General features: G+C 42.3%; 1 protein-coding gene and 1 long non-coding RNA gene across 4 annotated transcripts; one reads left to right on the forward strand and one right to left on the reverse strand.

The window, feature by feature from the left end:
• The first annotated feature begins 11,633 nt into the window (after positions 1-11,633).
• olfm1b (olfactomedin 1b) lies at positions 11,634-32,466 on the forward strand. 2 transcript variants are annotated; one of them, XM_079660665.1, is made up of 6 exons: positions 11,634-12,137; positions 18,377-18,526; positions 19,702-19,857; positions 21,945-22,164; positions 27,529-27,635; positions 30,361-32,466. In XM_079660665.1, exons 1-6 carry the CDS (start codon positions 12,072-12,074, stop codon positions 31,033-31,035), a joined length of 1,374 nt encoding a protein of 457 aa, XP_079516791.1. In that variant the 5' UTR covers positions 11,634-12,071; the 3' UTR covers positions 31,036-32,466. The 2 variants fall into 2 exon arrangements, with proteins under 2 accessions (XP_079516791.1, XP_079516790.1); XM_079660664.1 differs by lacking the exon at positions 11,634-12,137 and adding an exon at positions 16,337-17,059.
• Positions 32,467-42,034: 9,568 nt separating this feature from the next.
• On the reverse strand, positions 42,035-45,693 carry LOC307025550. 2 transcript variants are annotated; one of them, XR_013804193.1, is made up of 3 exons: positions 44,947-45,687; positions 44,031-44,199; positions 42,035-42,629 (listed from the first exon to the last, which is right to left on the reverse strand). It is a non-coding gene; the product is annotated as an uncharacterized lncRNA (long non-coding RNA). The 2 variants fall into 2 exon arrangements; XR_013804192.1 differs by having other exon boundaries at positions 42,035-44,199; positions 44,947-45,693.
• Between the last annotated feature and the right edge of the window lie 26,396 nt (positions 45,694-72,089).

Here is a 72,089-nt window from a genome sequence, read left to right on the forward strand (position 1 = left end):
AGCCCGGCAAACTCATTTCATTTTTAATGCATATAGGTGTGTCTCTGTTTGTGTGTGGCACAAAACAGCGATAAACAAGTCAAAATAAATTACATTTAGATAGGAAGGCAGCTGGCTTTTGATGCAGCTATGTGTGTGTGTGTGTGTGTGTGTGTGTGTGTGTGTGTGTGTGTGTGTGTGTGTGTGTGTGTGTGTGTGTGTGTGTGTGTGTGTGTGTGTGTGTGTGTGTGTGTGTGTGTGTGTGTGTGTGTGTGTGTGTGTGTGTGTGTGTGTGGGAATAAGTGTAAACATGTATGTGGTGTACAATAGATATGTAGTAGGTGCAATCTCGGTCCACATGTTCATAGTATATTCAAATATAAATGTGTGTTACCGTGCAGAAATAATGTGTTTACAGTGAGATGGGTGTTTTCTGGCAGTAGATCAATGTGCATACATGGATTATGTAATGCATGTACACTCTATTTTAGTACATCCTGCTCAATGCATTTTATCAATACAGGATTTGTTATATTGCACATAGATTTAGTTGTGATATGCATGCATTCATTTTTAATGCATGCAGAATGGAAAAAAGAAAGCAAAATCTTCACAGTATTAGTTGACTTGCTATGTGTGTTTGAGTTTGACCTCTCCTCCAGCAACACATAGTATTTCCTCAATAGCCATCCCTTCATATGGGAGTTCCACCAGATACTGCTTGATTTCATTCTTTTCAATTATGCTCTTTGACCGGCTGCAGAAGTTGCCGTAGGCACGCAAAGCAGAAATATTACAACCGTGATGAATATCGAAAAAATGCAGTGTGGGGCTTTTAACAAGTGCTTATACACGCCATATTAGGATGATGAATTCCCCTGCCTGGGCACCCTCCAGATACTGCACAAAAAGATGAAAACTGTGTCCCACACCCAGAGAAAGAGAGAGCAGGGAGACAGAGAGATACAAAGAGGGAAAACACCAGGGTGTCTGAACTGGATTTAGGATGCACTGTCAGTAGAGGTGTGCAAAATATTAGGTGCTGTTAATACACTGCCACCCATAACAAGCACCAACAGCCTGGAAAAATAATAGTCACACCAACATCTCTCTTCGGAATGTACATATATTTTAATTTTCTGGTGATTTTTTTGATGTAATTTTCAACATTATATTGAAGTTATATTACACAACAAGTATGGTAACATATTTACTATTATAAGTAGTAATTTTTACTATTAGATATCTGGATTTAAGTTTTCTATAAAACAATAAACACTTTTTTATGTTACAGATTAATTGTTACGTGCAGGAATTACATTCAACTTGTTACTAATTAAAAACTAATTTACTTTAATTGATGATTATAGATATCAGTAAGTTCTTTTTCACAACAGTGAAGAGTAAGAATAACAAACACAGATATAATAAATTGTATTTCCACATTTTTGTTAAAAGTTTATTTTTAATGTTCAGATATCAACAATTGCAATGTTGGATATGCCATGAAAATATGGCATACTGTATATATAATTTACTTTCTGTGAGTAAAATGTTAATACAATTGATAAAGATCGCCTTAGTCCTAATTTTTGAACAAAAACACACACATAAAAGCAGCACAGAGGTGCGTTAGGCTCATGCTGGTGTTTTTGAGATTGTAACCACCCCCTGCAGGCAACTGTCAAAACAGCCTGTAAATATAAAAGAGTATTCAGATAAAAGCCACAGCTTCTTTTGGATGTTGGAAAGATTATCCTCATACAACACATTGAAGATGTTCAACTTTGTCTGATGCATAGGCCGCCTGTTATTCTACACAGAGGGATATATTTGTTTTTATTGTAAGCCAATGGAACTTGCAGTCGCCACTTTGTAGTTGTAACACTCACTGCGATGTCTCAGAGTAACAAATACATCACTATAATCCGAAAGCTCGCTTTGATGGGCTTTGAAGTAGTATCTAACTGAACTACACTGCGTTAGTGTATAATATTCATGTCGGAATCCTGAGACACATTCAAATCACTGTTAAACTGAGAGGGCAGCTTTTGCTCTCAAGAACAAATCACACATATTCAGTCTCATAAATCAGTGCAAGCTGCTTGGCGAAGTTTCCGTTTGGACCTACTTTGAATACTACGTCATTTTTCTTGTCAACTCATCTCAGCGTTCATTTTCTTGTGGCGTGTGTGCTGTTCAACCAATTTCACTCGTGATATATAATTGAACAATTTATGTATTTATATATTTATGAAAACCTACAGTATACACACTACAGGAAAGGGACAACCACATAAAGCATAAACGGGCATCTTTAAAGTTGTTGCACCTGATTTGTCGCACAAATCCCCTCAGGATTAAACACAGTTGTTTTTACACATCTCCAGAGATCCAGAGAAAATGTTGCTTTTTGCAGTAGTACAGTGTAAACAAGTGCATTTTATTCAAGTGTGTTTTGATATCTAGGGCAGTAAAATGCAAAACATATACATTCAACCGGCAGTAATTTTGATCTTAAGACATCATGTGTTATGCTCTTCACCAACTCAAAAGAACATTTTTTAGTCTGTTGCTGGAAAATCTGCCACCATATTCAGCAAAAGTTGTTAACTGTCAAACAGCGGACACACAGTAGGCGGATAGCATATGTTTATCAAAGAGTGTGTGACTAAAATAAGAGCCGTGAGTTTGAATCACATATATATAGTTGCTGCATCTAAGATAACTTTAAAACCAAAACAGTAAGGTGAAATATTCTTGGGGAATTATACATCTGTGAGTTTGTCACTAAAAGCATATATTTGACAAATATTCAATCATTTAAAGGTGACCTATCATGCAAAATGCACTTTTGTACGTCTTTTATACATGAATATGTGTCCCCGGTGTTCCAGGGAACTCACCAAGTGTCAGAAAACACAACCCTCTCTATTTTCCTCCATACCCAAATCTCTTAAAAAGGGGCTGCAACGGATCTGATACAGACTGATCCAGATTTGAACACTTATATGACGTCACAGAAATGGCGCTACGGCTATTGGGCCAACTCCACCAATCAGGAGGAGACAGCCACGGACATTGCCGTTCGAAAGCGCTGGAGACGCTGTAGTACATATGCCAGGCCTGTAGATTGTGCTGTTCTCACAGAATCAGCCCATGAAAAGACAGTGTTAAATTGAGCGAAATGAGGAATGGCTAAAATGCATGAAAAAAATAAAAAGTATAAATATGCCTTATATAGGTATGGTCCTACACTATATTATTCAAATATAGCATGATAGGTCCACTTTAAACTATTGTTTTTCCCTCAAATATTGATTGCAGCCACTTTAATCACCACACAACTGGTAATGACAATTACAGTGATTGCAGAGTACAATCAATGACAGATATTGTTGATTTCACACATTAACAGCTGTAATCTGAACAACTACAATAACAAGCATTTAAATGAATGTTAAATATACTGCTGTGACCTTCAAGGCAAACAGAGTGAATAAATCTGCAGCCTAGCAACGTTATTATTCTAAGACACGCAGAAGGTGAGGCATAGCTGCAAGCATTAACAGCGTAATTAGGACATTAACAAATCTGGCAACCCAGTAGGGTGGAAAGAGCATTGCTGAGATGCAGCTCCGTCCTCTAACTACTGATCTGGCAACTGGCGGCATCATCCTGTAATTAGCTCTGACATGAACACAAGAACCACGCAGAGATGCAGCATGTGATGAGCAAACAAAAGATGGTAGCGTATGACAGAAATACTAACATCAAGAATGACAGTGAGCTCTCAACGTCCTTCTCCTCTACGTTTATTCTCTCCCCTGTCATGTTTTGCTCGTCAGTCTCCGGCTGCATTTCCTCAAAATGTTTTTTTTTGTGTTGCTGTTTCTGTTCCGACCCGATGGCCTTTAGTCTGTCTCTCCTTTATCCCATTGTCTGTGACTTTCCCTCTGTGCATGTCTGCTGCATCATTCTGGTTTGGCATACATAACCTCTGGTCATCCATTTTGTACATAGCTGATGCACTATGCTGCATGGATCTTTACGGCTAAGAGGCCCCTCCAGGGGCCACACACACACACACACACACACACACACACACACACACACACACACACACACACACACACACACACACACACACACACACACACACACACACACACACACACACACACACACACACTCATACAGACAGACAGACTTATACAGACAGACGGACTTATACAAGCATAAATCAGAGCCATAGCAGTCGCTGACTTGAGCCCCAGAGCAACAACACACACAAACAGCACTGCAGCCTATACTCAGGTGTAGACAAACAGAGAAAGATTGCACAGTCTGAGTGTGGATGATAATACCTCTGCACAGAATACTGGATTAAGTGAATAAATGGAGAGTTGTAATTAAGAGATGTAGGGGGGAATACATAAATCTTAGTTTTAATAAAGGGTTGAAGCAGATGAAAAGACACAATGGAAGAAAGTAGGCTAATATAGACACATTGAAACCCATACATCACCCAGCTGTAAAGATGTTTGACAATACCATCAGGTTATCGTCCTGGAAGTAGGAAACAAGAAAAAGAACATCTAAATTGAGCATGTCGCACAGTGAAATTGATTTCTGGAATACTTGCGTTTAAGGCTGAAACCGATGCGTGATATGCATAATATGTGTTGATGTTGGGTTTTGTGCTGTTGTTGCAAACGTCCCATTAGTCAAATCAGAACGCTTATTGAATCAAAGGCAAGACCTGAGGGCTGGCCTGTAGTGCTTCTGCAGCCCGGGGCCTTATTTTCATATTTGCCGTAGAAAACTGTGTGGGTTCAGAGACTCTCACAGCAGCCTACACCTCCTACAGAAGAATTATCTCTTAATGTCTCAATCATCTGCCTTAATACCTACAGCTGTACAGCAGATGGATTCAGGGGCCAGGAGGAGGCAAAACTGACCTGTCCGACTTAAGATACTGACTGTCAGTTTTCTGTTCTTGCACTGCTTGCATGTAGTTTATACAATGATAAAAGTATCAGATTTAGCATTAAAAACTCTTAATCATATCTGAAAAATGTGGATCCTTGATTTCCCAGAGGTTACACAAAAGTAGGCTATTCATGTCAACACGCTACTGTCAATTTGGCTAAAATGACAATTATTACTGGCATTTTTATAGCTAGCTAGGAGGTGCTAATCGTGGTTACCTCTGAGACTGAAAACGTTGTGTCCTCTTTGCTTGTTTTGCAACTACAATCTTTAAAGTCCTGTAATATATAATATATATCCGACACCAAGTCGAGTCAAGCTGAGGCGTATGTGAAAACATGGCTACTTACTTGACATCATGATAAAAGACTTATGCTAAAGCTAAGCTAAAGTCCCAGGAAAAACATCAGCACTCTGACCATGAATCCATGTAGAAGGCGTGCAGGACCAGCATTGTATTTCAATAGTAGAATAAAAGTAGTTTGTCTCATTGTAACTTGCAGTACAAAATGATAAATGGATAGTTCAGACAAACATGGGATTTATGCTTTATTGTTCATATTTTTTAACTTAAAAGAGAAGAGGCTTTCAGGATAGCATAAAGTTGGCTAACATGAAGTTGTCTTGGCTAGTGACTTGGCTTGGATTGCTGTTAAAGTCTGCAGCTGTATTCAGAGAGATATTAGTCCATCCTTAAAGCCTCCATTTATTTGATGTACAACGTTAGGTCATGGACATTAGATGTTAACGATCTAATTAATCTCATTCATGATTCCTAACTTCCAATAAAGCTTTAATGATTTTTGGATGTGGTGATTGGAGAGGCCGTAATAATGTGTTTGACTCTGTCCCGACATCGATTTAAGTCGCTCTAGAATTGCTCTAGCAGTGTGTCTGGTGACATTAAAATCCTACAGTATGGGAGCACCAGGGAAAGGTGTGCATCACTATGTGAGCCTGATGCTATAAACATTACATTACATTGCATTTAGCTGACGCTTTTATCCAAAGCGACTTACAATAAGTGCGTTCGACCAACAAGATACAAACTTGAAGAAAACAGAATTATCTGAGTACATCAGGTTTCATAGAGCTAAAACATTTCAAGTGCTACTCAACTGGCTTTAGATAAGCCAGTCGCTCGAAGTGGAGTCGAAAGAGATGATTTTTCAGTCTGCGCCGGAAGATGTGTAAGCTTTTTGCTGTCCTGATTTCAATGGGGAGCTCATTCCACCATTTTGGAGCCAGGATAGATAACCGACATGTTTTTGCCGATGGGAACTTGGGTCCCCCTCGCAGTGGGGGTGCAGCGAGGCGTTTGACTGATGCAAAGCGGAGTGCACGCGCTGGGGTGTACGGTTTAACAATATCCTGGATGTAGGAAGGGCCAGATCCATTCGTAGCATGGTACGCAAGTACCATTGTCTTGAAGTGGATTCTAGCAGTTACCGGAAGCCAGTGAAGGGAGCAGAGGAGCGACGTGGTGTGGGAACATTTTGGAAGGTTGAAGACCAGACAAGCCGCTGCATTCTGGATGAGCTGCAGAGGTCGGATGGCACATGAAGATAGACCAGCCAGGAGGGAGTTGCATTAGTCTAGGCGTGAGATGACGAGCCTGGGCCAGAACCTGCGTCGCTTTCTGGGTCAGGAGGGGACGTATCCTCCTGATGTTGTAAAGCATGTATCTGCAGCAGCGGGTTGTAGCAGCGATGTTTTTAGTGAAGGACAGTTTGTTATCTAGGGTCACACCCTGATTCCTTGTAGTCTGAGTCGGGGAAACAACAGAGGGACCGATGTTGATTGTTAGGTCAAGAGTGGGACAATCTTTTCCCGGAAGGAAAAGCAGTTCAGTCTTGTCAAGGTTGAGCTTGAGGTGGTGAGCATCCACTGAGAGATTTCTGCTAGGTAAGCAGAGATGCGTGCGACGAACTGGGTCTCTGAGCAGGAAAAGGACAGCATTAATTGGGTGTCCTCAGCGTAGCAGTGGTATGAAAAACTATGCGGGCTAATGACAGATCCAAGCGAGTTTGTGTACAGGGAGAAGAGGAGGGGACCAAGAACAGAGCCCTGAGGGACCCCTGTAGTTGATTGACAAGGGTCGAACTCGGAACCTCTCCAAGTTACCCTGTAGGTACGATCTTTGAAGTATGAGGTGAGGAGGGAAAGTGCAGAGCCTGAAACTCCAAGTTCTTGGAGAGTGCGAAGGAGGATCTGATGGTTCACCGTGTCGATTGCAGCAGACAGGTCCAGAATGATGATGACAGAGGAGAGGGAGGCTGATTTAGCCATGTGCAGTTCCTCAGTGACAGCAAGGAGGGCAGTTTCTGTTGAGTGACCTGCCTTGAAACCAGACTGGTGCGGGTCCAGAAGGTTGTTCTGATGGAGATAACAGGAGAGTTGTTTAAAGACAGCGCGTTCACGTGTTTTAGACAGGAATGGGAGGAGAGAGACAGGCCTGTAGTTTATAACATCAGACGGGTTGAGAGTGGGTTTCTTTAGGAGATGGTTTACTGTTGCCTCCTTGAGAGTGTTTCGAAAGTGACCAGAAGTTAGAGAAGTGTTGATGAAATGGGTGAAACACAGTTTAATATCCGTCAGCTGCTGGTGCACAATCATGTTCAATCATAATCATCTGAACTAAGGTTTTTTGCAGTAGTAGCCAGATGTGAAACCATGTTTAAGATCTGGCAACTGACAACAAGTGTCAAAGGCTCACACAGATATGTCCGGATGGAAACAAATGAGTAAAAAATGATTCATCATACCATTTATTTTGAATAGCTGGAATCCAGGATTGATGTGCTTTATGCCAGCATATTCATCTTTGTCTGATGGCCTTGGATATCTCCAGTTTCTAAGAAGCAGCAATGCCATAGATGCCAACTACATGAACTCAATAGGTGCAGTAGCATTCATTCTATTCAGAAGTGATAATTGTCTGTTGTCTTCTAAAAATCTAAAACACTTGACATTCTTAAGGTAAATAAATACAGATTATGTTTTCATTGTTTTCCTTACTTCCACCATCTTTTATTCTCTTTTTTAGCTCCTCTTTTCCTTCCTCCTCCTCGCCTCTTTTCTTTTTGTATTCTCTGTACAGCACTGAGGCTTTATCCTCCAAAGGTCTGAAGGCTGAATGCCTATGGAGTGATTATCCAATTCATTAATACTTCCTTAAGATCAACACACAGGGGGAAGTCAATTCATACTTTTTATGAAGCTCTCTCTGTAAGCACAGAACTTATCTGGACCCACACTAACCAGGCACACTCAGTGCACGCTGCAATGCAGGGACGTGGGAAGATATCTTTGATAGCTATCTGTAGCATCAATCCTGCAGAGAGCAGAGGGAGCAAAAGTGATGAAAGGGGGGAGTAATGGCAGCGTGCCTGAAAGGAAAGACACCAATTATATTGGGACCTAAATTTAAACTGGAGCTTTTACTCACTTTCTTTCACCGTCTCTCACTGCCTCTCTCTTTCATGCACACTCATACACAGTGCAAAAAGGAGAACTTGTGAAAGATGGGCCTCTCTCAATTGAGAATGTGTATTGGGGTATTTCATTAGTCTCCGTCACCTCATAAATTCAATGCAACTTCACAGAGCGTTAAGGCAGCACGTGCATTTCGCTCAGAGTGACTTCCCCTCTGATGTACCTGCAATGAAGACAGTTTACATACATCTGCATGCAAACAAGAAACTAATAAATCCAGCAATTTACTTTTCAGCAGAACGGGTAGGAAATAAATCTTCAGAAGAAATATCCATACTTGCTGCCAACTTGCATCAACATCCCCATTCAGAACTGCTCTGTTTGAATTGCTCCAAATCTCAGTGTTTCTCCATCATTTCCTATTTCTGATTGCTCACATCACAACCCCTTGTCTGCTGGCATCAATAGACTATAAAGTGAGGACATTTCGTGAACGGAATAATCAAACTTCCCACCATAATTGGATTATTGTTTTTGCACAAACTTTAAGCTAAAATATGACAGAATCTATTATATATTAATTAATCTAACAGGAGCTGGGTGACTTCTTTCACACGCACTAAACCTTCACAGACAAACAAACACATGCACAGTGTCTTTGCTTTGCCAACTCTTAATAACAGAACAGCTTTTCAAGCATGATCAAAGGCTCCACTGTGCTTAGTGGCTTCATGCTTCAGCAAAAAACTTTAATATTGGCCCTGGTGCCAGTGAGAGGTGTCTCCTGCTGTCCAGTGTGTGGGCTGTGTACCGCTGCGCAGGGAGGCTCCTGCCGACAAACAAATGTTCCTCTTTGTGTCTGCAGCATTGCTCTTTCGTAACACTCAGTTCTCTTTCCACGGCCCTGTAATCAAATCTTCACTGAATGAGCTAAACCTTTTTGCAGTCTGACCCTCTGTTGAGGTTCAGCCAACATCTGCTAAGACACATGAGAGCCCAAAGGAGAGAATACAAATATGAACTCCCCCTGGTTGCATTACCAAGCTGATTTAAGAATTTATTTTACCTGCGAGTTTGTCCACAGGCCACTGAGCTGTTAGCATAACATGTGGTTCAGGCAGTCACAGGCAGGCAGGAGAAGAGCAGCCTCAAAACCACATGACCACCCAATTAAGAGCCTGTTGTTGACATTATTAATGGCACTGTAGTGCCCTCAGAGAGCGTATTAGTATCTCAGTAGCATTCTTCAAAACCTGACACACACACATAAAATATGTATGTATGAGAGGACCAGGAATTAGAACGTTGTTTGCCTTGGCCACCTAGGTTTTAACTTCCTTTGGACCTTTGCTCACGTTGAAGTTGTGGAAGGTGAGCTATAATGGGAATTACATAAGGTCACAGGACTCCAATAAGAAGGATAAAATGCAATTTATCCCGCTTTTACAACTGCGATATTGTTACCATGAGGGTCAGGGGGATGTCAATAAAATTATCTTCAAGTCCACACAGTCCTGAATAAACAATAAACAAGTAGGGCATTTTGAAACATGATGGGCAACCCTTTTTACTGTAATTTGTGTGCATTTTGTTGTTAACTATGATGTTATAATAAATGTTTTGTTAGTATGCACTGGACGGTTTGGACATACCTGGAGAAGGAAATAATGGGTCTTCGGAATGATGGGAGTTAAAGACAAAAGGCGGAGACTAGTGTAGAAACTAGTGGAGAAACGATCAAGATGCCACCTTGTACCTCTGATTAGACGGCATGTTAAGTCAGGAGTAGCATGAGTGGAGGGCATACAGGAGAGTGCTGAGTAACATGGGGTACAACCACTACCCAGTAAACCACAGCAGGTGGTTTGTGAACCCCCAGACGGCAGTCATACCCACCATAATGAAAGAGCTTGGTCGACCGTCAAAGGACATGTCCGTAGATTGAGAGGAAACCGTGCAGAGAGTTTGTTGGAGGAACACCTCAAGGTTCTTGAATGGTTCTTGGCTCTGCTCACCCTGATGGACTACTTGGACGCTTGTTCAAGAATATACACAAAGCCTTTCCAGTCTGAGTACCATTATATCTTACCAAGTCTTTCTTTTATGTCTGAGAAAGGCATTTATGTTTAAATATGTGTATCAGTTATACTAAATAGTCATTACTTTGAGTCCTAATTTTCTTCATGTGTGAATACAATGTTTTGCTTGGCTCTTTTGCATCTTACTTTACATTTCATGTGAAAAATGTGTATTAGGTCAGCGTGAATGTTATAGCTCATTCATAAATGTGTATTAAACTTAAAAACAACGCACCTTTCAGTAGTTATAAATGTTAGTGACTCATCAATAGATGGTGATGTGTTTCACACTTTACAATAATGCTCCCTTTTACCAATTATAAATGGTAGTAACTCATTAATAAATGGGAATGGGTTTTACACTTTACAATAAGGCTCTCTTTTGGCAGTTATAAATATTAGTAACTCATTCATAAATGGTCATAAGAGATGCCAAGAAACATCAAGATGGAAGGGGGGAATCAACTCAGTGAACAACAGATACCAAGGATGCTGGCTGATGAAGAAGACGAAGTAAGCTAAGTAGCCAATATAAGACTTAGCAGTACAGATAAATGTGGCCTCACTATTTGGCAAGCAACCGGTCCCAGTTGCCATGTCTTATAAAAGCTTATTAATGATTTATAGTGTGTTCACAACCTAATTAATAAATAAATTACAAACTATCCGTAAACCCTTTATAAGGGTAGTCTTATTGTAAAGTGGTACCGTATTTATTATAAACATAGATCAGGATGATATGAAAAATAGCAAATTATTATCTCATATACCAAAGTTAGGTTAAGAGTCACTTTCCCCTGCAAATGAGTGTTTTTATAGTTTTTTATAACTTTTTTGTTAAATAACATGTACACTTCTACTACTGCTGATTTTGTAATTGTCCTTTTTCAAAAACAATTCTCAAAACCCTCGAAAGAAAACGGAATTTATCCACATAAATTGCATTGTTTTAAAGATGCTAAAAATGTAAGGGGAGCAGTCCATTCTAGATAATTCTGAAAGGAATAAGGATATATTAATTGCATCAGTATGTGCATACAGTAGGCCTATAGTGTGCATGAGCCAATTAGGATGTGGGGTGTATCATGCATGTCCCCTCCTGTCTGCATGCCAATTTAAATCTCCCTCTCTTGGCGATGCAACTTCCGCTTTCAGCTCCATGTACAGCGCCGTCACTCTCATTTTTTCATCGAGAAATTATACGGCAGCTTGAGGCGGGGAGGTAAACTTTTGGCAATATCAGAGTGAAGGTTCACAGCAGTGTATAGCACAGTGTTAGCGCGGCTTCATCCCGATGCTCAGCACAGTCCGTCGCAGCGATAAATAAGTACGGCCACGAAGAAGAGCGCGAGAGGGGAGAGGCACCGAACACAAGCTCCCGATATAAAATGAATATGCACAGAGACGATTCCGTGAAACACAGCTGTCGCTTTCTGCTCCTGGGTTGCTGAGGGAAAAAATACTTAGGAGAAAAAGAGAAAATCGAGCGACTCGCAACGCCGGGAGGACAGGACTGCTGTGCGGGGGGACGCGACGGGACTCGATCTGCATGTGAGACCGCTGGTCCTCACACACCGGAGGCAAGAGATGCAGCCTGCAAACAAGCTCATGACTCTGATTCTCCTCATCTTCATGGGCACAGAACTCACCCAAGTAGGTTTCTTTAACGCCATCTTCCTGTATTAAGAAAATAAACTAATCTGCGATTAATTGGCTTTCAGATACGCCGGGAGATTACCCTTTTACCTCGCATAAAGAGCCCTGGTGAATTAGCCCTCTACCCCCGTTTAAACAGATTAACGGGTGGGATTACATGATGTGGATACATTGTGTTTGACGGTAGATAAGCAGGTAGGCTATCCCCTCCACCGGGGTGACAGATATAGGGGGAATTGTGAAAGGATCTGTCATTTCCTTATTAGAAAATCACGGTCGATTAATCAACTGCAGGGCTGTTCTGATACAATATGATGCCTGTAGCTTTCTACAAAAAGGCCATTGTTGAATAATGGGATGTCTTTCTGATATCATGGCTCCACAATGTCTCAAAGAAGGTGTTTTGAGCATACTCAATGACCACACTGTGACTTATGTGAGGGGGGAAAAGAACATTTGGTCCAACAATGTAAAGCCACCCAGCTCAGCAGCAGTAAACTAATTCACTGGTCGATAAAAATGTGATGCTTTGTGGAATTATTTCCTGCTATCTGAAAGGCCAATTGGCAGCAATAATAGTTACTGTTGCATTAAACTGTTGCCTTTATCAATTCTCACAGACAGCATCATGGTGTGGAAGAGAGTGAAGGAGGGAACTTATTTAGGCTATTACAAGGCCCTGCCATCACCGGATTGAAGAATGTGATGATTTAATTGCCCCTTGCTTCAGCAGAGAGTCATATTTCATGGGCTTCACTCTTGTGTGAATCCAATTGTGGTTGGTAATTGGAGCCTACAAAAAATAAAATGTGCCAGAGAGGTACTATCAGTAAATGAATCTCTGTTCCCAGAGTATCTGTAATGTACTCTTCTCCAAGTGACAAACTCCATAACATGTGTTGGAAGCGGGTAACTGCCTGCAAATCCTCCTGGCCCTGATAACCAATGTGTGACACAAATATTGATGTCATTTGTTTTGCCTTGACACAAAAATGCCAGCAATTGATCCCAGTAAATGTATGATAAATGTCAGTGTGCTGAGAGGGGAACATTTTGTATTCAACAACATTCATGTGGAATTACACAGTTGTTATTACTGCTGCGTTTTGAAGCCTGTAATGTGTAAGCCTGTAATCTGAACTGGACATATAGAGTGCAGCAGCAGAGTGCACACAAATGCTGACACAATGGAACAATGGGGCTATTTGCACTGATTGATGGAAGCCATCAGTCAGAGGAAGGAGGAAAAGAGAGCGTGTTTCATTTCGGGTTTCATGACAGTCAGGGCTCGGGTCCGGCACGGTCAGGGTCCCACGTTACAACGACACGGTTTCTCTCATGGTCTGTGTCTTCTGTTTGAAGGTAAGTCGATACAAGTCCACAGCCTCGCCTGTCTGCTTCCTCCAAGAGAACAGAAACACAAGAGACTCTGACAGGCTCTATTTATACAGCCCCTTGCTATAGAAACCTACAGTACATCTCACTGTAGGAGGGCCAGGCCTCTCCATTCTCAGCTGGAAGACAGATATAAAAAGTGAGAGGTGTAGCCAGAGAGCCTTTTAATGCCATATTACTCACAAGGAGAGGAAAAAAGCTTTCCGGGCAGCATGGCCTCGACCTTTGATGGTGAACAACGACCGTGCTAACCACCTTGCTTCAAAAGTCTCACACAGTTTCAGACTGCGTGGGAGGAGCTGAGAGTGTTTTCTTAACATCTGGCTGAGGGAGCAAGGAGGGGCCTGATTAGTGGCACACTCTCCTCTTTAATTCCAACCGCATTTATTCACCTGTATCCCCTCCGCTGAAGGATTTGGCGCCTGCCGGCAGTTCACACAGAGAAGAATAGTAAGCAGATGGGCATCTATTCCTCACCTAGTGGTTCCCCCATGGCTCCAGGCCCACATCCTAAAGCAGCTCACTGACACCTGATAACACAGATGGGGCTGCGATAGCCGGCCCTTTGACACCATGTAACCCACATGCCATAGCTCAAACCATCATCATGCAAAGCATAACTATAAAACACCCGCACGTCGTCAGGGTTTCAATGCATGCATGATTAAGTTAAGATAAAAAAAATAGCTTCTAATTAATTCCCTTGAAATAACTTACTCTGCTTTGCCAACACGTGCGCATCTCAAGTTGAAAGTATGAGGGCCCAGCTAAAGGACATTTTTGGGAACAGTTTAGAATTTTAATGTTAGAAAACAGAAGAATCAATCCTGTTTTATGTGAGAAGCTGAGATGGAGTTGAGCTGAATTGCAAAACGCATGGCAGCTGGGGCTGAAGCTATTTATTATTCAGTAAGGTTGGTAGAACGATGAAGCAAGTGGGGAGAGAGAAGGCGAGCAGAAGAGGAGTAGAGATAGGCTGCGTTTTGTAGTTCACTTGTGGGCTAGAAACATGATTCTTTGCTGCTTTGTGAAAATGTTTTTCACTGGATACACTGTTTCGGTTTTATGATTGTACTAAATACATACATTCCAAAAACCTGTTAAATATAATGCAATGGAGAACAATAGCCCTGTCAGAAACACAATTTTTTGAAGCTTTTTAAAGATATATTTATTTAAAATATAATAAATATGTGCCTGCCTGTTTTACACCTTTCACCTACCTGACATTTGTATGCTATAAGGTAAATAAATAGGTTGCACATCCAAGAAAAATATATTAACAGTTGGATAAAAAATCCAAGGCCAGAATCCAAAACATTCTTGAAAAATACCTCAGTTTGATAGACATTAAAATAGCTGGTAGGTAGAATCCAGTGTCTTTTTTATTCTTGCTTATTTTTTGAATATAGACCTTCAGGTTACAGCAACACTCCACAAGTTACATTCTCCAGATTGTATATGCATTATTATAATCAACACCTGTTTTTCACAGTCTAATTTATGCAGGGCTGTTATCTCAAACTGTATTGCATCTATGATCCAGTTTACAGAATTATAACCGTTGTAGTGCAATTCTAATGAGTGGTTTTATTTGACAACCCTCTCCATTAATCACTCTTGATTACTCCATTGGATGATAGATTGGTTAATTGATTTTTTTTATTGAATCAAGTGTCTTTTATTAGTGCACTTGAGGTGTTCCTACTGATGCTGTGAGACACTGACTTTATATCAGAGGTGGGGATCATTTGTTCCACCTCTGTTAAAAACAAATGTTATCCACAGCAGAAAACTAGCTGTACCCTTTACACATAAGGGCATTAAAGGCCACTGCTCTGCAATGAACGGCCTGTATTAAACAGGAAGACTTGACTGGACTCTAGACAGCAGCGCCGCGGTGAGCTGACCCCTGCCGATACTTTGGACTAATCTGTGGAGCCATCACTATGTGAGCCTTCACCTCAAAGGTCATAAAGAAGTGGGGGAGATAAGAGAGGGAAAGAGACGGGGAAGAGTTATGGCGGTGCAGTGAGTGCAAACACTCCTCCATCTTTCAGTTTACCAGAGAAATGCATTATGGAGCGGACAGAAATAGCTGTGGACACAGAGCCACTCCTGGATCTGGGGACTTCATGCATCATGCAGGGCGGCAATTTAGCCCGTGGTCTGGAGCATTAGCCCCTATGCCTGCTGATGACCCCGTCTGTGGATATAAATGATTTGTAACGTCTCAGATATACCCAAGTATGCATGATTTAACTGCATTGGCATTGCACAAACCCAATTTTTAGTCTTTTAAAAGTAAATTTTGTGCATAAACATGATATAGAATGTTACACAAATGGAAATCGTCAAGTGCTCTTGTTTTAGTTATTTTCTGGAGTAATTTATTATATTTGTGTATATTTTGTGCTGTTCCTTGCATTTTAAAATCAGTTTACTGAGATTGCAGCAACACCAAAATCAGCTACACGATGGCGCCAGAGTCTCACAAATAGAAAGCTCTCTCTCAGTTTGAGCAGAAGTCATCGGGTATCCCATCAATAAAACATAACCCGAGCCCTCACATCCCTCTGTCATTGAAATGCGAGATTCTGCACAACTTTGTGTGCATTTTGACGTGTGCACCGTGCACTGTCACACACTGCAGTTTAGTGTCAACGAGTTTGAGCTGCATGCATTGATCCGGAGCTATGACAGAGAGTCCCATGTCCTTCTCGGGGTAGTGCAGAAATACATGTCACTGTCCGCTATAAATAATAACCCTGGGCTTCAGTGTGGGACGACCCCAGCCGCACTGCTCATTGTCACTCCCCCAGGGGACAGTCGGTGTCAGGCGGCTGTGGGTGAATCACGCGCAATCCCAGAATTTACCACGAACAGACCCAAACCTGGCTGACATCATTGCGTCTGGCGATATAGATAGATCCGTAGTACCTCCCCCTTTTCCTCCCTCTCATCCATTTGGAGCCGCCTTTGTGAGTAGTCAGTGGCACTTAATCACAGAGCGCACCAAGGCAGGAGGCGGACCGTCGGGCGTGAACGACATAGTAACGGAGAACCGGAGAGGCAGCAGTGTGCGGGACACAACGCAGGCAGAGGAGCTATTCAGAGGACGTTTCCTGCAGCTGATTTTTTCCTTTCTTTTTCTGGAGCAAGTGCTGAAGTTTTAGTCCCCGTCCCAACACCTCCACGCAGGTCGTTTCTCTCGCGTCCCACTGGCGTGCTTTGTTGGAGATGTCCAAAAAAAGACCAGCCGAGCCGGAGTCCCGGGTGAAACAGCAAGCCGCACTGGGCACCATGATTTGTTTCTCACCGGAGTCTGTAGAATGAAGACGGCTTGAAAGAAAAAGTCAAATTAACGTGCAAAGATGTCGTTGCCTTTGTTGAAGATCGGCGTCGTGCTCAGCACCATGGCGATGATCACCAACTGGATGTCGCAGACCCTCCCCTCTTTGGTGGGGCTCAATACCACCAAGCTCACGGCAGCACAGGGAGGGTATCCAGACCGGAGTACAGGAGTAAGTGCGCAAGTTTGGCGTATGTCCTGCAGCTGGTTGGGTATTTCCTGAATGAATGTTGCAATTAGATACCAATAAGAGATATGCAACACATGTGCACTTTGGTTCATTAATAAGAGGAGAAAAATATGTCATGTGTTGCAAGAAGCATGCAGAAGTAAAAAATAATACTTGGAGAGGCATCATAGATATGGATTTGATGTGGCTCCAATGCCACTGGGCTGATGTCCTTGTCGATATGAGCACTAAGTGGAAAGTTATCTGTCTTTTTTTCCTTCTCTGGTATTGATAAGAATAAGAGATCCACGGGGGCACATAAGGCGATTGATGTGACAAAATGTCAAGGCGGTCTTTTTTCCCCCGTCTAAATAATAGGTAGTCCTCATTCTTTCTTCCACAGCCTGTGTGAATGAGAGAGGCGTTCAAAGCTAGGGTCTGTTATAGAGTCAAGAAGAAGCGTTTCTTTGTTTCTCTATGAGGCTCCCGGCATATCCACAGCTGTCTCTGCCAGGATAATAGTGTGAGAGATCTGTCAGGTGAAGGTTTGCACTGGAATTTAGAACAATGGATGTTGAAGGCAAGTAGATAGTAAAAAAAACTGAACTGATATTGAATCCTGAATGAGGTGTTTCATTTTGAGAAGATTGAAGCATTTTTACATGACTTGTGAATTATTTCTAATCATTTTTGTCAGCAGCCAGTGAAAGAGTATTGAGTGATATCTATGCAGGAGCTTCAAAGTGATTTTTCTTTGTCCTGTCAGCGCATCCTTTGGTAGAAAGCGTTGCAGCTGACTGTCAGCCGTTATTGCTCTTTTTAGATTTTGTCAAGTCACTCCTTCTTTCTAATTGACTCAATCAGCACCTCTGTCCTGTAATTTTTTAAGCGCTGCTGCAGTGTTGAATATATTTTTCTAAATGTCACTCAGTCAATCTTAACTGATCAGCAGGTTACTCACACTGGAGAAAACTCTGTCTGACGTCGTTCACACCCCTCTTTACACACAGAGCTTTTACACAGCCTACTGAATAATGGTAGTAGCCTCCGGTGTTTCGACTGGCTGCATGTTCCCTTTGTGTCGCTTCAGAATACTCTGTGTGGTGCAAAACGGGTGGAGCCTGGTAGTGTGGGGCATCCAGATGGAGATAAATGCAATGCAGCTTTAGCACCGCACTTTACTTAATGGGCAAATAGCAGCAAAGTGACCTTTGCAAATTCCTTTATTAAAGCAAGGATGTATTTTTTTACCTTTTATTGTTTTAGTGAGAGTTTTTTTAAATTATGTTCCTTTCTGTTTAATCACTCCCTTGTCTGCAGGTGTTGCCAGCGAACCCAGAGGATTCGTGGCAGGTGTACAGTTCAGCCCAAGATAGTGAGGGAAGGTGTGTCTGCACTGTGGTGGCGCCCCAGCAGTCCATGTGTTCTCGGGATGCACGCACCAAACAACTGAGGCAGCTGTTAGAGAAGGTAATTACCGCTTAGCTCCTCGGCAACTCATGGCCACAGAAATCAAAGTCATACAATACCCAGAGTGGCCACCTTTACTGCTTTTACCAACAATTCTTCAAACGCCAAGACATGTGCGCACACACACGAGCTCACCAGTGTCACCGTTGGATAAGAATAGGAATCATGCTCTAATGAGCTCCCTAGAAACCCGACATGCATCATGGGAGGCCTCTCTCTCCCTGTGAGTTTCTATTGTAACTGCAAACATCCAAAACAACACATCTAATGACGCAACCTGCCTCAATGCAAATAAACTGGAAGATAAGGCTAACCCATTTACACAAAAAGAAAACCTTTTTGAAACTAGGACGCGATTGGAGAACACAGACCTTTGCCAAGAACAATGTGCATTCTTGTGCTCCTCTGATGCTCCCATTTTCCCAGTTAGCAAGTTGTTTCCATTTTACCCCAGTGTGGAAATATGCTTTTTTATTTTTTTTAACATGGAAACAACATGAACGATCAGAAGAAAAATATGTTGTTTTTTATTGAGTATTTACAACACATGCAAACACATTTCTGTGATTATTCCAGCACCACATGAATGTAGCACAAATGCCTCGCGATGGTCATTCAATTACAAATGTGTACCCGCCCAGTGATTTGGATCTTCTCCAAAATGTAATGGGTTTATCCTTGATCCATGCAACACTTTTCCTCCAAGTTTCATTAACACCTGGTAGTAGATCTTCCAAGATCCAGCTGACAGACAAACAGTCAAACACCCCAAGCCAGAAAAATACAGAACCTTTTGGCAGAGGTAAAAAGACATTGTACCAAAAGATCGAGTTCATCTCCAAATACTAGGTGATTCACCCAAAAGATACAGACATCAACAGATATTTCCTGAATGATAGAAGATTTGCCAAGTATCTGGTATTCTGGACCAAAACAGTTTTGGAGAAACCAAATGTCTTAACTGTATGCATTCTACACTTCCACCATGTGTCTGAGGCCCCTGCCTAGTTGGCCTAATGTCAGAGTTTGTGAGTCACTGGAGGAAGAACGCCAAGCCAAAACAACATAATGACCGTCTGTTTCATTTGATCTGCATCTCATGCTCATTGCTTTATTAACTGTGATACATAGAGATTTTTCTCATAACTCAGTCCAATGTGTCCGCCTGGCTTCAGGTCCAGAACATGACCCAGTCCATCCAGGTCCTGGATCAGCGAACCCAGAGGGACCTGCAGTATGTGGAGAAGATGGAGGTTCAGCTCCGCGGTCTGGAGACCAAGTTCAGGCAGGTGGAGGAGAACCACAAGCAGAACATCGCCAAGCAATTCAAGGTACGCAGACAGATCTTCAGCCATTGACCCAACCATCATTATTTCATAGCTGCTCTGTAGCCCCTTACCCATTCTGTGTTTGTGTGTTCCCACTGTGGAGATGTTTCAAAATGGACTCAACATACCACCATACCAATAAATTCATAATGCATGCACAACACAAGAGATTCAATAATTGTAACTCTAAATAATTAATATCCTTATTTCTCACTAACTCTCTTCCGAAAACAATGTGATGGAGTTCTAAATCAACTTGGAAATAAGGATTTTTAATAAAACTAAATGAATCGATATTGGTGAAATGTTGTACCAACAAGACATCTGCACATGGGAGACGCATTCGTAATCTAATCTGATTTAAGAGTAGACACTAAACCCTTTTTTTCTTGAAGGGTTTACTGTCCAATCAAAAATAGTATAAAGCTGTTTTGCAGGTAGGGTGGGTATCATTTGTAATGTTCTGAAACCTACTGATTTGCCTCCGTCTCTCTTACAATCCAAAAAGAAAATCCAATTAGGACCACAAATACTTAACAATATGCAGGATAATGTCATAGATGATTTCTTGACTCGTTGACCCTTACAAATATTCAAAAATAACAGTAATTATTTTTAAATGCACAGGGCGACTTCAGCAAATTATTTGGTTTCTCTGAACAAAGCCCAAAAAAAAAACACACCTCCACAATCGACGAGCATTCATTGCGTAACTTGGGGCACTTTTGTTTGAATTACTTAAACAGTCAACCAAGTTTCAAAAATTGTTGACGATTATCTGGCTTCCATTTGTAATGGCATAATCGACTAATTGTTACAGCTTTTCATTGAACAATTGAAGTTATTGAATGTTTTCCAAATACAAGCAGCCGTACAAGAACTTTCAAAATCAAAGAATAAGTAACAAGGGTACCAATTCCACGAAACATTAGATATTTAACCTTTAAATACTGCAACGTTTCTGTTACTCTTTGTACCAAAAATGCATTGCGGTTTGATACCCAGCCCTCTTTCTGCAAATCACATGAATGCATTTTTCAAGTTTCCCTGTTTTCTCACCATTAGCACGCCTCAGTGTTAGCATCATCTCACCTGCACAGAAAACATTTGTGTTATCATCAACGCATCTTGGAAAACCTCATGCAACCATTGCCACATTCAGTGCATGTGTGCAATTCTCTGTAACATGTCTACGTGCATAATACTGTATGTGTGCGTGCGTTCGTTTGTGTGTCTTGTTAGCAAGGTTAGCAAGCTCAAGCTCCTGTCAACAGTCTGTCATTTTCTTGCTTGCAGGGCTAACTTTAAGACATGTAAAGAGAGCCACAGGGAAGAAGAGGCAGGTCAATTCCAGATTCCCCTGAACTGGGCCACAGTACTGAGAGCATTTGGGCGTCAAACAGTTAATTTACCTTTAGCACCATTAAGACTAAGAAACCCCACCCTTCTCCCAGACCACCCCACCACTGATCTCTTCCTGCATGTTACTGCTGTCAAAGTTTTCCATTTTAAAGCTTTTTTCAAACGTAAAAAAACTTTTTTTTATTATTTTGTTATAACTATTCTTTTTATAATTATTAATAATTGCTGTTATATTTATTTTATTTTTAATTTTGGCTTTTGTCTATGCATATTTGGTTATTCAACAAATCTATACGTAAAACTACAGACGTAACATTCGAGACACTTTGTTGTGTGTGACATGTAAAAGCATGTAACCCTTAATACTATGTTGCATTTTAAACGATGATGACCAATAAAGAGCTTTCCCAATTGTTGTCGGTGTACCGAGGGCTTGCTTTTTAAACGGCTGGTCACTGCCAGGGGACGGAGCCACCTGCTCTGCTCATACCAGCGGGCGGAGAATATTTTACGGGTTTGTTTGCTCAGACACACACCTGCACGGACAAAACACAGCTGTTCACACACAAACACTGAACACAGACACACACCGGGGGTCAGGTCAGTGAAGAGGCAGGATAGAGTCAGAGTAGCCAGGTTCAGACAGGTGTTTTTTTTTTTCTTTTCTTTTTCTTTTATGGACTTTTGTCGCGCATGACACTCAACCGAGCTTATTCTAATCCTTTCAGGCCATAAAAGCGAAAATGGAGGAGCTTAGACCGTTGATACCAGTGTTGGAGGAGTACAAAGCCGATGCCAAATTGGTATTGCAGTTTAAGGAGGAGGTCCAGAATCTGACGACAGTTCTAAGCGAACTTCAGGAGGAGATGGGGGCCTATGACTACGAGGAGCTCCACAACAGAGTGTCAAATCTTGAGGAGAGACTCCGAGCATGCATGCAAAAATTAGGTAGGCACAGAAAGTTGTTGGCACACACTTTGCTTCAAACATGTGCATGCACAAAACACCCACGGACATGTAGTACAGCATATTGTGAGTGGACAGAAAGAAATCCTCAGGCATATTCACACGATTCAGAACTTCACAGGAACATTAAGTGTGGCTGAGATACTCTAGCAATCAAATGCACTTTACGCAGACTTATAACACAACCGCCATTCTCAATCTATGGTTTATTTGTACAAGCTCACCTTCTAACTAATAACTGTTATTGGTATACTCTAACATTTTACAACTCAACCAATAATAAAGTCCATTTAAGAGCTACAGTATGCATGTGCTCATAGAACTGGAGTTACGTCCAGATAACGTTAACATCTTAGGTAGTTTCTCTTAACCATAATTAAACAATCAAAACATGTATGGGTTCCAGCCCTTTAAAATTAAGATGTAATAGTTAATAAAGATTTTGGGTTACACCTCTGAAGAGCATGTGTGTAAAGCAATACAACACATTCATAATACATTATAAGAAATGTATTTGGTTTTATAAATAAATACATCTAATTAAAATGTTTATAGTCAACCATGACAACTTATAACAAGGTGTATTAAATATGACTGGACATAATGTATTATAAGCTCAACATTCATAGTGCTTTATACCTATATCTATACTTAAGTTACAACAGAGTCTTCGTTTACTGAGAACATTTGATCTACCATTACATAAGACTATAAAGACTAAAACAGAACTGCTCTATGTATCATAACGGTAAATAATCATATCTAACATCCACCCTTTTAGGAGCTTTTAATACAATTAAAAGCAGTTTTAAAGGTTATTAGCAATTGTATGACACTATTACACATTTAGAGGGACTTGATGGCTCCAAGTAAAGTGTCGACATTTAAAATATTTACAATTTTCATCATCATCAAAAGCAAGTCAAATCTGTATTAGGGTTAGGGTAAGCACCATGCCAAACCTTTTATATATACATTACTTCATAAACCTTGTTATAAATGGTCATGAAGGATTATACACATGTATGATGTGTTTTATAAGCCTTATAAATACAATATAATGTCTAATGAATGTGCTTATAATGCATTACAGACATCCACCTTATAGAAAGTGTGACACCAGAATACACTCTGGGAATTTGCGATAGACTTGTGTCACAATTTTATGATGGTTGATAAATCAAATCGTAAATCAATGACGACAATAATCTTTAGTGACGGTCCTACAAGGCCTACCTTTTAACTCTTCATCAAATTGTGTTGCAATGTGGAAGTCTGCATCAATCTTTGGTAGCGTCACACTCCCTGTGAGAAAATAGATGGGGTGTTTAAATGCAGGAATAGGTATGAGGTGTTTAACACGGTTTCAAACACACACACACACAAGCACACACACACACACACACACACACACACACACACACACACACACACACACACACACACACACACACACACACACACACACACACACACACACACACACACACACACACACACACACACACACACACACACACACACACACACACACAGCAATGGAAGCCCACAGAAAGGAGAGCTGCTGACAGCAAGTTATCTTTGATTTTAGTCCCTGTCTCAGTCTCTTTCGACTTCACACCTCTGTCACAGCCCACGGTGCTAATAGATGCACACCCACACTACAGTGACTAAGATATATTACAAGAGCAGAGACACTTACACGATGCTCATGACGGGTATATTGTGTCCCTGTTTGAAATTATTCACAGTACAAGATGAGCGAAAGACATTTGGGGATAATTCTTGCAAAGCCTACTGTTCATTTAGTGAAGCTAATCGAGACACGGAAATTGGATTCAAGCGTGTAGAATAGATACCCTAATCTCAACTAGCACTTACTACATCTGTCATTGTTATCTAAATGTATGCACACACAATTGTCTTATAACATCACATCTGCTGTCAGTAACCCTCAGATTTCTTTGTGTTTTCACTCTCGGTTAAATGCACATGTCGCTGCTCACATCAGTGGTCAGGCTGCCAAAAGATAGGAGAGCGGGGAACTGTGGGAGTGTGTGTGTGTGTGTGTGAGATCAGATGAGATAAATGTGAGGTCAACCAGCGAAGGACTGGCTCAGGCAGAACAGAGGGTGGTTATTCCTTTTATCCTCACACGATTACAGAGGCACTCATGCATAGTGCACACAAATACACTCCACTACACTCCCCTTATTGAGATTAATCTTGAGAAGGTCACTAGCCAAATTTGCATCAGAAGATCAACAACAGAGGGGGGTAAAAAAATGAAAATAAAAGAGGGCCAGGGATATTTCAGTGTTGAATAATAGATACAGCGGCAGGAGGAATTGGTGGAAGGTGTTAAATGGGAAGGAGGAAGAGTGATAAAGTGAAGGCGAGCGGGGAAAGTGAAAGAGAGAAACTCAGGTCCCTGCAGAGCTGTCCTTCAAGATCTTTTTGTGCCGGAGAGCCTAACAGGCCGCCGGCTGCTGGGACACAATGGCCATCGATCAAGGGGATGTGCCAGCTTGCTGGGCAATAATCAAATAAATAAATCAGCCCGAGTCCTGCCCCTGCACAAAGCTTCAGGCAAATCCAGTCCCCTCACACCAAAACACTGATGAATAGAGCAGGAAAGGCAGCACATAAACACCTCTGCAGCCATCTTTCTTACCTTCCCTTTTCTCTGCATAGAATACAATGACAAGGAATAATATTGTAGCCAGATTCTCATGAAACACAATCAATATTTCCCTCTTTACGAAAGCCCTCAGTCTTTATAAGGCAACCATTTCTCATGTCCTTTTTAATTACTGATATCTTGGAACATCTCTACAAATAAGTCAGTGGTCAGACAAGATGTTCACACAGGTTTTAGTACCCCAATAACTATTTATTTGTAACATTACATATGCATGACTAAATATGCTTATAACATTTACATGACAGAACCAGCTAAACTCCACCCACTTCAAACCAGTGAGTAGAGCACATTGAAATACAGAAATCTCTCAGGTGTAATAACAAAAGTGTTTTAACCTTGCCAAAATAATGTGTGAACTCCATCAGTCAGTCAGAAAATTATGCTTTTGAGCATTTGAACGTAACTATGGAGAGGCAAACATATACTTAAACGAAAAGGAAGAAGAACGGTACAATTATTACACAAACAGTCATCGATTGACTTCTATACATTGACCTACTGGTTGTCATGGAGTAAAGATGATGGAGTAAAGTAAATATCATTGTGTTTTGTACGGTTGGTCAAATGAACTGCAACATTTAAAGACATTAGGCTGTTTTCAGTATTTTATGACATTTTTTAACAATCAAAAAATAACCAGAATTTGGATTTCATCCAACAAATATTAATTAAAATGTTTGCTCTTGATATTTCGGCTGTACCTAGTTGGTTTTACCTCCAAATAAAGTGGTTAAGATAATCAGGTTTTTAAGTCATATCATATATTTAGAGTTGCAGTGTTCCAGATCTTATCAGTTACTTTGGTGAGTACAATGTTACCATAACTGATACAAAAAGACAACCAAAAAAAACAAAACAAGACCTACATTTACATGAACATAAAACAAATATTCATCCACCTCAGGAATTCAGTGTTCATTCGATATATAAATCCTTATATTTCAGGTTATATGTAATGCCAGCTCCCTTTGACATTGAGTTTTCCATTTGCTCTGCCCGCTGCTTGGGAGCAGGCGAATTCAGGCCAAAAGGGGATTAGACCCTGTGGGCCTCTCGAGACTTGAGATCCATCAACAGGCTCCCCAGCAGCCTGCAATAGTTTGATCTAAAGATAGAGGGTACGATTAGAGAAAATAAATAAATTAATCCATGGCCAATGTATTTCTGCACTCTGAAAACACACTGAGGGTTACGTAAGGCCTCCACTAGAATAGTAGATGCTGCTCATGTGACCGTGTGTTTGTCTCTCAGCCCGATGCTGAGGTGTGATGCCCACACACACTCACAGGCATGACATATGTTGCACATGGAGACACACACACACTCATTATACTCAGTTTTCATTATGTAAGACAAGTAGATTTGACCGGATGAGACGATGGTAAGGAGACAGATAAATAAATAAGAGTACAAAAGAACGTTGACAAATTAAAAGGATATTTCAGAACAACAAAGAGCAAGAGAGATAATACAAACACAGAGGGATGATGAATGTTGTAGTGAGGGGTAAATGTCACACTCTTTAAATTAGCATTTCAGAACGACTCATTAGGTTCATGGAATAAAATGGATCAGTCAAAATCATTTAATTGACTTTTCTCCATGAAAAACTGCCTATGCTACAACAAATGGATATACTGTAGTGCAGTCTATCACAACTTGCCCCCCCCCCGCCGTTATAATGTCCGTCTTTTCACTAAATTGTCGTCTTGAAAAGGGTACTCACAACAGTTCCGCAACAACATCATCTTGACCTGTTGCACTTGTCATTTCAACGTTAAAAACAATAAAACGCCATGAATTGCTTCGTGGCATTCATCTATAATCTAGATCCTCTGTCTCGAGCCAGTGAACGGGCCTTCGAGAGCACCTGGAACTGTCAGTCCAAACGTATGCTCTCATTCAGTGCAACGGCCAGGGCATTCGATCAAGGATGTAGAATACCTTGGTTGAAGGATATACCCAGAGACCCAGAACAAGATCTGATTGGTTGCTTTATTTTCGAACACAAAACCACTGAAATACGTAGTGCATGGTCCGAGAAGGACAAACAAATCAACGTAACACTGTAATATTACAGATCAACAACACAGATACGATTCTCATTTATTCATTTTATATACATTTTATTTATATAATTAAATCGATTTTTTTTTTTGTTTTATCTCAGTGTTCCAGGGTATTCTCTGAATACCTTGAAGGCCCTGACGTTTTGCCACTGCTGTAGTGGTGTTTTGGGGTTTTGTTGTGTCATGAAATCTAAAAGAGAAACAGAGCATAGTTTTAGTTTGGTCAAATTCACATTATCGCCGCAATCAACACTACTTTAAAACGACATCAGCTTTAAAGCAGCAGCACACTGAAGCAGAATACAGCTTCCTTCTAATGTTCCCTCTAACTCTCACATTCTCACACAGAGAGTAAAACATCCATTAGCATGTGTGAACTGAATAATAAGCATCCTGTGAACAGAACATCACACTTTTTAAAGAGAAAAGTAGCAAGCTGGACATGGACTCTTAAAATATTCATGGAAACTCATTTGGATTTAAAGTAAACAAAAGTAAATCCCTGGTAGTACTTATAAAATACCCACTTGGACGTTGCTCTGGATGTTCCCGTCTCACTTCTTTCCCTTGCAGCATGTGGCAAGCTGACGGGCATCAGTGATCCTATCACCATCAAGACGTCTGGATCTAGGTTCGGCTCCTGGATGACCGACCCTCTGGCCCCTGAAGGAGATACGCGGGTATGTTTCACAGCACACAATAAATGGGTATAGACAATGTTATGTCCTTATATAATGTTTAATGTGCAGCAGGGCATCAGACCATACGCTCAGATGGAATTTTCACCCTTTACCGATTTTTGATTGAACGGTTTCTGATTTAAATCATGAATGTAACTTTTTATTTGGTTTTGATCACGCAAAACCTTTGCAAAGCTACTTTTGTCCTGATTACTAAGACATATCTGGCAATAACATCGCTTTTCATTCACTGGAAAGTGAATTTCCTTTAGAACACTAGTAAGAAAACATAAACGTTTAGGATTTCAAATAACTAGCTTTGTCAATCCTATATGTGCAGTTTTATTTTTAATTCCTCCACTAGTTTATTATTTATTCAGACGTTTATTAAAATATTTATCTATAACATTGTACAATGCCTTGTTTTTATTTCAGAAACATTTTAGAAACCGTTTGATTCAAAATGAATTGTCTTAATGCGTGTATTCAACTGGGGAAGTTTCATTGCCATGTTTATTCGCATATTGTTTTTCATTTTTCAGGGGGTAAACAGAGAAGTTGTTGAGTACCCAACTAATTTAAAGAAATCATACATTTTGATTTAAGTCAAATCACAAATGACTTGCTACCACATAGACCCCCAAGCCCAACCCTCACCCTAATCCTAGCAAAAAGCATATCAATATGTAATAAATGACTGATAGAATTGTTAAAAAGAATTGAAGTCAGTAGGTCTCGAAAAATGGTTGAGAAACAATGATAGTAAACTGAATATCATTGTTTTTTTAAACAGTTGGTCAAACATCACAAGCAATTTGAGTATATACCTTTGAGCTTGGGATATTGTGAATAATTATCAGCAGATTATTCTCTCATGAGCTGCAGCAGGACATCATTCAACGAGCACACATCGAGAAAGTGAACACAATCACACTGGCTGTAAACATTTGATCCTGATGACGGTCTGTTTGTCCAAGAGACGAGCTCCTGCAGATCTGCAACACAAACAGCTTTCTGACTCTAAGTAGGAGTCGGCCTTGATCGTAGGTGAGGGTCAACCATCGCCGTGGAATTTAATAACGGTCTTTGTTAATTGGTCACTGTCCTTTTATCAGCTGATTGCGTCTGATTTCCCTCTGATTGCGGAGTGGTGCAACTGTTAGCTCAATAACAGGGTCTGCTTCCATTACCGAAACTCATTCAAATGAAATTGCAGGGATAAATCTAGAGGGGCCTAACGGGAAGATGCCAAGCAGAAGAAAGGGAAGGGGGGGAGTTGGAAAAAAGGAAAGTGTATGTCATCTACATGTCCAGCAGCTGTATGAGACACATTTATAAGAGACAGAACTCTTAATGTCAAATGGGAGGAAACAGAAAACAAAACCAGAAGCAGTAGAGTACATTTGCAGTTTGCTTCCTTAGGCTAAATGTCATGACAACATGGGGTGTTAAATATGTATATTTTAGAAGATCCTCCACAGCTAGTGCAAAGCTTACTGCTGACTAAGATTATATTTAGCATACTTTGAAGGCTACTTTATTTTGTAGAAACTAATACATTTTGAACTGAACATAAGAAAGATGTGCTGCGTTATCAAAGGCAGAACAAAAAGAGTACGAGTATAATTGACGGGAGCAGACAGTTCTGCTGCATTTCCTTTTATCTTTTGGTTTCCATACCTTGGCTTTTTTTCACTGGGCCCTTGGAGACCTGGTTCCTTGATACGAATCATTTTTGTAGTCAATCACAGCAGCTCGTGGAAGCAGGTAGAGGAAGGGTTTCAGGTGTCTCCCTGAAGTATAGTCCCTCTGAGACTAAGGAAGTGTTTGAGTTTCTAGCAGCTGCCGGCTAAGAGCTCTGTCCACCACCGCAGGGGCCAACAGGAAGCTGGGTCGAAGCAGCTGAGACGGGGCTTTTATCTGGAATGATGGGCATTATCCCTGCGGGGCCCGGCTCATGCCACCCTGGGGCTGTCATGCTGACTGTTTGTTTTCAGAAGCTGCCGGATCCCAGCTTCCTCCGCTCCTCGACGAAGTCTCAGCATTAACCTTAGTGGGATGCTTGTTGAGGGTGTGATTTGATTTATTCTGTGTGTGTTCTGCTAAGAAGATTCAATGTAGGCAAACTGACAAAAGATGAGGATTCAAAGGCTGTGGTCGAATACGTGCTATGTGTTCTCTAAACCACTGTTCATTGACCTCGTTGGAAAACGTCATAAGGTGAAGGAAAGATATAAAGGCGGAAAAGGTCTTAGAAGAACCTGACTGATCTTACATTCATTTATTATTTTGAAGGAACTGTATTTTTAACTCTTATAAAATGAGTACATTGACAACCTCAATGCCCTACAATCATTCCTCCTTGAAGAATCTTAAAATGTATAGATAGAGTACGATTCAACAGCAAAGACATATGATTACAAATGGGGTGTCACATAAAATGTTGCTGCAGCAAGGAATTTTGGGATAGCATTATCTCCTTTTCTTTGGTAAAGGGTGGTCCAGTATACCTTCCGCTCAAGGAGATAAGAAAGGACACACTGAAGCACCTTTCCTTAGAATAATAATTTCTTATCATGGCTTCCATTTAAATACGTTGTACATCAGTTCCCTCAGCTAGAAAAAAGCCAAAAAGACTTCTCAAACTGCAGTTTAGCTTCTTCTCTCTGAGATGCTGCTGTGTTTGGTGTTCATTTGTCTGTCTTCCTCTGCTTCCTATGCCTAGGTCTGGTATATGGATGGCTACCACAACAATCGCTTTGTGCGGGAGTACAAGTCGATGCAGGACTTTATGACATCGGATAACTTCACGTCCCACCGGCTGCCCCACCCGTGGTCAGGAACAGGTCAGGTGGTCTACAACGGCTCCATCTACTTCAATAAGTTCCAGAGCCATGTCATCATCAAGTTCGACTTCCGCACCTCCTCCATCAGCAAGTCCCGGCAGCTCGACTACGCCGGCTTCAACAACGCGTATCACTACGCCTGGGGCGGCCACTCCGACATCGACCTGATGGCGGACGAGGGGGGGCTGTGGGCCGTCTACGCCACCAACCAGAACGCGGGGAACATCGTCCTCAGCAAGCTGAACCCCAGCACGCTGCAGATCGTCAAAAGCTGGACCACCAACCACCCCAAAAGGAGTGCCGGCGAGTCTTTTATGATCTGTGGGACGCTCTACGTCACCAATGGCTACTCTGGAGGCACCAAGGTGTATTACGCCTACTCCACCAACTCTTCTACTTACGAGTACATCGACATTGCCTTCCAGAATAAGTACTCGCATATCTCGATGCTGGACTACAACCCGCGTGACCGAGCCCTCTATGCCTGGAACAATGGCCACCAGGTTCTCTACAATGTCACACTGTTCCACGTTATCAACTCAGAAGAACTGTAACTGTGGAAAAATGGATTACATACATAAATACATATTGTCTTTGTAGAGATCTCCCTATATACAAAAAATATACCTGCGAAAGAAAAAGACTATGGCGAGACCATTCTATTTATAATAGCAAATAACTTTTACTGAGAAACTGCATCAACAGTGAATGTACTGAAAATAAAAGTAAAATTAAAGTGTTTCATTCCAAAATGTATTACAAAAAAGAATTGCTTCATCAGTTCATATCACAAAATCCTAGGTGATTGTTAATAAAACAGGACTGTTTTATATAGGTCTTAGTATAACTTTGAGCATAGTAGACTTTATTTTATATCATTTTCTTAGAGGTATTTTCTTTTGGAATGAAACTCTTTAATTATTTGCCTCATAGAAAAAATGATTGTAAAAGTAGACTAATATAACAGATTTAAAAGAATAAGAACAGATGCCAAAAAAATATATCATCACGCCTTTTTTTATATTTTGGAGTATCAACTCAAGCTCATTCCTGTGGCTCCGGCTCTTCTGTAGAAATCCTCCCAGCTGAACTTTATTTTGGTCAACGGGGGTCCAGAAACGAAGACTGTGGTTAATAAACTGTTGGACCCCCCGGGTCCCATGGACAGACAGAAAGGTGGGAGGTCAGTCTAGTCAGAAGACTTGATGGCCTAATGGGTGAGCTCTGTCATATCGTTTTTATCAAGTACAGTAGCAAATCAAAAGTCTGTAGAGAAACAGCAAACAACAATAACTACTAAAAGACCTGAAGGCACTGACTGTTGACAGCGCTGTTGTTTGAGATGAATTTCCTGTGTTAGTGACTATGTGTGAAAAAGGCTTTCTTTGCATGAGTGTTTTCGATCACTCCGGTCTGCTCTTCTGAATGTCTTTTGCTGTATGATACTAAAAAAAAGGGGGAGGGAGGGGAAGGGGAACAAGGTGGAATACCTTTGGGATTTGAGGATTTGCTAAGGTCTTTACTTTTCTCCTGCTTCTTTATATATCCTTGTTGTTTTGTTTATTTTCTATTTCTTTGCAATTATTTTCCTTTAGAATGTTCTTGTATCACTGTATAACTGTTGGCACTGGTTTTGCGTCTTTGTATTTGTTTATTTTGACTGTGTGGGATGAATCTATCTAGCTCACATCTCAGAAGTAAAAAAAACAAAAGAGAATGTATCGAGTATTGTATCCTGGGAACCTGGTCCTCCTATCTTCAACTCACTTCATGCGCCTATAGTAGGGAGAGCTTTTTATTTATTTATAGAGGATAATGCTGTCTCATGTCATGTTTCCCCCCACTGCTAGTGAAGGATAATGCTGTTTTAATGTATACCCTGCAGAGGACAAAAGCTTTTCACTCTTGTTGCGCTTTGCTGGACATAATGCTGTATCTAAGATGAGATAGTTAATGATTCGTGTTAATAAAACAGAGAAATCTGCTGCTCGGATTGTTGCCTTAGAAAAGCTACAAGCTGCCATGTGATTGCACACTTAGTGAAAAGTTGTTCATATGGAGATCACTTAAGCATCCAAGCTAAGGCTCCTATTTCCTACCTTGTGTGTCATCCGCTAATTCAGATTGCAGAGAGCTGATGTTCTTTTGTAGAATTTGTGTAAAAAGAATAACCCTAACCCTATAGCCATTAGCTTAAAGTGGCTAACGATAGCATCCTTTAGCTTTGTTGCCACAGAGGGCTAATTTTCTGCGTCTGAATTTATGGAGTTATTATTTGCCTACCATCAAGTTCCTTACCCTCGACAAACAATAAATATCAAACATTTTAAGGTTTTATTGGTTGCTAAAAAGAATTGAAAACATTGCCTTCACTATTGATTCATATTCAGATGACGTCTCTTCAAGAAAAACAATCTTTCAGTTGCTAAACAAGTTTTCTAAACTGCGAGGCATTTACTGTATGTCACCATCTAAAAGTATTATGACTTGAAAGAACCCTTTGTGTGTTTGCCTCACTTGACATTCCTTTTTATACATTGTGATCTCTTCTTACCAATGCAAAATTGTCCACTTTTTGTTCACTCAACAATTTTCTCTCCTTCTTTGATCTTAACTCAATTTCCTTTACCGCCTCCCCAGCCCTTTTTTCCCCTCTCTTATCCTCCAGCCAGTCTATCTTTCCCGCTCTTTGTTGCTCCCACTCCCTCGCTACCTCTTAGTCCTCTGATGTTTCAATCGATGAATAAATGATTGCTTCTATTTTCACTCAGAGTGCTTGGCCAACACAGGCTGCTTTGCTCCCCAGACAGAGATAGAGATAGGATTTGGGAGACAGACAGGCAGAAAAAAAAGCACACAGAGAGAAACACGTTCAGCGGAAGGTCTCGAAGCGTATGGCATGAGGAGCTGTCAGTCAGGAGTTGAATACATTTGCATCTTAAAGCGGTGATTGGCGCATCAAGAGACATAGCAGCACTCGTTCTAGTCCCAGTCCCCCACACCCCCGTCACACACACACTTGTGATCCTGACAGTTGCATCTCATTTCATCATTTTGAACGTTGCATCTCTTTTTTCATTTCTGCACCAATGTCTTGTTTACTCCAGACTTGGTGCACTAGTGTTATTATCTCATGCACCCTTGCCCTCTAAATGCCAGGACCACTGCAGCAGCACTTCTGGGAGAAAAGGACGGACACAGTGAGAGTTTGACCTTGCTTTGGCCAGCTGTAAGGTCCATCCTTCCCGCAAGGACACAACCATTTATCAGTCATAGAAAGCTAAGCGCGTATGTGCCAACAGGAGGGTTGCAGAAATGTTGCATAGCACTGCAGTTTACAAGTTATACTGCTGCAGGAAAAGTGATGGCGTGTTGTCATGATTGTAGACGTTTCCTGACACCCTCTTATATCATTTACTTTGAGACTGACTCTCAGGTGTCTATGGCCTCTTTGTACATTTGAAGGTTGGCTTATGTATCCTTGAGAAGTTTGACACTGGCATTATAGCAGCTGACACAAACTGTTATTTCAAAATCCCCATGACTTATCTCTGCAGCTGCATTTGCGCTTAACAAGTGAAAGACGTTGCAACAAATCTATTTCAAATGATTTGGGGAGAGGTGAACATACACCAATACAGCAAGGGGAACATTGATCATAACTTCACTTAACAGGATATTAGATTGGCGACATATGAAGTATTTGTTGAAGCACAGCATTGCAGGTGTGCTTGCATTAGTAAATCAATTGGCATCATGTGCAGTGACTCATTCATTAGCTGCTGAATATTAACATTAAATCCTATTCCAACAGATGTGTGACCTGTTTGAGTAAACTCTACCTTCTCTGTAGTCCAGAACACTATGTAAAAGCTTTTTGTGGCTTATTTAAACCGAGGTCATATTGAGTCAATTCATGGAAATTCAGATTTTGAACCAGCTCTCTGTGCCTTGAATAGTTTATTTAGGGATGTACCTCTAATCACTACACATCACAACCTGCATTTAGATGTTGATGTCAAGTACTTTACTTCAGAAGGTCAGACTCACTCATGATCTTGAGAATTTCAATGATACTACAGCCGATTTAAAACTATAACCTTGCTTTTAGTTTAACAAAGTGCAGTTTTATTTCATTTTAGAGAAACATTGGGTTTAGTTTCCCCTTTACTCTCTGAGGTCCAGCAAATAGTTAAGGTTTGTATTTAGCAGTAATAACATTTCCACAGCCTAGGACCTGCCCCGCACTCAGGCAATTACTGTGAGGCCTTTCAAATGTAACGCAGGGTGACACACCCCAGCAGTTTCTTTTTTCTTTTCCATTACGAAACTTTCCATTCAGGTTCATCACAACGGCAGGGTAAAAAAAAACAATTGAAGCCTGGGCCTCACATTTTCCTTGTAGCTGGGAGCAATCTCCAAAATAAAACTATTACAAGCCCGGTGTGGGTTGGAGTAACAGCCGATAATAAAATCAATACAACCATAAAAAATGGGACTGGGGGAGAAAAACAACAGCAATAAAGACAATTAATTTGAATTACATTGCAATAAAAAGGCAAAGTAAAAAGAACTCAGTTGTCCCGTTTGCAATTCTCAGTGCAGCAGGTTTTTTCTTTTACAATTGTGTCCTTGTCAGCAATTCAGCACCTGCTATGATGCTAAATCTCTCCTTGATTTGCATTTTTTTTAATGCACTGTTATCACAAGGGTGCGTGTACGCATACGTATATACTATACAGCTGGTTGTACTTCATATCGACGCCACACAAAGACAAACTGATTTTTCGTACTGCATACAAAATTAGATTACAAAGCTTTTTTTTTCTTTTTTCTGCAAAATAGACTTATCTTGTGAAAGAGATGTCTGTAAATAAGTAGCTTTTTTCCCTCTGTAATTCAAATGTTCCGTACAAACTCTTAGACTTAGCGCAGATTTAATCATGACCTCAATCTTCACCTGCTTCTTTAAATTTCTCTCAAGCCATGAAAATGCTAATCATGCTATAGCTGCCAGGAGCAGTTTGTAGGGAAATAAGATAAATAAATTAACAGTGAATATTTAGCAGATACGTTCGGTATGAAAACATTTTCAATATGTTTTTTTTTATCTTTTAATCTGCAAAAGCAAATTGTTATTTCAAAACAGATTTGCTAATGCAAATACATTTCAAATGAATGTGTATTTTTTAGGAAGTTGACAATCCTTACTTAGGTTTACTTCTTTTACATTCTAAAAATCCATTAAGGATAACAAAGTGTATAACATTTTCAATTGAGACTTTCTCACATTTATAAAATGTTTGCCACATTTATCTACATTAAAGACAAAGTTAATTAACAAGAGATATCTTTATGTCATTGATAAGTATTCAGACCCTTTGCTATGCCACCGGAAATTGAACTCAGGTGCCTCTCATTGCTCTTGATCACCTTTGAAATGTTCCTGCACATTGATTGAAGTCAACCTGTGGTAAATTCAACTGATTGTGAAAGGCACACACCTGTTTATATAAGGAAGCTCCTGACAGTGTAGGTCCGATTTAAAACTGCGTATGAGGTCAGAAGACCTGGCTGCAGAGCACCGAGACAGATTGTGTTGAGTCATAGATTTAGGGAACGTAGAAGGCATATGAAGGGGTGCAAAAAGAGCAGTAATTTCAGACTGAGATATACGTTTTTATCTTGTCTGATGAAACCAATATTCAACCATTTGGCCTCCATTTTTAGAGTCATGTCTGCAGGAAGGCAGGCCCTGCTGCAGCGGTGAAGCAGTGGAGGCAGCATTGTGCGGGTGTTTTTTCAGCAACAACACATGGTACACAGCCAAGAAGGCTCAGGTGTGGTTTAGAGACAACTCTGTTAATGTCCTTGAGTGGCCTAACCACAGCCTGGACTTGAACTCAATCAATCATCTCTTAAAAGACCTGCAAATGGCTGCCCACAAACAACCTGACAGAAATAAAAGTAACATATTTTAGGTTCTGGTACTCTTGCCATATATCATCCCAACAACTTTACATTTCGCCTAAAATTACAAACCGTTATGGTAGATATTGACACACCAACATTACACATGCATTTGTTATAATTATGAACACACTTTGCTGATGTAGTGTGCCCTAAAGCTTAATATGTCTTACAAAAGGGACAGAAAACTAGGAAGGAGTGGATCCGAATGAATTTTACTGCAACAAAGCCACAGCCAAACATAAAGCAAGACATGGCAAACCAGCTGTTACTACTAACCAGGTTTTATTGCCTTCTCACCCAGCTCGAGTTTAATATGAAAACAGGTTTGAATACTTTGTGAATGCTCAATGGGTAGCAAAAACTCTATTTGGTAAATGTTTTTCCATCCAATTCTTCCAGACCTAGAACAGATTTTTCTTTGGAACTTTTAAACCCTTGACTGCCAGAGCACTCACTGAGGACTAATGAGCCAAGCACTTTTCATATTCCCACCATTGCTCTACCCCAGTCAAAAGGCTTTGAGCTGTGTGTATTTGTGAATATATGGGTGCCTCCTTTGTGTGTGTGAAATGTGTCTTGTACGCTCATGTACTCGGCTGTGTACCATAACTGTGCCCCACTTGCTTTCACATTTAAGTGGCCACATAGTGATGAGAGTTGTACAGCACACACATTTTGGCATAACGGATGTTTTTTCAAGGGTCAAGCAGTAAAGTGTGTGTGTGCTCATGCGTACGTGCATGTGTATTTGTGTGTGGGTATGCATTGCTAACAAGCTGTGGTGACAAAATGAGTGCCATCTGTGCACACGGGAGATTTCACACTCATGTTCGTGTTTGGGTTGTGCCAGTTTTCTCATCGGGGACACTGGCCAATCATCACAGGGAAGCAAAGAGCAACAAGCTCCAGCCTGTTAGCCAGTCACATGTTCGCCACACTGATCAGCAATAATATATATTCTCCACATGGAATTTCAGTATATGAATGCCTTATACTTGTTTAAAAGAGCATCTTAAGAAATGTATCTCTCTTTCAGGCATAAAGGCACAACACTGGAAAGTTAAAAGCAAATCCGATATTTAAAAAACATTTTTCTGCAACAATTAAGTCTTGATTTTAAGCCCAATAATGCTTTTGGGGATTTCCCTTTAATGTAGTGTGTTCTATACGTTTTTGTGTATGTAAATGGTTTGCAAAGACTAAAATCCCAGTGTTCCCTCCAGAGGGAGTTTCTCTCCCACACACTCGCCCACTGCCTGAAACGCCTCAATTGGACTCCTTTGTTTACGTGGTTAAACATAGTGACATCATTATGTAACACTAGGCTAAGGGGCGGGACATCTCTAAGTGGTTGACCAATTACAACAGAGCCAGCCAGCTAACCAATCAGAGCAGACTGGGCTCTGGTTTCAGACAGAGGGTGAAAATACGTTTTTGAACATGAGAGCATGTAAACATGTCACAATGCAGTAGATGTACAAAATACAAACATGAACCGGAAGATGAGCATAATATGTCCTATAAACTTGGCCAGAACTGCAACAATGAAACCAAAAACGGTTTTTTGTAGTTGAGTCAATCCTATTTACATTTTACATATGTAGTTAAGTTCTTTCTGTAACACTATTTGTTAGCAGTTACTGAATTTTGAGATTGGTATCATCGATGATTATGAATAAGTCCTCAGTGAGCGGTGACTTGTGTATTCTGATTCACAACAAGCATTCCTAATCCGTGCTTCCAGATGATTTGGGTACAGGCTGTGACAGAACAATGAATTATTCAGTATCGGCTGTTCACCTGGAATGAAGCCAAGGGGATGAAATCAAAATGATGTGGGTGATTGAAATTAGAGAGTGGCGCTGACATATAACAATTTCCCTTTTCTAACTTGTTTCAGACTATCACAGACATTTTCAAAAACCGCCACCTGCCACCGATGAGGGACTTCAAATGGAGACACATTCCTGCTCTGTGGAGAGCCTCATTAAAGCAGTGCAGCTTTTTTTAGTGTACTCTGATTTGTGACTGTCAGGTAAAGATATCAATAGCTCAATTACTTTAACACTATAAGGGCCTGCTCACGGAAAGCCCAGCTATTATCAAATATCTTCTCATTTGGTGCTGTGTTCATCCATTTCACTCAGCCGCTGTGCTGTCAGTGCAGCCTGATTACTCAGTCTCACCTGACACCGCACATCTCCACAGAAGCAGGGAGAACAGCTTTTGATGTAATCGGATCAATACTTCTAGGCAATTTGCCTCCTCTTTACCATCAACGCATAATTATGTGCCTAACTTCTCCACCTCAACCACACGTACAGTCTCTGACCCACACTCTAAGCGGTTACTTTGCACGTTTAAACACCACAAAACGCTGATTCTCATCTCTCGTGGAATCGTAATTGTGTTGCTTGTCTTCCTTCCCCGCCACATTGTATCTCTCTCCGACTCTGCCTCAGTCATCAAGAATGCAAATTTGGAGTGACAGAGCAACCGTGAATTCCATCACAGAGAGTAAGAGAGTAAAACAGCTTGGCCGAGATCTCTGGGAGAAAGTCAGCAGTGTTGGTGATTGAGCTCTTTGGTAACTTTGTCATTTTGTGTGCTTGTTCGATGATGGATGTCATCTATACATTTAAATAAACTAGGAGTATGAATCCCTGTTTAGCCTCAAAATCATGACAAACAATCCTGTTTCTAACATTATGATACATGATGCACAGTAAATCAACTGGAAATTCAACATATCCACCAGACCAGTGCAGGTTTATACTTATCTACTGATGCCCGAACACCAATCAGCATTGACCGGTGACTAATCCTAAACCAATTTCACATTCCAGACTAAATCCCACTGATCCCTATGCAAATACACATGCATAATTTGAAGCAGTGACATGTACATACAGTATGTGTGTCGTGGTTAGAGCTACTGTCCAGAGGTGGGAGAAGTACTCAGATCTTGTACTGGAGTAAAAGTAGAAGTACCCGAGTGTAGGAATACTCTTTTACAGTAAAAGTCCTGCATTCAAAATGTTACTCGAGTAAAAGTAGAAAAGTATTAGCATCAAAATATACTTAAAGTACCAAGTACAGTACTTAAAGTACGCATTCTGCTGTTTGGTCCATTTCAGAATAATATATCTGTTATGTTTTATAATGATTGATCATGAAAGTGTTCTCAAAGCTGGTAAAGGTGCAGCTAGTTTGAATGACTTCGTATACTGCAGGGTAGCAGAATTTACTCCAGGTGGAACTAAAGTCTGATTTAACACTTGATTATATAACATAATTAATCCAAATCAACTAAAGTAACTAGGTATTTAAGGTATTAAATAAATGTATTGGAGTAAAAGTACACGATGTACCTCTGAATTGTAGTCGAGTAGAAGTACAAAACATGTAAATACACAAGTAAAGTACAAGTCTCTCAAAATACGAGAGTAAATGTTCTTACTTTAGTGACTTTACACCACTGCTACTGTGATGCAGTTTCCAAACACCTGCAGCATCCACACACTGCTCCACCAGCCCCATGCAGCGACCCCCCCTCTGCCGCAGGATGGAGCAGGGCTGTGTGCGGTGACAGTGACATCCATCGCATGCAATGAATAATCAATGAACACCATCTGGTGCATACAACAGGGGAGCACAGCACCAATCACTTACTCTGGTATGGCTCTCTCTCAGTCCAACACATAGTCTCTCTCTTCTTCACCATCTCTCTCTCACCTGTACCCCCCCGCACCCCATTTCCCACATTTATTTCATCCGCACATTCTCTCATCATCTCTCCAGCTCTTTCCTCCATCTCTGCCCTGTTTTGCCCCACCACCGCTCCACAAGCTCCTCGGTGGCCTCTGTGACAGGATAGTCACGGTATCCCTCATTCTAATTCAGCGGTACAATTCCCAGGCAGCTAATAAGGTGACCTGTTGCCCTTTCAAAGGACATCCGCCTCTATGATTTATAGTTACTGAATAGCTTATTAGAGTGGTCTGAAAGTACTGTAAAAGCACTCCAATTATGTAATCTAAAGGACAACTGGTTTAGGAAAACTATTAATTACACATAACTTACAAAGGTCTGGCTACAAGAGTTTTATTTGTTGTCCTCTGTCCACCTTTTCTTCAATTTATGGCTTTTTTATGGCTTCAGGAATTAAGCAATACGACCGGTTCTACCTGCCTTCAGTGAGCAGACATTTGCATCAGATTCTGTCTGAGCTCACAGGTATGTGGACTATGTATAACTCCTTTTTGGCTTGGCACAGTATCTTCGCCCCTGTATTTCATCCAGAGCTTGACTTGCTTTCAGCCCCTCTAAACGCTCCAATGTCAACTGACACTTCCACTTCCTCTCTGTGGAAACCTCTATCAAACAGAAAAATCCTGGCAGATGTAAAGAATCTAATACATATCATCAGGATAATGGATGTCTCCTTCAAGCACAAAGTTGGTTTGTTAGAGGCACAATGTGCTGTCAATATATAAAACAACGGTAAGGATAACTGTTAGCAGAAATGGTGGAAGCAGAGGTGGCCATTATTAAACCTACAGACGATCCAATGGGCGCCTTGTCCTCCGGGAAAACGTAACAAAGCTAAATGGCCAATCGATTATGTATTGGGATTAAAATCATGGTTCATCCAAACAGTCCTGCCTGCTCTCCACTCATTGTTGATGGAGTTTTTTACAATAGACAGGGCTTCACATTGCAGAAAATTCTCTCAGGTCTGGACTGCCAATGCAATACTCCAGAAAATATTGCAGCGTCTGTCAGTTCAATATCGGGATCGGAAATGCTGAGCAAGCAGTATCACTTGGGCTTCAGTAGAAATACAAAACAAAATTCAGCATCCCTATTTTTTAAACCAAAACACATCTGTTGATTTAAAGTGTGTTTTAATGCCTGACAAGTCTTTTATGTGTATTAATTACAATTTCTCACAAGCAGTTTAATAATTCAGTGTGTGCTGTACAGATACAGAGACTGGTTTGATTAAAGCTACAAGTGGTGTCTTAACAAGAGGTATTGATGGGTGTTTACTGTTTTTACAATAAACACTTGTTCTCCTTTGGTAAGTGATGTACCTTGGCCTTCAGCTGTAGCTGCAGTCACCTCAACGTTATCTCATTTTGTTGCACAAGGTGTTCCACAAGAAGCCATTTGAATGTGTCAAGGCTCTGATGAAGAAGCTACAAAAAAGGAGATATACGCTCTCTAAGGAAAGGTTTAAAGTACATGCATACAAATAAGAAGGAGAGAATTAGAGTTGGCCAGAGATATCAGGCCAGTCTGAACGATCCGTCTCCCAAATTGAAAGATGTGCAATATGTGGGAAAGCAAGCAAAGGTTTCATTAGCCCCAGGGCTGAAGGCAGAACTGTGCCAGCTCCAGCAAGGTGCACAGAGGATTGTGTGGAAGCTCATTCAGCCAACACAAAGAAAAGCTTTCATTTCATCCTGCTGCAGAACAGGTGTACATCTAATTTTCATTATGAGAAATCTATGCGTTTGGCTCGGAAATGAAGAGAGGTGAGACTTTAGAAAGAAATTAAATCCGCAATGTCGCCTGTTGAATTGAAATGCATTTATATTAAGTTAAAATAAAATTCACATTCAGATGCAGCTCCTTCTCAAATGTTTTCCACTTTAACCAACATAAAGTCATCAATAAAACTGCATTTTGACGGACAGACAGGTCTGTTGACGTAACTTTAAGGTGGGAGAGTTCAGTTATATCATAGAAACAAATAACATTTAGTTGGGAAAGTCATAATAACAGATAATTAAATAGTCCATTATGCACCCATTGAGTAAAATCACTTCGGGGAAGATATTTACTTCAATAAATATAGCTTTGACTTAAAAAGAAAAACACATTTTAATGGGAGCATACGTTAAGGAACGACGTAGCCCTCTACATACATCTTTTACATGAAATTGCTTCCTCTAATCCTTTTGGAAATGGAATTGCATTTCCATATCCTATTGGTTCATACTTAAATGATACTTATTTCACCAGCAAATACCTCCTATAAAGGAAGCAAGAAAGCTGTGAGTGTTTTTATTCTTTCCTTGCTCTGGATGTGTCCTATTATTCAAAACACGTTTCCTCCTTTTCTTCTTTGCCTCTTTCTTTGATTCATGACCCAGGAACTGACATCTTACTGAAAAGAAAAACAACAACTTTGTTATCTGCCTTGTAGCAGGATTAGAGCAGACATCGTGTTACACCCGAACACAAACTTCTGTTCTCAATTTCAACACATAAGCATCAACGAATGAAAAGCATTTTCTCCTCTGTGACTGGAACTGAGATTATAGGCTGACCATAAAGCTAACTCTAACCCTTCAGGTGTTCCTATTTTATCATTTGAATATGAGATAGAATCAAATATTGTTTTTGCTGTCGCTCAGTAAGTAATATGTTCTGAGTTCTAAAGATGACAAAAGAAGCAATTTATCTTTGTTCATGTTACGATAAGTGAGGAAAATAGAGTGGAGTTTAAGATTGAATGCAACGATCACAATTCATTAGCTTGAAAACTCCATAAAGCAATGATCATTTATTTTGTGATCACAAAGTCACCTTAATCTGACGGGTTTGCCAACATAGATTAAATGAGATGAATGCTTTGTGCAAACAAACACAGCTTTTTGTGTTAATTTGTATATGCATCAAGAATGCTTATAACTCTGCCAGGGGGTCATGCTTTGAGTTCAGTCGACTTTGTCGAGCTCAGGCCCTAATAATAATAATATTACATTTTATTTGTAAAGCATCTTTTATTGTTAAAAGTAATCCCAAAGTGTTACCTTACTAACCAACCTTAGTGATCTTTCCTAAATAATGTACCTTATAACGTTGCACTGTAAACTTGAAGTGGACTTTTGTTTACACATCAACACAAACAGTCAGTGGCCTCTTTTTCCAGTGTTTCTTGGCACTTTGCTCTGCCCTCTCATTTTGATTTGCAGAAAGCCAATATGGCGATGGCGAAAAGCCAAGGTTTTAAAACACCAAACACAAGGCCTCACCTTTTAACATAATTTAACATAACCTATCGCATTTTGAAATCAGGGATCAACCGGTTTTACAATCCACTGTAAGACTTTCAACAAACAGGTGGGTCACAGCAGCTTTTGAGAGTGTAATTCACAGAGAGCTGTCCCTGTTTTCTGAACAGGTACACTCCCAGAGAGACAATACTTTGCCTTTTTTAATTAATTTCCTGAATGATTGCACACATTAAAACAGCCATTTCTTAGCTGTCCACTGGTGATAACGATGAAAGCAGCCAAATGGAGCCTATTTCTATAAAAACTGTTTGCTTAATTAACTTTGACTCCATCGGTTTTGTGTTTTTTTTCTGTAAACACTGCTGAGTAAAAGTCAATATTTAACAGAGATGCTTAGGATAAAATGGGTTACACAGGGCGATCAGTTGCTGGGATGCTTAATGGAACATAGCAAATGTACAATACTTTTTAACACCTCCTAAATGTAGCCAACGGGAAAAGACATACTGTGTGTTTATTACCGCTGAGGAACTATGAATATCACCCACTGTCATCTGCTGGGACTTCCCTTTTGTAAAAAACTCCCAAAAACACCAGCAGGGACTTGTGTTGCCCCAATTTTCACTAGGGGCAAACTGCTGAGTCGTGTCTCCATCGGCCTGTGGAGACAGATCTGGCATGCAGCCCGTCAGTGACTGGCACTCCAAACAAATATGGCTGGAAGACATGGGAAGAGAAACAGTCCTTTGTGTTTAGTTAATCTCAAATGTCCCATCGGTTTGAAACAATTTCAGTTTCTGGTTGTTGGCTTGAGATTAGGAGGGGAGGATTTCCAGCTCCCTCGCCATCTGATTGCTTATGTCCTCTATGGGATGAAGTGATGCAGATGTCACCAGCTACAAACACTAAAACACAATGAGCCTTCAATTACGCCCACAGAATCGGTAAACTGACAAAAACATTTGTACTTTTTGCTACAGAAGGCTTATTAATACAGATTATTAAACAACTCTTTGGGCCACTGGGATAGCTCAGTGGTTACAGATTGTAAACCGCTGCCTAGTAAACTGGTTTGAATAACAAGCTGTCCGAACATTCAGGCAGAGATGGCAAAAGTACACACATCCTTTACTCAAGTAGAAGTACAGATACTCATGTTTAAAAATACTCTGGTAAAGTAGAAGTACTGACTAAACTTCTTAACTCAAGTAAAAGTAAAGAAGTATGGGCTTCGAAATGTACTTAGGTAAAAAGTACCCATAACTACCAACTGTTTTAAAGAGTAACTGACCTCCCTTTATATTAATAGAACAATGATGTCATTGTTAGGAGGTTCGATCAGACGGTTGACCTCGTGTGGACATTCTCGCTTTTTCACCACCTCAACGGCGGTTTCGGACGTCGCCCATATTTTCATCGGCGCCTGGGTGACGCAATTCTGGACCCTGTCTGGCCTCCCCTCACCTCGGCAACAGCTTCGGACGTCGCTCACGCCTTCATCGGCCCCTGGGTGGCGTACTTCTGAACCCTGCCTGGCCTCTCCTCTAACCGCGGCTCACGGTTCGCCTTGACGGCGGCTTCGGACGTCTGCCATGCTGTCATCGGCGCCTGGATGGCGCACTTCTGGACCCCGTCTCGCCTCTCCTCTGTCCATGGCTCCTTCCTCCCGGGGAGACTGCTCCTGCCTTCCAGGGATACCGCTCCTTCCTCCCAAGGACTTCGTGCCCGCTGCTGCTGTGCCCTCGCCTGCGGCCGGGCAGCGCTCCTCCCTGCTGGGGACCGCCGGGATATTCACACCCGTCCCCACGTCGCAGCACAGCAACCCAGCTTTCTGCGGCTGGCGGATGTTTTCTTTGTTCGCCACGACGCCTGCCGTGGCCCCCTTACGACGGCCCGTTCCTTGGCCTGACCCCCACCCCCCGTGGAGATGCCCTCGCCCTCATTAGGGCCTCTACCTTCGCCTGCGGTACCACCCTCCTCGGCCCCTTTGGTGCTTCCTCCCGGACGCAAGGATTGTGTCCATGGTTGAATTCTGGGGGGGCTTGTGTAGTGATCACTAATTAACTAATTAACATAATTCACTCATGGAACTACAGGTTGGGGGTATTGTTTCCGCACGGACATATATGTGTGCCCTCCTTGCTTCTTCCTCTTTGCTTCCCGGGCTTCAAGCCGGCAACAGGTGGTTTTCTGCTGCTCAATAAAACCAACTTTGCGCCTCCGACTCCCTTCTCTCGGCACTACATGTGTTATACTAGCTGTACAATTTACCACATACTGTATGGTGTTCTTAGTTTCCAAACCTCCTGTGTTTTACGAGCGACTCATCAAGCAGGCTATTGGAGAACGGCATACAACATGATTATTAAACATGATAGTATATAAAACCATGCTCGTATCTATACAACCTATATAAATGCAAAACGGCGTCAGTTTAAAGTAATTCTGTCCTGTTTACCGCATCATTTATGAGAATACATTTCTTAACAAGTGAACATAATCGAGGGGTGATCAATAACATTTCCGTATTCATTTATTTCTTCAAGTTATGTTTTTATGTGCACTGAGGAGTCTCAAACAGGTGTTTGTTAAATCATTTTAAGATTGGCTTTAGTCAATTTGTGAAAATTAATTCTTCATATATGATGAATGAGGTAACATTCTATTTATGGTATTATTTCCACATATTTCTCTCCATTCTTCCTTCTGCCAACAGTGTTGCAGTTTCTCGTCTCTCCCGTTTTTGTGCTTAGTGCGTACGCATGGGTCAGAGTTTGCGTGGAGGACCGCACATTTTCCCGTCAAGTTGGTTTTTATAAATCGCAAACAGTGCATAGAAACTGGCGTACGCAATCTTTTGTGCGTACGCACCGTTTATAAATGAGGCCCCTGGCCACCAAACGCAGATTGAAACAAAAGGAACAAACCTGTGTTGAAAATGTAAGAAGTAGAAAGTACAGGTGTTTGTGTTAAAAATGTAAGAATTTAAAGTAAAAAGTCATCAGAAAAATAAGTAGTGGAGTAAAGTAGTGATACCAGAATAATGTACTTAAATACAGCAACAAAGTATTTGTACTCTACTGCTTCCCACCTCTGCATTCAGGCAATGTCCTCCCCTCTGTCTCCTCCTTTCAACTGTATACATCACTAATAGAGACCCTCTCTGGCCCAAAAAGATACCTTACAAAACGATTTCTCCCCCAGAAAGTGAAGGTATACACTGTCTTTGAACCTGCTGTCCCACACTCGCTCTCTGTTTTTGCACTTTTATCCTTGTTTAATTAAGGCAAGTTAAGGGACACCCCCCACTGCTCCCAGAGCTGAAAGCTGCCACTGCTGCCGACCTCTGTGTAGAAGGAGGAATGGGTGGCGACAGGGTGCTAGATTGCTTTTAATTAGCTGGGTAGCACAAGGAATCACTTTTTCTCTGAAAAGCGTCTCATTTTGAAACTCAAGGTTGAAACCCCCTTAGAGCTGGGTGTACTCGGGATTCTTCTTTTTCAAACTACAATGTCAGCTGAAGTAAATCAGTCAATGCCCCCAAATATTGGTCTTTGAAAAACGAGCAAGAGAAGAGGACAATGTTTGTGTGTGTGTTTTGTGAAATTTGACAAAATGGGCATTCTGCTATTTTAAAAATACATTTAGCAATGAAAAGCAAAGATAGCCTGTTTTGACGTGAGGTTGTTTACATTTTTCCCTTGTGAATACACTTTGTTTCCCGAGCGCAGACCCTAACCTGCCTTTCTTATTCTATTTTAGCTTGTTTTATTTCATTCTCTTGGCTTTTAAATGACTGATTAATGTTAATTATGATTTATCTAAATGTCATGTTATGTGTTTCTTTTGCACTATTTCTTAATACTTTTACCGTTTTATTTTTGTATTTGTTAACTTGTAAAACACTTTGAACTGGCATGTGTTGAAATGTGCTAAACTGCCTTGCCTTTACACTCTATGAAAAGTAATGCACCAAAAATGTGTGTTACCCATATAATTGTGAACCAGGACAGGTGTCATATAGGTAAAAGGTCCAGGGGCCTCATTTATAAAGCCTTGCGTAGGATTGACGTGGGAAGGTTGCTTACGTAGGACAAAGCAAATAAATACGCAGACATTTTCCGATTCATAAAACACTGCGTACCGGCGCAGGACTTGCGTATGGCACATCCTGCGCCGGTTTCCCTTTATAAATCACAATCAACTCGAAATACGGTGCAGCTTTTGCGGGCTTCATGTAACGCCCATATTTGCCTATAAATAGTCAAATAATTCATTCATTTTGACTGACTGCATTGTTTGTTTGTAGCCTTTATTTAACCAGGTGAAAATCCCATTGAGATCAACAATCTCTTTTTCAATGGAGACCTACAGCACATTGGTTACACAGTGCATGAAGAAGATCGCAGGAGATGATGACAGAACAGCTAAAAAAGACATCTCACACCGTGGCCGTTTCTCAATCTCAAGGATACTGGCTTCCAAGCCAATAATTCAAGGATGCTACGTCATCAAGTGGCGCAGCAGGACCGTTCCAATGTCCAGCATACTTGGAATTCCACCGAGGCCGCTTCCTTGGTTTGGGGGAAATTTCGAGGCTGCACATGGGTAGACTTCGCGTCCTTAAAATCCCCACAATGCTTTGCGCACGGACCAATTTCAAAAACCCTTGCGGAGAATGGCTGAACCGACGCAGCACACATTTAAATGTAAGTATGTAGTGGCGTACGCCATCGTTTGAGCGTACGCACTGTTTATAAATGAGGCACCTGGGGCAGTGCACATATATTCAAATTTCTTTATTAGGATAAACCCCTTGAGGTGAATCACCTCGTTTTCAAGGGGGTCCCAAGAAAACAAATAACAAACAAGTACAACATACAAACAACATTCACACACATACATCGGAAGAAATAACCAAGAAATTACAAACATTCAGCCTAAGCATACAGCACATGGTAATACATTATAGGCGGTTACATTGAATGCATATCATTGGGTAGAGTAAAGTAGAGTAGCTGTACTATATATACAAAATCATAACAATAAAGACTTAGAAATAAAGACTTAGAAATGGGCAATAGGTGGGTCATCTCATGAGGAGATGGTGAAATAAGATGGAGCCTCAACAACCCTTAAACAATAAATAAAGTACTTCAGGTCATACAAAAACATTCAACCTTGAGGTGAGACGACAATGCACGCTTGAACAAAGTCAGAGTAGGGAGAGATCTGATGGTAGCAGGTAAGTTATTCCAATCAGCAGGAGCTTTAAATTTGAAGGCTCTTTTGCCAATGTCCTTTTTAACTAGAGGAACGGTGAAGAAGAGCTGAGAGGTATGTCTAACATCATGCACTGTAGCTTGCCAATTATTGACCAAAAAACATTATAATAACAAATAATAACACACACAAAAAAGAAAGGATCCTATAATGATGGTAAATATGATGCGTTAACACAAGGGTTTTCATCAAATTAGGTTTTTAACAATCATAGGAATCAGATATATGCACTCATGTTCTCACTTACATGTTCCTGTTCCCGTATCACCACTCTTCACTTAGCAAATTACCTCATTTATAAATGGTGCGTACGCTCAAAAGATGGCGTACGCCAGTTTCTACGCAATGTTTGCGATTTATAAAAAACCAACTTGACGGGTAAATGTGCAGTCCTCCACGCAAACTCTGACCCACGCGTACGCACTAAGAACAAAAACGGGAGAGACGAGAAACTGCAACACTGTTGGCAGAAGGAAGAATGGAGAAAATATGTGGAAATAATAATAGAATGTTACCTCATTTATCATATATATTCTGCCCTTGCGTATGCATCACACTGCATAGCTTAACAGATAGCGAACAAAGACTCAGAAGACAGTTGTTGAGTTGACCATTTACTGAGGCTTGAAATTGTAAAACTGCAAGAATAAACTGAAAAATACAACACAAGTTACACAATTGAAATAATACATGTGCAACATAATGCAAATACAGTGCAATATAATCAACAGCCTATGCTAAAAATGAGCTATGTCCTTTAGCTTAGCAGCTAGTTAGCTTAGCTTATCTTAAACATTGAAACCACACAATCAATGAAACCACATTTTTGAAACACATAACTTGGCACACAGGTAAGCTTGTATACTTACAGACAGATCTACTCCAAGGATTAAAAAAAATGATCTGTGGCATAGAACTGAGTTACGATGTGCTCTGCATGGCTTTGCTGTGTAAGCTAAAAAACAAGAAGGAGAGTCGCGCTATTTGGTGCCTTAAAGCTACAGTACCGACTTTTGCCACTAGGGGATGCCAATACACTATGGTGTCAGAACACTCTCCGCTTGGTAAACCTGTTTACCACTATTTACATCTCTTTACCCTTGGTATCAGTAACACCAAATCGCTGATGGGCCTAAGGTACTCTTTAGCTGTCCCTTGACCTAAGGCAGGCCTATTCAAATGGCGCCCCAGAACCAGTGGCGTTTTCTCCTGGATGCCAAGGGAAGCCAGGCTTCCCCTGTTTTTTCGGATTGTAGTTATAATTTTAATAAATAAATAAAAACACTTCGTTTAGTTTCGGAAATTCTTTGTTGTGTGTTGCTGCCGGCCCGTCTCTCCCCCATTCTCATTGAGTATTTTACAAAGAGTGAAACAGCGCCCCTCTAGATGTTATGGTGAAACACTAGATTGCACTCTCTGTTGCGAGAGGAGGCCAGCCGAAATTTGCTTCCCTTGGTGAAAAAAAATGGAGGGATTGACCAATCAGATGAGGCTCACGTCATGCCCCTGCCAACCTGTGATTGGTCAGGGCTATGCCAAGGGAAGCCAGAGGCGGCTGGCTTCCCTTGCCTCACAATCCAATCAAATCGCATCAACTGAGTGGTGCAGTGACGCGTCCCAAAAAGCGGAAGTAAGCTGCGCTCGGTTTCCCTCGACAAAATAGCAATGGGATTTCGGAAAATAGCTCGAAAAAAGGTCAGTGGAAAACGAACCTGTTAGGTAAATGCACGTTTTGTTCAGTCGGATAATATCCACATGTCTACCCTACTTTTATAATTTTCGAATCATAAATCTAATCGATACAAGATAGATAGCGTCACTGCACCACTCTCACCCCCGTTAGAAAGTAGCAAGCAACGAAGCAAGTGCAATTATGGAGGGTGGAGATTTGGAGTATTTAATCAAAAATAATTGTACTAAACTTCCGCTGCAGCAGCAGCAACAACAAATACAATCTGATGACAGGCCAATGCCCAAACTGGAGCTGTGTACAGCGAGGAACAAAGGAGCGAACCGGACGTAAAACGTTAAAGGTCTCCTGATTTAGTTTGTGAATGAATGCTTATTAGAGTTTCGGCTGGAGAGTGCGTGCGGACCTGTCGGTCAGATAACAGGCGTGTGTAAGTCTTGCATCTGTATGATACAAATGTGTGTAAAATGATACCGGGCGCTGTAATCACTCATCTGGTTACGTTATTACATTGACCACCAACCCCCCCCCATCCCAAAAGAAAGGACGTATTATTGGCTTCCCCTAATTTTTTCCCCACGCCACGCTACTGCCCAGAACCAACTCCCGAGTGGCCCAGCCTCCCGTAGCCAAATTCCTACACTAGTACAGACCATGAACACAACACTCCGCGTTGCATAGAAACCACCAAACCACAACGCAGCACGTTTTTTGAAAGTGCATCTAGTGGTGCTAGTAACGGTGGTCTGATAGCAACTATAAAACATGTCTCTCTCAACTCTGAAGCGTAAACAGAGACAAAACGGTCATTGATCTTGTGGAGCAGATCCAAGACAAGCTGGACCTTTTCGCTACCGACTTGAGCGCGGGTCGGATGCTGCCAGGGGCGGACTGGCCATCGGGACGTTCGGGACGAATCCCGATGGGCCAGTACTGAAGTGGGCCGGTCGGACGATGTGGGCCGGCCGGTAACCGGCCAGGGCTCGACATTATAAATGGCCCGCTGGCCCGGAAGCACTATTTAGACACCCCGGGCCAGCATAACGTACTTTCCATTTGCCCGCTCGGGCCACTAAAAATATTGCTTTAAAAAAATTGTCCTGTGGTATTGATATTTTGACTAGCAATTTAGTTAAATTGTTTCGTTTATCAACGCTACAACATAGCGTTCCGTGAGTCGGTTGTCGTTGTTGGGTGAAAAGCAAACAGCTGTTTGCTGCGGAGCGCAGCGCGAGAAGGCTCCCGTGAGCGGGAGCGCGTTCCTTCACTACAGACTATCGCGCCACCTAACCATTCGCCAAAATGTTTTTAATACCAGCGGTAACAGTCCAAGCGCCGGGCAAAAAACAATCTTCAAATAAAAGACAGTCACCTGAGAAGAGGGAGAGAAAGTTTCAGCCAGCTTGATCGATGGAGTTGGCTTCTAGTGGTGCAGTGACGCGTACTAAAACCCTTAATCTATCGATTAGATTTATGATTCGGAAATTATAAAAGTAGGGTAGACATGTGGAGATTATCCGGCTGAACAAAACGTGCATTTATCAAACAGGTTTGCTTTCCACAGACCTTATTTCCAGCTATTTTCCAAAACCCTGTGGAGAAATCCCATTGCTTTTTGTCGAGGGAACCAGCAGCTTACTTCCTGGTTTTGGGACGCGTCACTGCACCTCTCAATATAATGCCAATATAAACAAGTTCTTCTGTCGGCTCTGTACATCAATGCCGACTTATGCTGACAAGTAAGTGAAGAGTAGACAATATAAAGGTATTGGCTATTGGGAAATGTCCCAGCAGTTTAGGATAATGAAGGTTCTAATAAAATCAATTACATAGCCATTACATGTCTAACTCCTAATGACAGGAAGGCAGAAAGTGCATTATACAAATAATAATACTCATAATAATAGCTGACATTTTTTAACAATGACCACAATATCATTATTTTAATAAACCAAATATGAACAATTGAGGAAAATGAGGAAGAACTGATGATTCAAAAGTTGTAGTACAAGTAGTAATGTAGTTAGTGCATAAATTACTATTGCAACAAATGTGTTAATTTTCTTCATTATTAGTCGATTATTTTTTGGGACGAATGCTCCGGGCCAGTGGTTACAATGATGGGGCCAGTGATAATACAAGTCCAAGGGCCGTTGGACTTACCCTTAATGTCTACCTCTGCGGTAAATCACGGCGGTACCGAAGTGGGCCGGTCGGGAGTCTCCGGCTGATTTGTAGTCCCAGTCCGCCCCTGGATGCTGCATTTTCCGACGCTCCACAAACACATCACATCTCCGGCACAAATCACGGATGTGATGACAGATTTCATTGCGAGGTTGAAAGAGAACTTTGCCGGTCGATTGGATAGACTTGCTCTGCCCACAGAGGTAATGGGCTTTGCCAGAGATCCCTTCACTGTTGCAATAGAGGGGGACGTATCAACCAGAGCAAAGGAAGTGGTCCCCTGCATCGACAAGGGGAAATATACACTGGAACTTATTGACATGCATCTCACCAACGGGCCAGCGAAGTTTTGGAGTGAACGTTCAGAAAGTAGCGATCCGTGTGCTTAGTATGTTTGGATCAAAATACACATGTGAATCAAGCTTTTCACACATGAACTCAATAAAAAGTAGCACTCGCTGCTCCCTGACTGACAGCACTCTTCACCAATGTTTTAGGATTGGATTTACATCCTATGAGCCAAACATCGCTCTTGTTCAAAACAAAAAATGTCCCTTCTCCCATTGAGAAAGTCAGCGATGACAAATCACAAATGAGGTGATAGTAAGCACCTAGTTTACTATAGTAGACGTGTAGAGTAGCATTCATTCATATGTTAGTTACCCATATCCCTTGTTATGGGTTTGTTTGTGCACTGAAGGGTTTGACAGTTTTTTCTGTATTCATTTAAATGCACTTTGTAATGTGTCTGGGTCAAATGTGACCAAAACGTATGATTTTTTTGTTATTACTTGAAGAGTGAAAAAATAGTATTGCTACAGTACTACCTCTTTGTGTTACATTGGAGCTCTTTAGCTGTTTTTTTTGTATGTGAGGACATTTATTAAGACTAAGCCAAGCTATTATTGTATTCAGTAAATGCACTTTGTGATCTGCCTGGTTAAAAAAAAAAAACCTGAATATTTGACTTCTAAAGCAAACAAATGTAATGCTACAACTGTGCACTTTTTTTCTTCAGATTCTGTTAAATTAATGCTAATTTGTTGTGGTTTTATGCGCTTTTTGACGTACCTTTGTTAGATGAACAATGAATAAAAATTGCATGTTTTTCATCGCAGTAATAGGTGTTGGTTTAAAATGTGTCATTACCCGCTTTTTACAGGCCGCTGAATGTCTGGCCCAGCTGAATTTTGTAGTTATAAAATCTGGCCCAACTGAATGTGTAATTGAATAGCCCTGACCTGGTGAAGGTCTTCACCATGACCTTTCGCACCTTGCAGTCCAAACTTGGAATGGCCTTTATTATCAGACCAAGAGGCCAGTCATTACGTTGTGCTTGAACGTCCTTTAACAAAACAACGTCACCGCCCTGGAGATTAGGCTGCTCCTCGGTCCACTTCCTCCGAGGCTGAAGAGTTGCCAGATATTCCTGCTTCCACCGTTTCCAGAAGGAGTTCGCCAAGCTCTGGACCTGGCGCCACTGTGCCTTACATAGGTGATCCAGTTCAAAGTCCCCCAGGGGTGTGGGTGTCACACTCACCTTCTGGGTTAGAAGAGTCGCAGGTGAGAGTATCTCAGGAAGGTCTGTATCATAAGAGATGGGAACCAGAGGCCTGGCGTTCATGATGGCCATAACTTCAGCCATCAAAGTGGCCAGGACTTCATGGGTCAGTTTATCCTTATTCTTCAACAGCAGTGCATCAAGGACCTGTCGAGCCACACCAATCATCCTCTCCCAAGCTCCACCCATATGTGAGGAATGAGGTGCATTAAATATCCATGTACAACCATGGTCTTGCAGATAGTCCTTGATCTCAGGATCGTCCGTGTTTATCTGAAGCTCTCTGCATGCTCCAATAAAGTTTGTGCCTTGCACAGTGATGGGAGATGCAAATCCCAGGGGGTCAAAGAGACTGTTCACAGTGGACAGTATGCCTCGACGAGTGAACGGTTTAATGTCCTGTGAAACTTTAAAGGTGAAACTGTCATTATTGAGTTCCGAGCTTATGCCCGGACTCCGTTGGAGAGGCAAAGGGTCGGCTCCCAAATCCAGATCTTTAAAGTCGCTTGTTTGTTCTTCAAGAGGAAAGGCCTCCATGACCCTGGCACTGTTTGAAGCTATTTTGCGAAGCCTCAAATTGGACTCAGCCAGTAGGCTCTTGGTTCGCTGTAGCAGATCAATGGCTTCATCTTCTTTTGACACTGAAATTAGTCCATCATCGACATAAAAGTTCCTGAATACAAACTCCTTTGAGTCTGTGCCATGTTCAGTTTCCCCTTGCTCTGCAGCCTTTCTCAGCCCGTATGTTGCTACTGCTGGTGATGGACTGTTCCCAAACACGTGCACTGTCATCCAGTAGTCAACAATCTCCTTATCTGGGTTGTTGTCACTGTGCCACACAAACCGCAGGAAGTTGCGATGGTCCTGTCTGACCTTGAAACAATAGAACATCTGTTCTACGTCAGCTGTGACGGCTATTTGCTCCCTTCTGAATCTCAGTAGGACCCCAATTAGAGTGTTGTTGAGGTTGGGTCCACTGAGGAGAACGTCGGTCAATGACACTCCTTTGTACTGAGAGCTGGAATCAAAAACCACTCTTATTTTCCCTGGTTTTTGCAGGTGGTAAATACCGAATGTAGGCAAATACCAGCACTCTTGTCCATGCTGCAGTTGTGGAGCTGGCTCGGCTTGGTGGTTGTCAATGACCTTCTGCATGAAGTCAAAGAAATGCCCTTTCATGTCTGGTCTCCTTCTGATTGAGCGCTGGAGAGAGGAGAGACGCTGCAAGGCATGTTCTCTGTTATTAGGAAGGGGCTGGCAGGGGAAGCGAAAGGGCAGTGGTGCCACCCCAGTGTTTCCCACATAATTTGATTTTATTTGTGGGGGCACCTTCGGGTGGTCCATGCATCCACCCCCCCCTCAAATAAGATAATACATGCGAGTTCATGGCTACTGTAGACAACGATCTTGTTGCTCTGTGTTGCGTTATTAATGAGTGAAACACACCGGAGTTGAGGATCTGTGGGGTTTATTCTCCCAAAAATATCATTTACAATTTACAATTCAGGCATTTAGCAGACGCCTTATTCCCAAGCGACTTACAATGACCAATTACAGGGATATTCTCCCTGGAGTTACCGAGGGCTAAGTGCCTTACTCAAGGGCAAACTAGTAGTGGTGTTCCAGGCATGATTTGAACTCGCAACCTCGACCCGCCACAAATAAATGAATGTATGGGAAACACTGCACCCAGTGGTTTTCATCATCCATATACACCTTGTTTTCCAGGATTCGGAGAAAGACCTTGTCATCCACAGACAGGGCTGGTTTGTCGTCAGCAGGTGTTTTTCGAAACACACTTTCTCCTATACAATCTAAACTTTGATTAAGGACATTTTCCAGGCTGTGAGATGGGGCTGGAAGATGATGCTGGGCTGGACCATTTAACCTCTCCTTCACCTGAATGCTGTTCGTGCACGGCTTAAGAAAGGATGGGCGTCCATTTTGAAGGACATGGGTCTTGTAGACGTTGACATTGTTTGAATTGTGAGTCCCATCCCGGCATATTTCTCCAACTATGACCCAGCCAAGGTCAAGGCACTGGGCGTAGGGTGAGTCGTTAGGCCCGTTACACTGTTCACGCACCTTATGTAGACGCAGAATGTCTCTTCCGACCAGAAGGAGAATAGGAGCATTGGTGTCGAGGGGAGGAATCTTGTCAGTCACTTGCCTGAGGTGTGGAAAATACTGTGTGATCTCCGGAGTGGGAATCTCTGACCTGTCGTTAGGCAAGTTGTTACATTCCAACAGAGGAGGGAGTGCCGCTTTAGTGTTCCCATCAAGTGACTCCACTATAATGTTGCATGCTTTTCTTCCTGCTGTCTCTACTTTGCCTGAGCATGTTGTTAGAGTATAGAGAGATGCATTGCCAATCAAGCCAAACAGATCGAAGAATTGTGATTTTGCTAACGACCGATTACCGGTACCTTGATCATCCAGCACTGCATACACTCTGTGTGACTTGTTGGGATAATCAGCCTGGTATACATTCACCAAGCAGATTTTCGAGCATGATCTGGGCTTGGGAGCACCACAGCAGATTTCTGTACACATGGAAGTTACTTCAGGTGGCTTTTGTCCTCCAGACTCGCCGCTTTGCTCATTCTCAGGTCTGAACATACCAAACGACCAAGGAGCTGGACCAGGATGCATGGCTGAGGTGTGTTTGTCACTTTCGCACTCCTTGCATTTAAGTGTTGCCTCGCAATCTTTGGCAATATGCTTTGTGGATTCACAACATCGAAAGCAGATGGATTTCTCCTTTAAATAGGTTATTCTCTCATCAAGGTGTCTTCCTCGAAACCAACGGCATTTTGACAGTGGATGAGGCTTGTTATGCACTGGGCATTGTTTGTCTGGTTCCTCTGTCTTGATAGCTGAGCTAGACTGTGAGGCAGAAGAAGTCACTTCAGTTTTCCTAACTGAAACAGCTGTTCTCGGAGTGTATTCAGGTGTTCTATCCACTCTAATGTCACTTTGGGAGGGGGAGAGACCGAATGCAAAACTTGGATCATTTCTGATCTTTGCCTGGGCACATACAAATTTCACAAAGAAGCTGAAAGGTGGGAAAGGCACAAGATAATCTTCCTTATACCTGAAGCCTTGCGTTACCCAGTGCTCTTGTAAGCTGTAAGGAAGCTTTTCCACTATTGGATTAACACCTCTTGCAGTGTCTAAATATGCTAGGCCAGGCAGGAATCCACCAGATTTAGCAGCATCTATCTCCAGTAGCAAGTCACCTAACTCTCTGAGCTAGTGGATGTCTTTGTTTGAGAAGGTTGGAAATGTCTCTATTCGTTTTAGAAGGGCATTTTCGATCACCTCTGGGCATCCATAACATTCCTCTAAGCGCCGCCATATCATACTGACACCTGCTGTGGGGTTATGAACGTGCACTGACCTTATCCGCTTTGCATGTGCTGCTGACTCCGGTCCAAGCCATTTGACAAGGAGGTTGAGCTCTTCGTGGTCAGACAGATACAGCTCCCTTGTAACTGCTTGGAATGATGATTTCCATGCCCAGTAATTTTCTGGACGATCATCAAAGGCAAGGAGCCCAGAACTCACCATCTCTTTTCTCACGAGATACTCAGCAAGATCAGGAGTATGAGGAGTTGGAGCTGAGTAGTTATTTGGAACGAATGCTGGAGAGACAGGAAGAGATGCATAGTGTAGGTCCTCAGTAGGTTTGTGCTCATCTGCACCCTTGTGTGGCCAATGTATGCCCTGCCGTCCGTTGTTGTGAGAAGTGAGTTTCTGTGTTTCCACGTCTTGAAACTGTTGGTGAGTGTTTTGTAAAAATGAATGTTTATCAATGTCGTCTGTTATGCGTTTTGCTGGATCCTCCTGAGCTACATCCTGTAACTCACCAAGAAGTCCTTCTTCCAAATCTGCTGCAGCTGCTTCAAATATGGCTGCCTCTTTAGATGCGGCCATGGCTTTACATTCCAGCTTCAAAACATAAAGGTTTGCCTCCACCTCTGCTGTTTGCTTCACCATGGCTGCCTCCCTTTCTGTGAAGGATAACTTTATTTTTGCTGCTTCGGCTTTAGCTCTTGCCCTTGTCGCTGGAGCACTGGCAGATGACTTGCTTGACCTTGTTGATGACCTGTGACTTGAGGCCCGGGATCTGGTCTCCACAGACCGGAGTTCTTCTTCCTGGTCATTCATCTTAGTGCTGTCTGATGAATGAGTCTTCAGGTTGAAGTAGTAGCATGCTGATCACAGAATTATTATTATTTCGCTGCCTTTCCAGCTGAGTAGTGTCTTTTTGCTAAGAATGAGCTATGTCCTTTAGCTTAGCAGCTAGTTAACTTAGCAGCTAGTTAGCTTAGCTTATCTTAAACATTGAAACCACACAATCAATTAAACCACATTTTTGAAACACATAACTTGGCACACAGGTAAGTTTGTATACTTACACACAGATCTACTCCAAGGATTAAAACAAAACGATCTGTGGCATAGAACTGAGCTACGATTTGCTCTGCATGGCTTTGCTGTGTTAGCTAAAACACAAGAAGGAGAGTCGCGCCATTCGGTGCCTTAAAGCTACAGTACCGACGTTTGCCACTAGGGGGTGCCAATACACAATGGTGTCAGAACAATATATGAATTAATTTTCACAAATTCATTAAAGCCAATCTTAAAATGATTTAACAAACGCCTGTTTGAGACTCCTCAGTGCACACAAAAACATAACTTGGAGAAATAAATAAATACGGAAATGTTATTGATCACCCCTCGATTATGTTCTCTTGTTAAGAAATGTATTCTCATAAATGATGCAGTAAGCAGAAGGACAGAATTACTTTAAACTGACGCCGTTTTGCCTTTCTATAGGTTAGATGCGTTTTATATATTTTATCATGTTTAATCATGTTTTATGCCGTTCGCCAATACTTGATAAGTCGCTCGTAAAACACAGGAGGTATGGAAACTAAGAACACCATATGTGGTAGATTGTACAGCTAATATAACACAACACATTAGTTGTATTTCCTTTAACTTGTTGATTATGGATGTATAGTTGCTGATCGACAGCTGGAACACAAACCACCAAATACAAACAAATAATTCAGATCAAGTCGTGTCCTGTCATTAACCTTTTTCGGACCACTTATTTATTTATTTTGGTGACGATCCGACCTCCATGCTGCTACTCTGGTTCAAACTGCATCCACCAAACAATAGGATTTATCTCGACCTCCCCAAAATAACCAAAATCTGACACGGTGTGAGATGTCTTTTTTAGCTGTTTTGTCGTCATTTCCTGCGATCTTCTTCATGCAGTCATTTATCATTTAATCGTTTATTTGGCAGGGACAATGCACAGTGATGAACACTTAAAACATTAAAAGCGTAACAGTGCCAGATTTAGCTTTGAGCTAATTTCCATCCGCAGTCCCTCACATAAAACATTTAAGAAAATTACATTTTACAAACATAGCAAAATCAAATACATGATTATGCAAAAAGTGCAAAAGGGCAAGAGCAGCATACACAAGTATTTACCACATGGCAGTACAATATAGCAGCTACGACATATACAGTGCAAGAGAAGATACAAGAGCTACCTAAAGTGCAAGAGAGGATAGAGCTACCTAAAGTGCAAGAGGAGATACCCCTGTGTTAAAGTGCATTTAGCGGTGATTGCATGTCTGTTTGTTGCTCAACCATTCTTTGAGTTGACCTTTAAAGCTATTGAGAGTGGGACAATCCCGTATCTCAGTTGGGAGGCTATTCAATAATGAGCTGTCTTTAACGGAGAGGACATTTTGTCCAAAAGTGGTCTGTCTGCGGTGGACTTCACAGTCTCCTCTGGTTTCTGACCTAGTGCAGCGTCCAGTGTGTTTTTTGTGGATGAATTCCCCTAAGGGGGCCATGCCCTGTAAACATGCAAAAAACACATACTTTTAACCAGTTTAGCCCTGAGCCTGTTTTTCAAGTCTCAGGCTCGAAAATTACATTCCCAGAACAAATGACCATCTTCCCTTCTAAAAGGGTTAAATTAGTAATCTTTTTTCTCAAAGTAATGATAAACCTGTGATTTGGATGTAGAAAAGTCAGAATCAATATAGATGTTTTTTATTTAAAAAAATATTCAGATTGAACATAGTAAAAGACTTTAAATTATAGTGTCCGTCCAAAGATTATTTTTTACTTATAGTGAAAATAACCCTTGGATGATGGTAAGGTAGACTAAAAGCTTTAGGAATCCAAAGTACAACATATAATAAGTACCCTGTATCAACATTGATGCAAAACAAGTGACATTTGACAATTTAAGAGAGGTTTAGCAAAAAAAACTCCACCTCTGAGGTGATTTTGGTGGAAATGGGGGTTTTACCGTTTCTCTGGAACCCATTGGTCGATTTTGGTGATTGACATCTCTTTCTGACCGTTAGAGCCAATAGAATCGAAGGGGAATCTCCCAACACACACGGCAAAACAAAAAGGTGGGGGCTTCGCGCACGCAGTTTTGCTCCAGAGTGAAACTGTCTGTACTGTAGCTCTGACTTCTGAAAACCGAAAAGCAGGTTTATTGCTCATGGATTATCAGAAATCATTCAAAGTGACACAGACACATTGGATTAACCTATGGATTAACTTCAGCATCGTTTTTATCGTTTTAATGCCGTTGAAGACCACTTTTGACCAGACTACAACACCAGGGCTGCCAACATTTGAGTTCAGCTTGGAGTGAGATTTTTTTTTGGTGAACCGAAAAAAGAAACGTTCATGTGAACAGTGTTACAAATGTATTGAACATGTACAAACTAGGGTTTCCCATAAATGTACCGGGCGCTACAGTGGAATACGCACACACACAGTGTACCCGCGACTCTTACAATGAAGGCTCGATAATCAGCTCACAGCATGGCATATAGGTGTAAGCAGAGATAAAGTGCTATTTTATAAGGGGGGGGTCCTCACCTCCGGGGGGTCCGGGGGCATAATGCTCCCCCGGGAAGATTTTTTTTTTAAATATTGAAGTTGAAAGTATCAATCTGGTGCACTTTGAGAGCAACATGAAGAGATCTATGTATACATCTCTCAACACCCATATGAAACAGAACTGTACACAGATTTTCTTTTTCTTTATGGATATTTTACAAATCACTCCCCTTTTAAACTGTATTCTTGTTTTACTGTCATATAGTGTTTCATAACTGTTTTTCATTTATTCTCATAAATGGTGACCAAAACGTTTGAGACCCACTGAGATAACTAGACTAAAGTTAACTATCTAAACAGAGTCCCTTACCTCACTGAGCTGTAGTTATCTCTCTCAGCCTGACAGGAGAGAGCTTTCCCTGACTCCCTCTCATTGTTTGAGAAACAGCTTCTATCCGTTAGCGCAGCTAGCTAACCAGATGCTAACAACAACAATGCAAATAGTGAGTTTGGTAGAAATATACGTATAATATTGAACTTATTTAAGATGATGCCATGTTTATTGAAGATTTTACATTATAAATATTCCCCAAAATTATTCAAAAGCATATTCTTCAAAACTCTCTGCTGTAGTATGACCACCAGGAGACTATTGATGTGTGTAGTGAGTTTGGTAGTAATAAGCTGTATAATAGTGATTTAATATTATTGTATTCTCTTTTTTCGGAGTTGCACTTTGCAGACGGTCCCTGATCACTCGTTTCTTCTCCGGCTGCGGATAGAGACCAATGTAATGTGCCCAGCTCGGAGGACGGCGCGTATTGGCTTTTTTTTATCAGAATGTGATTGTAGTTCGTTGTCAACCTTACCACGGTACTTAGGAGACGTCATTTGTGTCTGAATAACGTTTTGTTCATGAGTTATTGATCCGTGAAATCAGAATCTCCCAATATCGTTCCAACTTTACTGAACTAAGCCAGAAGACCGTCTCATTTCGTAGACCGCTCGGTTTGCTGTTCCTTCACTTTATTTTTATATTTATATATATTTATTTTGGACGAAAACTTAGCGTGAGGAAAGGCAAATGTGGCGTGAGTGCGTGAGATATGGGTTAATTGCGTGACTCTCACGCTCAATGCGTGAGTGTTGGCAGCCCTGACAACACAGGTGAGCCATGTTAGCGTTTTTAGCTACCTAGCTCCATTATGTTCGGCGTGAGAGGACGCTGGCGCTGACTGTTCGCCGCTTCTCTGTCCGAAAATCTCGTCTTTCTTTGTGTTAATCTAAGAGTTTCTGACCACTTTCTACTGCTATAGATTTCTAACTATTCTGTGGCTTTTGTGTTCTGATCTGGACATATTTGTTACAACCGATTGCCATTTTTGACGGACGCTTTGGTTTTCTACCCTGCTACACCTACCTGCTAACGCTGCTCCATCCATCAAATAACCAGCCCCATTCTTCGTCCTGCCCCTCCCTGTGGGCCCTGACTCTTGTTCTTTAAACCTCCAGCTCCTGCCGGTCCCCCCATCTGCTGTAAAGGACAGCCTGCAACTGACCTCTCATCCTGTCTGACGGCTGCCAACAGCTCCACTTTCAGCGCCACTGGTCTACAACCATAGCCAGCGCTGTGCTAACGCCAGCATCCTACCGCGGCACTACAATGTTACGATACTCTGTCTCCCAACTTTTTCATCTCAATAACTTTTCTGCGCTTCCTCTAAGCTTGTCTGTCATCAACTACCTCGGGCTTCTATGCAGACCGAGGTATGTCCATAGAGGTTCCAAACGCAGATTTGTTTACTCCCAGTCCGGAAAATCATCCATAACATCTATCTGGTCGACTAACCGCCATGTCCCACAACTGTCATTTCATCTGAGCGCACTTATTTCTCCATATTATACACCCACCACTGGTCCGTTACAATCCCAGCTGTACCGAAAACCTGGAGTGGATTCCACTGCCCTCTTCTCAGAGCTGGTCCAAATTCCTGGAGTGGATCCCACTGCCCTCTGCTCAGAGCTGGCCCAAATACCTGGAGTGGATTCCACCGCCCTCTGCTCAGAGCTGGCCCAAATACCTGGAGTGGATTCCACTGCCCTCTGCTCAGAGCTGGCCCAAATACCTGGAGTGGATTCCACTGCCCTCTGCTCAGAGCTGGCCCAAATACCTGGAGTGGATTCCACTGCCCTCTGCTCAGAGCTGGCCCAAATACCTGGAGTGGATTCCACCGCCCTCAACCACCAAAAACTGATAATAACACACTTCCTTCCACCTCCTCTCCGCTCCTCCCCCCCATCTCACATTCCTCCCCGCACTGTCAACCTGGACAACCTCTCACCTCTTCAGCCTGTGACCATACCACGCCCCTCCCACTCAACTAATATTGCCCTCCTTAACATCCGATCACTCAACAAGAAAGCCCTCATCCTCCATGAACTAATCTTGGAAAAATCCCTTGATTTCCTTCTGCTCACCGAAACCTGGCAACAGCCCGATAACTTCTTCTCCCTCAACCAAACATCCCCCCCTGGCTTTAAATACATCACTAAACCCCGCCCCTCCCGCCGTGGTGGCGGCCTTGCTGTAATCCACAATCAGAACATCCAGATCACAGAACTAACCCTCCCCTCAGTATCATCCTTTGAATTCATTGCCTTCAAAAGCCCCTCCCTCACTGACAGTCATCCTCATCTACCGGCCTCCTAAACCTCATCCCTCCTTCCTCTCCGATTTCACTGAGTTCCTCACACTTGCCTCATCCCTGTCTCAACGTCTGTTACTACTTGGTGACCTCAACATTCACATTGACTCACCCACCTGCAAGCTGGCATCCGAATTCACAACCCTACTGGACAATTTCTCTATCACCCAACATGTCACCTTCCCCACCCATGACAAAGGACACATTCTTGATCTCGTCTGCTCTACCAACCTCCCAGTGATTGACCTCCACCCTTGCCCATTTCCCCTCTCCGACCACAAACTCATACAATTCACCATTGCCTCCCCCACCCGAAACCCCTGCCCACCCAGAAACATCACCTTCCGTAATCTACACTCCATTGATCATAACCATCTCTCCGAACTGCTATCGTCTAATCTCCCCCTGGACGCAACCCTCAGCTCACCTGATGATCTGCTCAACCACCTCAACTCCACCCTACTCACCTCCCTCAACACTTTAGCCCCCCTCAAAAATAAAACTGTTACTTTCAAGACCTCCTCACCCTGGTTCACACCCGCACTGTGTAAAATGAAGCAGGGAGGCCGCCAACTTGAACGTCTTTCAAAGAAATCATCCCTCACAGTCCATTACATAAGCTACAAACTCCATCTCAATGCATACAGAGATGCTCTTATTGCCGCTAAATCTGCCTACCTCTCCAACATCTTCACTGACCCCTCCCGTAACCCCAGGACCCTCGTCTCCACAGTTAACAAGCTCTTCAAACCTCGTGCTGATAACCTCCCTACTTCTACTTCCGCTACTTGCAGCTCATTCCTCCAGTTTTTCGCAGACAAAATTAACGCCATTAAACACTCCTTCTCAGCTCCATCTGATATACAAGCATCTCCCCCAACCTCCACCGCTACCATTTCTCCCCCCATCTCCCTTGACCTCCTGACTCCTCCTCCCCAGCGCCGCCTTTCCCAGTTCAACCTCGTTACCCCACTTGAATTACTCCATCTGATCGGTTCCTCAAATCCCACAACCTGCTCCCTTGACCCTCTAACCACTCCTCTCCTGAAGTCCTGCTTCCCCGTCCTCTGCCCCTATCTTGCTAACCTTTTCAACTCCTCGCTGTCCCATGGAACCGTCCCCTCTGCCTTCAAAACTGCTGCCGTTACTCCAATCCTCAAAAAACCTGGTCTTGATCCCTCCTCCCTCACTAATTACCGCCCCATCTCCAACCTACCATTCCTCTCAAAAACTCTTGAACGCATTGTAGCCAAACAAATTCACTGCCATCTCCAAACCAACCAGCTTTATGAACCCCTTCAGTCTGGATTTCGTCCTCACCACAATACAGAAACTGCACTCGTCAAAGTCCTCAATGACCTCCTCACCTCTGCTGACACTGGTTCCCTCAATATTCTCATCCTCCTCGACCTGAGTGCAGCCTTCGATACCGTGAGCCACAACATCCTGCTCACCCGACTCAGGGACATTGGTATTGAAGGTATTGCACTCAGATGTCTCAGTCATACCTCACTGAACGATGCCACTTCATCTCCCTCCCCAACCACTCCTCTGCCACAGCTTCAGTCACCCAAGGCGTTCCTCAAGGATCAGTACTTGGACCCCTCCTCTTCATCATTTACATCCTGCCCCTCGGTCAGATACTCCGCCACTTCAACCTGGACTTCCACTGCTATGCTGATGACACTCAGATCTACCTCAGCACCAAATCCCTCCATAACCCACCCCTTACCCACATCGATTCCTGTCTGACAGCTATTAAAACTTGGATGCAACATAACCTCCTCAAACTGAACAGCAATAAAACAGAACTCCTCCTAATTGGCTCCAAATCCACCCTCAGCAAGGTCACTAACATAACACTCACCATCGATGGCACCATTGTTTCCCCCTCCAATCAGGCACGCAACCTTGGTGTAATCTTTGACCCCACCCTCTCCCTCGAACCTCACATCCGCCAAACAGTCAAAACCTCATTTTTCCACCTCCGCAATATTGCAAAAATCCTACCGTCTCTCACCCGCCCCGCAGCCGAACGACTAATCCATGCCTTCATTTCCTCCCGCCTTGACTACTGCAACTCACTTCTTTACGGCATCAGCACTACATCCCTCAACAGACTCCAACAGGTTCAAAATGCAGCTGCACGTCTCCTCACACATACCAAATCATGGCATCACATCAGCCCAGTCCTCAAAGAGCTCCACTGGCTTCCTGTCTCCCATCGCATCAATTACAAAATGATGGTCCTCACCTACAAAGCACTCCACCATTTGGCCCCCCCTTATCTCACAAACCTTCTCACTCCTTATCAACCCCCACGGTCCCTCAGATCCACCGCAGCCGGACTCCTATCCATTCCCACATCCACACTCTGCAGCTTTGGGGACAGAGCCTTCTCAGTGGCAGCTCCTAGGCTCTGGAATTCCCTCCCCCAAGATCTCCGTGACTCTGAGTCCCTCACAGTCTTTCAGTCCCGCCTCAAAACACATCTTTTCAACTCTGTCTACCCATAAGCCCCCCTCCTCTCAATCAATTTCCTCTTGACTGCCTTTTTATTTATTTTACTATACTTACTTGTTTGCCTGTCCTTGTTTGTCTACCCTCCCTCATATTGTAAAGCGTCTTTGAGTTGTGAAAAGCGCTATATAAATAAAATGCATTATTATTATTATTATTATATGTTTTGATTTGTGTTCTTGTTATTATCTCCGAGAGTTCGTATAATTGAATGATAATGAAGGGTACCCCTCGATTCTGTGTCTCCTCACGATTTGAAACGATGGGTTGAGATGTGCAGCAAAGATAAATAATAAGGTTTTGTGAGTGAATTTCGGTGCAGTCATCTGTTAGCATTTTTCGCTCGTTGCTAATTCAGAGGCTCAGCGTTAGCATTGTGAGTTTTATTTATTTTTTAAATGATCAGTTAGATGAGTTTCTTTCCGTTACATGGATATAAAACATTCATAGTTTATTCAATGAACATGCCCTCAGACACTGTTTCCTGCCAGATTTGCAGGAGGGCCCTGGTACCGGGGTCTCTCGGGCTTAACAGGTTCAAGAAATTGTGTTTTTCAAGGATGGTACAGTGGTGGTATGAATAAGGCTTTCTGTCAAACACCTTGATAGCTCTCTTGTACAGCTGTTCTATGGGTTTCAGGTTTGTGGCACAAGCAAACGACCAGTTTCAGTATTCAATGGGGGATAAAGTCATACAGTGGAGGTATGACTTTGCAGCATTGACAGTTAAGAAAGGTCTGATTTGTTTAACATTTTGCAAGTTGAATTTAACGGTATTGGATACTTTCTTAATATGTTTCTTAAAAGTCAAGTTCGAGTCCAGTATGACTCCAAGATACTTGAAGTGGTGGGCTAGTTCTAATTCTGGAAACATTTTTGTGCAACTGTGTTTTTTAAATACAGGATTTCTAGGCTTTACCTTGGTGCCGTTGTTGATAGTGGAGCAGTCAAAGCTAGCTGGTGGTTTATGGATCTCTGCCGCTAGGCTGCTAGCCATCGGCGCGGTCCTGCAGTCCTTCGATGGTGTGGATGTTGGTCCTGCTGCTAGGCCAGCAGCCGTCAGCGTGAGACCACAGAGACCCGCCGGCAGAGCTAGCTGTTCAGCTAGCCGGCCTCTTCTGAAGCCAGTCTGGTGGTGTACGGTGGTGCGAGAATCTCCGCTGCTAGGCCGCTAGCCCTTGGTGCGGATCCGTAGTTCTCCGACGGTGTGGAAGCTATGAAGTCAGTCAGTCAAAATTAATGAAGTATTGGGCGTTTCTTTGACTATTTATAGGCGTTACGTGAAGCCCGCAAAAGCTGCGGCGCATTTCGAGTTGATTGTGATTTATAAAGGGAAACCGGCGTAGGACGCGCCACATGCAAGTCCTATGCCGGTACGCAGTGTTTTATAAATCGGAAAATGTCTGTGCGTATTTATTTGCTTTGTCCTACGTAAGCAACCTTCCCACGTCAATCCTACGCAAGGCTTTATAAATGAGGCCCCTGACCGTGGGTGTCATTTGGTACCAGTGGCGAACCGTGACTTTTATACCTATTTTGAAATCCTCAGACACTCGCCCAGCCCCTTACTGTGTATCGCTCACTGATCTGATGCTTCTTGACATGAGAGCAGTTTCCCAGCGGAGTGAAGAAAATACATGAACCTTACGGGAGTCACTCCTCAGTTTATACCGTGTTCTGTTTGAATTCATGTATCAGTTAGTTACAAATATGTGATATAGCTGAACAACAAAGTGGTCAAAAATCATTTTATTCATTTTTTGGAAACATTTTCATGATCGCTTTTTTCGTTTTACATTTTCATTTATTGTCATTTCCATTCAGTCAGTCATTAAGTGCTATTTAAAATTTTAATTTGCTACATATCCAAACAAACAAACAAAGTGTGCAGTCCAATGAATGTTAATCTAACTGGGTTTTGAAAGATAACATATCTCTTTTTCTTCTCTCAATTATTTTATTTCTATTGTGCACTCTAATCAATATTAATCAAACTATTGTTCGTTTATTTATTTTAAGAATGGCGTTTATCTTTTTTGATAATTAGTTCTTATTTTATTTTATTTATTTGGGTCTACAACTGTTGATACAAATGTTTGTGTCAGTAAATGTGTACTAACAGAGGCGGGGGGTGTGTGTGGAAACAACGGGGACAGAGGACAGAGGTGGCTGCTGTCAGAAGATCAGCTGTGCAGTGTCATCAAAAACGGACGTCGCTTCACGTGACGCTCCGGAGGAAAGGATGTCCCATTGCTCTTAAAACTCATTTCCCTGCTTCTCGTGGTTTCCTTGCATCTCTCCATGCTTCCCTGGTGGGAGGGACTAGTCACAGGGAAATGACGCAAGTGAGGGACGCAAGGAACCCATTTAACCGACCTGAGAAGGGCCCATAGACTTCACAGCGGGCGGAACTTGTCATAAAGTCCGCGAAAATAAAGCCCGCCCATTTAGAGGGAAGATATGATTGGTCAATTGTACTGTCATTTGACATTACTCTCGTTGAGTTACTAGGCTTGTTTGAGATGCGTTGCGGCTCGCCTCGAAAGTAGACCAGAATAGCCGATCGCAGCCGGGGGAGGTCTCAAAAAGCTCGCCCGAAGTCAGACAGCTCCGAGTCGGCTTCTTCTTCTTCTTCTTCTTCTTCTTCTTCTTCTTCTTCTAATTCTTCTTCTTCTTCTTCTTCTTCTTCTTCTTCGGTGGTGGATGTGTGTTTGAAGAGGGAAGAGGGAATTTCAACTTTAACTCTTGTGTTTCTGTTTCAATCGTTTCTTTAACTGTATGATCTTTCGTTGGGATTTTTGTACCCTTTGCAAGTACGGTTAATTTGTTAATTTAGTGTTTTTCCGTGCCTCGTGGCGGGGATGGCGTCCTCCGGGGCGCCGCCGGTGTCTCTGAGACACGGAGTGCGGCTGGTGGCTCAGGCCGCAAGCACAGTGGAGCAGGTGCTGCTGGCTGTGGGGGATCAGGTCGGTCATGTAAATATCTCCTATGCTTCCCGCATGAACAAAGCGGTCGTGGTCTTTTTGAAAGACCAGAAATATGTGACGGAACTTATCGAGAGCGGATTAATGATAAACGAGGAATACATTCAAGTTTCACCGCTGGCGACACCGTCCACGCGGATCACTGTGTCTGGCGTTCCTCCGTTCATCCCGAATGAGGCGCTGGAACGGGAGCTGAAGCGTTTTGGTAAGTTTGCCAGTAGTCTCCGCACTGTTGCTCTGGGGTGTAAGGATGAAAAGTTAAAACATGTCCATTCTCTGCGGAGACAGGTTTTCATGTTTCTGAATTGTCCCACTCAGACACTAGATGTGTCCTTCCGGGTGAGGCACGAAGAGGGTTTTTATATGGTTTATGCGAGCTCTGGGAGCGTAAAGTGTTTTGAGTGCGGGGAGTCGGGTCACAAACGTGTTGCATGTCCACAGAGACGGCACGCCGCTCCGCCCGGTGCGGCTGGGCCCGGGGCCGCCGAGCCGGGGGCCGCCGGGGCAGCCGAGCCGGGGGCCGCCGGGACAGCCGGGCCGGGAGCCGCTGGGGCAGCCGAGCCGGGGGCCGCTGGGGCGGCCGAGCCGGGGGCGGCCGGGGCCGCTGTGGCGGCCGAGCCCGGGGCGGCCTGGTCCGCGGCAGCGGGACCCGGTGTCGCGGGGGCTGCTGCTGCACCCGCCGGGGCCCCGGTGGCTGCGGAGGAAGTTGGGATGAATATCGTGAGAGATGAAACAGGGACTGTAGAGAGTGTGGTGAGTGTGAGAGGTAAAAATGTGGAAACAGGTAAACGGGTGAGAGATGATGTAGCAGGACAGGTGAGGACTGGTGCTGTGGGACAGGTAGAGGCTGTTGGCACACAGAAGGAGCTGCCGTCTGGCTCTGGGCGGAAAAATGAGCTTCAACAGGCTGCAGACAATAATGAGGTGACAGAGATGGACACAGACGGTGAGGGGGATTCTGACTGTGGTTCAGTTGCAGATAGTCTCTCTCAGAACGCAGAGATATATTCTTTGGAAGAGATTAATGTCTTTTTAGACGAGTCTTTTGGCAAGTCAGTGGAAGTGAGAGATTTTTTCCCTGACATTGACAAGTTCCTTCATACAGTGAGAACTCTTCAGAAAGTTGTAGGGTTAGACCTGCTGGATGAAAAGAAACGTTATCGTCTCAGGAGGCATGTAACTGCTGTGAAAAAAGATACGCCAGGAAGCAAAAGAGGGAAGAAACTGAAAAGGTCTAAATAATTTCAACATGATCATGCAACACTGGGTGTCTCCTCTCTGCTGTGTGTACCTGTCTGTTCTTTCTCTCTGTCTCCTTCCTCTAATGCAGGCTTTAAGGGTTGCTTCTTTGAACATGAACGGGGGTAGAAGTGCACAGAAAAGAGCTTTAGTGTTAGAAGTCTTTAATCAGAAAAAATTAGATTTGATATTTCTGCAGGAAACGCACAGTGATAGCCTGAATGAGACGGACTGGGGGATGTGGTGGGGGGGTCAGTATGTACTCAGTCATGGCTCAAACTTTAGTGCTGGAGTAGCTGTTTTATTCTCCCCCTCTCTAAATGTAAAGATTTTATCCAGCACTGAGATAGTGGCAGGTAGAGCCTTGATGGTGAAAGTGGAACTGTTAGAGTTCAGTTTCACCTTTATTAATGTGTATGCACCCAATCAGGGCCCTGCACGTGTATCTGTGTTTCAGTTATTAAAAGACAAGCTAGACACTAGTGTACAGGGGGAGTGTGTTATACTGGGGGGGGACTGGAACGTTTGCACTAATGTCACTTTAGACAGAATAGGACGGGAGCCTCATCCTCAGTCGTCCCTTTTACTGTCACAGGTGATAAGAGAGGCTGACTTAGTGGATGTGTGGAGGATGAAGCATCCCTCCGTTAAACAATACACCTGGATGAGAATGCTAGATGGGGGCGTCAGTGCAGCCAGGCTAGACAGATTTTACATGTCTTCTTCTTTTATTACTCGTGCAGTGAACTGTCACATCCAACCTGTTGGTTTTACAGATCATCAGCTAGTTTCTTTGTATTTGGTTTTATCCAACACAGAGAAACCTAGATCGTTCTGGCAGTTTAATGTTAAAATTTTACAAGATTTGATTTTCTGTGAGAATTTTAATTTGTTTTGGATCAACTGGAAATCAAAGAAAGAGTCTTTTCCCTCCCTGAGTCAGTGGTGGGAGGTAGGAAAGGCTCAGATTAGAGTGTTCTGTCAACAGTATACAGCCTACTCCACTGCAAACACTAGGAGAGCTATAGAGCAGTTAGAGAGAGAGATCAGAGAGTTAGAGAGTGTGTCTGCTCGAAATATAGAACAGTCCCTCCTAAAACAACAACAGCTTAACTGTTTTCTTCAGGAGAAAGCCAAGGGAGCTCTGATTAGAGCCCGTTTTACTTCCATGAGAGACATTGATGCACCAACCACCTTTTTCTTCAACCTGGAGAGGTCTGTGGGCCAAAGGAAGCAGATGGTATGTCTGCGTCTTCCCGATGGACAGGTAACCTCTGAACCTGCTGAGATGAGGAGACATGCAGTGTCCTTCTACACAGACCTGTTCAAAGCCGAAGGTTGTGACGTGGAAGCCGCTGATGAACTTTTTCAGGGTCTTCCACAGCTGAGTCCAGCCGAAAGTGACACCTTGGGCTCTGACATTACGCTGGAGGAACTGACCTCTGCGGTGACACAGATGGCCTCCGGCAAGGCTCCGGGCATAGACGGTTTACCTGCAGACTTTTTAAAACATTTTTGGAGCATTCTAGGACATGATTTGTTGG

This window comes from Notothenia rossii, assembly GCF_949606895.1.
Source record: "Notothenia rossii genome assembly, chromosome: 11".
NCBI lineage: Eukaryota > Metazoa > Chordata > Actinopteri > Perciformes > Nototheniidae > Notothenia > Notothenia rossii.

Excerpts from the sequence above, each read along its gene's own strand:
- olfm1b (XM_079660664.1), top strand. The coding sequence starts at position 16,910 with ATGTCGTTGCCTTTGTTGAAGATCGGCGTCGTGCTCAGCACCATGGCG. Across the intron at positions 17,060-18,376 it reads ATCCAGACCGGAGTACAGGA|GTGTTGCCAGCGAACCCAGA; the intron begins GTAAGTGCGCAA and ends CCTTGTCTGCAG. Across the intron at positions 19,858-21,944 it reads ACATCGCCAAGCAATTCAAG|GCCATAAAAGCGAAAATGGA; the intron begins GTACGCAGACAG and ends TAATCCTTTCAG.